At 30.6% G+C, this 68860-nt stretch overlaps 3 protein-coding genes and 1 long non-coding RNA gene across 18 annotated transcripts; 2 read left to right on the forward strand and 2 right to left on the reverse strand.

Moving 5' to 3' along the window:
* Positions 1-1743: 1743 nt before the first annotated feature.
* LOC105764622 (isochorismate synthase 2, chloroplastic) lies at positions 1744-13973 on the reverse strand. Of its 7 annotated transcripts, none has more exons than XM_052625870.1 (17): positions 13884-13973; positions 9641-9781; positions 9348-9542; positions 7048-7298; positions 6823-6940; positions 6596-6712; positions 6351-6497; positions 6157-6231; positions 6010-6078; positions 4838-4956; positions 4667-4724; positions 3983-4093; positions 3635-3719; positions 3131-3228; positions 2811-2903; positions 2455-2527; positions 1744-1993 (listed from the first exon to the last, which is right to left on the reverse strand). In XM_052625870.1, exons 2-16 carry the CDS (start codon positions 9758-9760, stop codon positions 2459-2461), a joined length of 1725 nt encoding a protein of 574 aa, XP_052481830.1. In that variant the 5' UTR covers positions 9761-9781; positions 13884-13973; the 3' UTR covers positions 1744-1993; positions 2455-2458. The 7 variants fall into 7 exon arrangements, with proteins under 7 accessions (XP_052481830.1, XP_052481827.1, XP_052481829.1 ...); XM_052625867.1 differs by lacking the exon at positions 13884-13973 and adding an exon at positions 11384-11422; XM_052625869.1 differs by lacking the exon at positions 13884-13973 and adding an exon at positions 9880-10025.
* Positions 10493-12149, forward strand: LOC128035622 (uncharacterized). Of its 3 annotated transcripts, none has more exons than XR_008192164.1 (3): positions 10493-10575; positions 11238-11269; positions 11375-12149. It is a non-coding gene; the product is annotated as an uncharacterized LOC128035622 (long non-coding RNA). The 3 variants fall into 3 exon arrangements; XR_008192165.1 differs by having other exon boundaries at positions 10503-10575; positions 11235-11269; XR_008192166.1 differs by lacking the exon at positions 11238-11269 and having other exon boundaries at positions 10497-10575.
* A 5654-nt stretch (positions 13974-19627) lies between the features above and the next one.
* On the reverse strand, positions 19628-30953 carry LOC105764621 (hypothetical protein). 7 transcript variants are annotated; one of them, XM_052625046.1, is made up of 13 exons: positions 29878-30953; positions 27379-27535; positions 26507-26619; positions 26311-26412; positions 25934-26003; positions 25320-25375; positions 23772-23822; positions 23495-23599; positions 23242-23286; positions 22737-22845; positions 20882-21084; positions 20372-20458; positions 19628-20084 (listed from the first exon to the last, which is right to left on the reverse strand). In XM_052625046.1, the coding sequence occupies exons 1-13, from the start codon at positions 30805-30807 to the stop codon at positions 19917-19919; spliced, it is 2196 nt and encodes a 731-aa protein (XP_052481006.1). In that variant the 5' UTR covers positions 30808-30953; the 3' UTR covers positions 19628-19916. The 7 variants fall into 7 exon arrangements, with proteins under 7 accessions (XP_052481006.1, XP_012438721.1, XP_012438720.1 ...); XM_012583267.2 differs by lacking the exons at positions 25934-26003; positions 26311-26412; positions 26507-26619; positions 27379-27535 and adding exons at positions 28180-28249; positions 28557-28658; positions 28753-28865; positions 29619-29775; XM_012583266.2 differs by having other exon boundaries at positions 27379-27544; positions 29878-30952.
* Positions 30954-61695: 30742 nt separating this feature from the next.
* LOC105764624 (WRKY transcription factor 72B) lies at positions 61696-65163 on the forward strand. The gene is made up of 6 exons (XM_052624854.1): positions 61696-61951; positions 62109-62198; positions 63002-63076; positions 63293-63829; positions 63914-64027; positions 64113-65163. Exons 1-6 carry the CDS (start codon positions 61847-61849, stop codon positions 65013-65015), a joined length of 1824 nt encoding a protein of 607 aa, XP_052480814.1. The 5' UTR covers positions 61696-61846; the 3' UTR covers positions 65016-65163.
* Positions 65164-68860: the final 3697 nt, after the last annotated feature.

Consider the following 68860-nt stretch of genomic DNA (forward strand, 5'->3'; position numbering starts at 1 on the left):
ATGAAATTGGGTTTCGATTTAGTCTCAAACAACAATGCTTTATGGGTTCGTGTTCTTCGTTCGAAGTATGACATGAAGGAGTTGATTCTGAACAATATAGCAAGAGGGAAGTGTTCTTTCCTTTGGAGAGCTCTAGGTAAGGTTTGGCCTTTACTTTGTGAAAATTTAGTGTGGTCTAATTCTAGATGTTGGAGTAATTCTATGTGCATTAAGATATGTTCTAAGTTCACTTGGAATCCTCTAAAGCCCAAAATTGTTCACCTTGTCTACGAACTGAATCATTCATTAAATGGATTAAGAATCTATTCGATATGATAATAAGTGGGTCATCTATATTAAACTCTTTTATGACATTAGGTATTCTTCCATCACCTAAATCCAACAATTATTTGTTAAAATCAAATATTGCATAGGATGTCGTATTCCTAAGTTGCATATTTAGTGTTAAAGTGAACAATCAACAATGATTCCAGATATTTAATTTCAAAATGTTATTGGAAGTGCTCAAAATATTTCAAGATATTTGATTTAAAGATGAGAGATATTTCAAAAAGTACCCAAAAATGACCTAAAAACTCGTGACACAAATCTATCAAAAACCTAAAAAACTGTTTCAATTCATTAAGGGCACCTTTATCTTTTTTTTCCTTCATGCAAATTTTGCCCTATAAATACAAAGTTTTTGGTTTAGAATAAGAAAGCCACGTATAGCCACCTTAGTATTGTCTTATTTTTGTGTTTTCTTTTACTTGAGTTTTCAAAAAAAAAAAAATCTAGCCAAAGAGATTTTAACATTTTGATTCTCCAAGTTTATTATATATATCTAATTTCTTTTAATATTTTCTTTATTCTTTGGTATTTGCATATCTTCTGTTTCAATTATAAATATTTAGGTTTGTTAAATATAAAACTTGTATTTGATATATTTGTCTTGTCAATTAGAATTTTTAAATTCGTAAATATTTAATTATTTTAATATTTGTGACGAATAACATAGTTGTGTATGTTGAAGTATGTAATTTATTGTGAATATGTGACCTAATCTGAATGAACCATGTTTGTGTGTATTTATTGGTTAAAATTGGATCTCTCTAATTCTTAATGCTATTAATAAATTGAATCTTAGGCACTTCGTTACAAAGTTCTTTGCTAATAAGAGAAATAATTTCAACAAGCTTACTTTGGTTATTGAGAAGATAATGAAAGTTTGATTGTTAGATACTTGTCGGTAACTATAACTAATTTATTATGGAATATTAAAATTTATGTTTGCATTGATGATTAAACTTATGAATCAAAACCGATATTCTATACGTGACTAGATTCTTATCATATTGAAATTCTTATATTTTATTTTACTCTAATTTTAATTTTAATTTCAAAATCTCTTCTTCTTTTTTATCTTTGTTTTACTTGTTTTTACTAAATAAATAATATTATTTCCACTCTACTATCTACAAATATTTATATTATTAAATAAAATTTTATTTTTGTTAGTTTCACTATCACTCATTAAATTAATGACGCGATTCCTAAATTACCCCTTCTAGACGAGGTTGGAATATACGCCATATTAGAAAAATTTATGGTCTTCTATTCTAACTCGTACTTCTTATTTGCAAATAAGAAGCCTCTTTTTTGCTACATTCGCAATTATATTTATGGATTCATTTTCTGTTTTTTTATTCGTTATGTACTTTTTACAATTTTTATTATAATTGTTTCTACTACACAACAAATGTATTATTTTAATCTTCTCATACCATAAGCTTTTTAAATGTTAAACTAACTTAAAAACAGACATCACCAACTTAATATGTAATACAATTAACACATGCGTAGCATGAGTATACACATCGGAAGCGCGGCCCTGAGAATGATATGATAAATGGTGCCTTCAGAGACGAATCCGACAGGCAACATGTGATAACGCCAAAACCTGGGACATGGGTTCATTGCTCTTGCTTTTCACGCCGTCTCAGCCGCTTTAAAGCTGCTTTTAGATAAATACATTTTTAAACACAATTTATCACAAGTCAGTCATCCAACAACAAAGTATTACTATTTATTTGGGTTGTGACACTGATGTCTGTTAGCACAAGTCGGTATCATCCTTTTTGGATGTCGACCGGCTTCTTCTCAACGATTTGTATTCAAAAGTGCACTTAAGTATAACTGAAGGTCGTGGGTACCAACATGGGAAGCACACTTTTAAGTCGCAAAATCTTGAATGATCCATAACGCTTAAAGAAGATAATACCAATCTATGAACACGTGGATGCACCATAGCATAAGAAAATCAGTGTACCAAGATTGTAAAATATTACGAATGAAAATCAAACTTTAAGTGCTTCAATCATTCACACAAATTTTAAAAACTTGTTAATTGATAAACAAAAAGAAACCAAATCTCCAGACGTGCTGAACCATATATTTCTAACCTAAATCACTAACCTTGTTAATAGATGATTTCCAAATTCTCAACTTTTGATTGCTTTGGAACCTCCAGTTGAAGCAACTTGGTGCACTGCATGCAGAATCAAAAGCACTCCCACAATCACTTAGAAGGCATACACTACTGAAAAACGTTGAATACTATGTTACCCGGAATTTTAATTTCTATATTTGAATATGAGTACGAAAATATGCTAAATACATGGAAAAGGAATAAAACATACTCACTGAATGCTCACTCTCAAGTCCAAATAACACGGCTTAACATCCAAATCAGATGTATAAGCATTTGATGTCGCATCCATGTGGAAGCAAATATATAAAATTCACAAGGACAAAAATCCGTTTACACTCACCTGAGATGTCTTGAGTTCTAGTTCATCCCATTCTGACGAGGGATTGCTGCCTTCAACTATCCCGGTTCCGGCGTATACCAATGCTCCAGAATCCTATCAACTTAAACTGTCAAATATTTTGCTGACAGCAAAAAAGCTTTCTTACAACAATTTAAAATGATTAAATTGACTCACTACAAGTATAATAAGGTGATAATCTTGTTGAAGGTCATTGAAAAAGGAAAGCATTGATGTGGAATAATATGAAGCTTTGATGATACTTCAATGCTCACTCAAAAGTCAAACATGCTTTAGTAGAGGTCATTATTTAATTAGCTCACCTTTTCCACTAATGCTGACCTTATACCAACTGCAAACTCACTTTCTCCTCCTCCAAACCAACCAACTGGTCCAGCATACATCCCTCGGTCAAACATTTCTGAAGGCAGAAAAGTTTAAGAAATGAGTATAGCAGCCATAAAATGGTTTTGTTCAGTAAGAGAATGGTAATTGGCAATCTTAAGTTTTTAGACACATCATTTTCCCTAGATCACTAAACAATGAACATATGGAGCACAAGATGTCAAGCTGTAAAACTTAAGGAGGAACTCAACATTTCTATAGACCCGACTTTTCAAATTTCCTCAGGTATCCGTGTCCAGTTTATATATTCAAACAGAGATACAAGGTTAGTAATCTCCAAATATTTGAAAAAGCTTTTAAAAGTCGAGTATATCTGTGTTGAGTATATCTGTGCCGATCACATACTCCTATCCCACGCTCATCCCAAGTAACATGGCAGTAGAAGAACAAACAAAAACATTGTATATAATATGTAAGGATACCAGTTTCTGAAATGAAGAGGCGTGCAGCTTCTTTTGGAAGTCCACAAACTGCTGGAGTTGGGTGGAGAGAAGACAAGATTTCAAACTACACAGGAACGTAGGAACACAAAATATATCACAACAGCGAAGCTATAGAGAAAGCTACCGCCCAGATCTTTGACAAATTAGAAGTCTATGTATTGAGACTACTACAGCTAACTGCTCATTCTAGAATCAACAACAATTAAGAGTATGGAACTTTAATAAAACAGTTTATCCAAACTGACATATTAGATCATGCAACAAAAAATTATTAGTGCTCTGATGGAGTTTTCGTTATTTGACATATGAAACTTATAATGAAATTACCTCATCATCTTCCCTTCTCAGGTTACCAGACAACTGGGCATATAAATGTTGAATTCTTCGAAGTTTTCGTACCGTTTTCTTTGGTTCAACAACAACTCTATCACATACAGACTGTGAAGCAGAAAAGAGTAGAACAATCACTTTTTTTTCAGGTAAAACAGAGGCTTCGGTTCAAACTCTCTGAAATTAAAACTTGATATTCTTTATATTTTATAAACATATTTAAAAATTATATGAATAGCCTTTTGATTTAAAGCATTTCAGGAAACTTAAACAATAAATATACACAGAAGAGGTAAAACAAGTAAGACTTGAACACACAAAGACGAAACATATGCCAGAACGATTGTTGCTAAATATATCCTTGTGAGTGAACAGCAAGCATATGCCAGAACGATACAAAATACCGCAAGTACAGTGGTTTTTTAAAGAAATAGTGGCATCCCATGATAGCATGATTAAACCATGCCCTTTCTTGAGACCACTGAAATAGTGGTAATATGTTTTTATCTTTGACATTAGCTCACGTGTTTAAGTGCAGGAGAGGATGCACGATAGCATTGGAGAGTGCATCAACCTAAATGATTCTACGAAAGAACTTTAATTACATAAAAGTCCTAGTGAAAGAAATTTCAGTGCCTAGAAAAGCAAATTGACAAATTGAGATATCGGAAGAAAACTTGCCTCTAATTTGTTTTGTATGTTTTCTCGTACTACGGTAAATTCCAGGTGGTCCTTGGGACTACATGATTCGCAACAAAAACAGGCTATTAATCGGTAACAAAAGAATTTATGTAATAACACATTGAAAAAACTGAAGTTATTCGGTAAAGAGTTGAGAGTAACAAAAGGAACCTGGAAAGAAGATCATGCTCTAATTGAAGATCAAGATCACTGGATTCACCTCTAGCGCGGGTTGCAGCCAGTGCCTCACTACTAATGCTTAGCCATTTTCTGTGAAATAGTCGCTCTGGCTATTCACCAAAGCTCGTATAAGTCAAAGCAAGAAGAAACTGTTGTATATAATATATATTATATGAAGTATTTTCAAATAAAAAAAATATATCCTTTCGTGGAATTGAATTTCAAATTTCAATTCAAACTTTGATTGATTTCAAATGTCACAATTATTCATAAATCTTTTAACATGAAAAGTTGTGATCCTTCATAAAAGTACTTAGACACCTATTGGTGCATTATATATAGATTTGGTTTGGAATAGAAAAAAAATTAATCACTTCTCATTCCAATTGTGAAAAATATTTTTTCTTTAGTGTTTCTTTGAATTCATTTTGATTTAGAACAATTCGTAGTACAATAAGAATTGTTCTGTTCGAGTAAAACCATAGTGTCCCAAGAATAGTATTTTCTAAAAATGCCTTGCCTTTATATTTTCAGATCCAATCCACACCTTGAGACACTTTTGATACTCAAAGCAATTCAAAACAACCTAAGTTCAGCAAAGGAGGCGGGGAGGTCATAATTTTCCATTTCCCTGCATCATTACTTCATCTACAAGAGAGCCTTACACCAATAAACTTCTAATCAAATACAAATTCTGAATGGCAGTGAAATCAGGTCCATGAACTTCAAAATAGTGACATGGAATGTGAGGACATTGTAAATTATGGTTAATTATCACTTTGCAAAGGGTAGAAACTATCTATTTGATATCATGAATAATAAGGATCATTCCAAAGAGAAATCGAGAAGAGTGTGTATTCTAAATAAAAATTAAACATGAGATCTAATATCAGCTGCAATGGAGTAGAAAGTGGGAAAAGGGATTTTAAGTATCTTACATCTAACAAGTTTTACTTCTATCAACTATGCTTAAACTTCAGTCATGGTCTCAAAACTATACCAATCAACTATCATGCAAAAATTCACATTCCTAGGAAATATATTGAACACACATTGTTGTCATAGGGGAAGAAGGAAAAATGGAGATAGAAGTAAAGAGCATGTGGCAGAGTAGAAAAAAAAAGAGATGTATATTGCACAATGAAATCTGCTGTCACACTTACTGTATTTCCCACAAATGCGGGTCCATTAGGTGGCTGAAGACAAAACTGATATGCATCTTCTCCTTCAACCTGCAGTAAGTATACAGCTCAATGAAATTTATCTTCCCTTATAACGCTTTATAGAAGAGAAGAAAACACAAAGAGTACCTGCAGACAAGCCAACGAAGCTATAGGATCGATATTTGTAGCAGTTAAAATCCTGCTGCTACGGGCAAGCACAACCTAGTTTTTCACATCAAAATGATTAACTAAAAACCTGATGTATAGTGCAGGAGAGTAGAAGGACTATGGTTTAGGGATGGTGTTTCGGAGACTTCATCAGCAGAAGGGATTAAAAATACCTTAACGAGCTGTGAGCTGCTTGTGTTTATTTCCTGCAAAGCTTTCTTTACAGCAAGATCCCAATGTGTCTTATTGGGAACATGAGTTTTACTAAGGATGGGTTCTCCTGAAGCTTCTTTCTTCAACTTTACAACAACTGAAGCAATCTTCATAATTGGAAATTTAATTAATTGCACAGTACTAAACAAATCAAAGAGGCTATAGGTATATAGGATGAGCAAAATAAGTTAAAAAGTTGAGGCACCTGTTGCATTGTGGTTTCAAGTGAATGAATGGCTTCATCCCAAGTCCATGAAAGGGCATTGTCCCATGCAATCGTTATGGCAAGCATTGAACTTCCTTCAAGCTCATCAAACTCAACCTGTCATTTGGTATGTAGCAGTAGGTCGTTTAAATACTAAAGAGACAAAATAAGAAGTTAACTGAATTATTCCCTACAAACTACTTGGTCAACAAAAACAAGGTCTCAACCTGAGGGACCATAAAGTAAAATGAACCAAACGCCTTCCATTCAGGTGATATATTAGCCGTCGCATCAAAACGAATTGCTCCATATGCACGAATCAAAGGGCACTTTGCAGACAGAAACCTTCAATCCAAAGAAAACAAAGATGACATACAACAAAATTCCAAATTCGTGAGGCATTATTTGCTTTGACCTGATAACTTTATTTAAGAGAAATCTGCACGATCTACCTCTTAATGGACCTCCAATCGTGATATGAGAAAGGATGAAGTTGTTGAAAGAAGACCGCCGAGCCGACACCGGCTGCACCAACAAGATTATGGGTAAAAGAGGTGTCGCCATTTCCATTACCTATGTCCATCAAGAGATTGGAACCATTTCCATTGGCTCTGCTTCTTCTACCAGAGAAGAAACAACGTGGAAGATTATCATGTTGAGCATGGAGCCACTCGATTGCTTCGATTTGCTCCTCGATCGGTACCTTTAAACAACACTTGCCAATTTCAGTTTTCTTTCTTTCTTTTTGTTTTGTCTTTACGGTGTTACTTTTGAAGAGCCGTTACTTGCGCGGACACACGAGTCCCTCCAACGGATTTAACAATAATCCATTTGAATTTACGGGTTTTTTAAACAGATAAACATTAATTTTGATTTTATGTATTATTATACATGAAATTTTTTTGTAATTTTTTTTATAAATCACTTACATAATTATCATTATCATTATAAAAATATTTTATATTTACATATTACATATATAAATAATTATATTTTTAATATATAAATAATTTGATGTATTTAGTTTTATACATATATAGTTGAGTTAAAATATACATTAAAATTATAATAAAAGTTTAAATTATGGTAAAATTTTAATAATATAATTATACTAAATCAAAATTTATATATAAAAATATAAATTAGATAAAAGATTTATGGGATTTGGTAGGTTTGAAGCTTCCATAGCTAAAAAGGTCATATATGTAAATAAATAAAATAGAGTTTATTGATTAAATAGTTCAATTTTTTAAAAATTTAGGGGAATAAATCATTTATTAAAAGAGTATGTGAAAGCGCGTCAAGTTGGACGCATTTTCTGCTCAATTGGCAGGAAAGCGCATCCACCTTTAAATTGCATTTTTTAACTTTTCTAACATAATTCCTCTTTCACTCGCATTATAATTTTTATTTCATGTTGTTTTAAATTTTTTATTTTTAATTAATATTTTTAACATATAAGCTCATTTGGTTAAATAAATATTGATTATATCCTTAATTCCCAGATTCAATTCATCTTCTAAACACATTTTTAGTTTTTTATTTCATGTTGTTTCAAAAAAAAATTATTATAATAAATATATTGTTTTCAATTTTTTTATTTTTAATTCATCTTTTTATTAATAAATATTTTATTTATGAAATCAAATAATTATTACAAATATCATTATTTTTAGTAAATATAATTTTTATATGTGTAATATTTATTTTCAATTCATATCATGGGTGTAGTAAATTTTAGTATTATATTTTTATGTGTATTTAAAATATTTCATAAATAAACATAATAATATTTGATATAATTAATTGAAATATTTCACATATAAAAATATTTTAAATATCATACCCATAATGCAGATAAAAATAACAATGATATTTGAAATATTTAAATATAAAAATAATATTTATATTAGAATTAATTATTTCATTTTATAATATTAAAATCATCATACCCATAATACACGTGGAGAAAATAAATATTTGACATATAAATATTATATATAAAGAAAAATATATAAAAAATTAGTTAATATTTATATTATATATAAAGGAGTTATTAATTTTAAATATTTTTAACATAATGATATATGTAAAATATATATATATTATATGATTTTATAAATAAAAATTATTAATTAAAAGATGAATTAAAAATAATATATTTGAAAATAATATATTTATTAATTAAAATAAAAATTTGAAACAATAAGAAATAAAATTATAAATTATAGATATATTTATTAATTAAAAATTTTGTCATCTTTCAATTGTTAGTTCAACGTGGTTTTAGGTACAATAATTGCTAAATTATTACTAAATTTATATTTAAAATTGTTACTAAATGTTTTTATTTGCATCGGTTATTTCACAAAATAATTTTAAATGTTTCAATTTACAAATTAAAATTCAAACATTTTTCTTTTTCGATTTTTGACATTGATCATTAGATTGATTTGAATCTAAGATATGTTTTTCTACTCATTGATAAGTCATTGTACCGATCATCAGTTGAATTTTTTTAAAAAAAAGTTAACAATTGAATAATTAAAATAAAAATTTTCGAATAATTTAATTACCATCTTAATTTAGTTTAGTGACTTTGGATGTAAATATTTTGGGACAAGGAAAATGGAAGAGGATGTCACACAAACCGGTTTGTGGCAACAGCCATTATCTTGGAGATAATGACAGAAGAAATTAGCAAATCTTGCGTGTTCCTGGATGTTTAATTATGAAGGAAGGGGAAGTTTACCTGAAGTCGAAGAATGCCAGAGGTAAGAGGAGGAGTGTTACATTTCAAGTCTCTAATAGCTACATCCAACCTCTCCATTGCCTTTGATGGAGATGGAACCGCTGTTAACGTGCGTGTCTCTATGCTGCCTATAGGGAGTTTGGGGTCTCCTTCGCACCCATTCATCAATGCTACTACTCTCCTAGTCTCATATTTCTGCTCCATTTTTAAACATTCCTTTACTTAATTAAATTATATCATAAATAAGATGGTTAGCAGAACACATAGAAAGAAAACAGAAAGTATAGAATTACGTTGTGAAACAGTGGGAGGGAACGTGTGTGACTGTGAAGAGCATAAGAAATTTTGCATTTGGTGGTCTCTGAATCCATGAAACACGTAGTTAGGTAATGTCTCACTACAGCACCGGCCATTATTTTCGGCGATGAACAATACTGCACACACAAAAGAAAGAAACAAAGAAAGCTCAAGTTTCAGCAGCAGCCTCAACTTTTTTGTTAAAAAAACAAGTGGCAACCACTATTATTTATACCACTAATTACCAAAGGCCACATGATAAGGAAAATCACACCTGCCCATACCATTACATGGGCAAATTTTAGGTTTTTTTATTGATGCATTATCTATCTTTCCCTTTTCCAATGAAAATCACACTTGCCCATCCCATTGCGTTGGAAACTTTTAAGATTTTTTACCTAAATAATATAAAAAATTTAATTATTGAAATGGTATTGTTTTGCCATTATTTACGAAAATAAATAGAAGTAATTTTTTTAAAATAATCTTTTGTGGTACTGCCTGAGTACTCTGTGACACCGATATGTAGTTACTTAAAAATATGGTATTGCTGACATGTCAAGCACCACTGAAATAAATTAATTTATAATTTTTTTAAATTTTTAAAAGATTTTAAAAAATATATATAAAAAAATTAAAAAATCGATAGAATCATTATTAATTAGTCACATCAGTGGCAGGCCGACAGGCCACTGCTACCTGACAGCGTGGGCTTACAGCCTGCCACCAACATAACTGGTCAGTCACGGATTCTACCTATTTTTACTTTTCCAGCTTTTATTTTTAATTTGTTGATATATTAAATGTTTATTATATATATTAATTTTCAACATAAAATGGGGTGGGTTTGATCCCAACCCGACACAATCAATCCATCAAAGAAAAAGAAAAAAAAAGCCAAGGATTCTCCCCAGTCACAGCGCAAAAAAAAGTATGTTAATTTTCTTTTGTAATATTAGAATTATTTATATTTTAAATTTGTAATATTAAATTTTTTATAATAATCATTATTATTAGTTTAGGTTTGTGTTAAAATTTATTTATTGATACATTATTTGATAAGATTAATATTAAGGTATGTTAACTTTGAAAACTATATTTTGTTTGAATTATTAGAATTGTGTATGTATATTTTGTAGAGTAGGTTTATTAAGATAGTTTTGGTAGTAGAATTATTTTAGTAAATATAACATTGATAGAGTTGTGTATTAAGATAGTTTTGGTAGTGTATGTTGATTTTATTTTTAATGATAATTTGTATAGTTTTAAATATAACATTGATCATTATATTTTGATCGAATGATTACACTTATGTTGAAAGTAATATTAAGATTCGTTTGACTAGTGTATTTTTTTATTATAATAATAGTTTGTATATTTTAAAATATAACATTGAACATTATATTTTTGTTTGAATAATTAGATTTGTGTTGAAAATAATATTAAGATACTTTTTATATATAAAAAGTTAATTACGAAAATGGGCTACTGAAAAGAAAATTTCGTTTATTTTATATTGTATATTTGTTAAGTCAATGATTAAAATTTTAATTGTTTGTGTAAATATTGAAATGGGTTCTTTAATTACAGCAGAAGATCACATAGCAAGGATGATTCATGTGTCGGTAAAAAAAGTTCTATTTTTTATTCAAGAGTATATACGTAAAGTTGCAGATAATTTTTTATTTAACTTGAAGATCTTAACTAATGTTGTAATTTAATATGATTAGGATTCATACCGCGTGTTGAGGCCGCATGGCCATGGTCCGAGCTACCGGCAGGACAAATGGATTATGCCTTACCTAGATGCCACCGTATTTGGATCAGCGACGTTAATTTGTGTGTTTGAGTTAAGGGCCGACTTAATATTAACATTGGTTGAGCCGTGGCGCCCAGAGACGCACACATTTCATTTTCCATGTGGGAAATGAATCATCACAATGAAGGGTGACGCATTGCAATTAAAGCTCCCCATGGATGCAGTAACCAGTTCAAGAAAAGTAGAAGAACCTGCGGCGCTCTACTATGACTTGCTTAGACACTCTCCCTGTGATGCTGGAGCTAAATTTACAGATTTAAAATTTTTGTGGTTGAAGGTAAATTTCAAAACATTGTTGAGTAATGCGGCTGAGAGGTAGAAGATGTGCGTTGCACGAGCATATATACTGCAGCTTATAGGGGGTACTTATCCCAGACGCTAATAATAAAAAATTCCACTTGATGTACCTACCACTACTACCTAATTTGCAAGTTGTCTATTCCTACAGTTGGGGATTAGCAGTACTAGCTACGTTGTATCATGAGTTTTTTTAAGCAACAAAGCACAAAACACGATATATAAGCAGGTGCCTGGTACTGCTACAATCTTGTGCGCTATACAAGATGTCATTTCTGTCATCAGTAGGCCACCAAGCACATGTGTTCCCACTTCTGAATAGGTAAAACAAAATTGAAACTTGGATCAAGATTTTTTTTATGAAAGTATGTTCTGAGGAGTTTGCTTTATTTTTTAGATGATATACTTTTTCGAATATCGAAAAGTCAGAAACACTCATTGTCTACCAACAGATGATCGAGGCACACGCCAAGGAGGGGGTAATTTATTTTCATAAAATAAAATTATATTAATGTCATTTAATTACTTTATTTATATAATTATGTTATTATAGGTATTTTAATTATGTTACCGTAATCATGTTATTAATTGTATAGTTCGTGTGGATGTCGTATAGCGCGTCAGACTTTGCGTCTGTTATTCCTTCGTCAGCTAGCTCTCATGCACTCATCTGGTGCATTAACGCACCCGTGTTGAATTTTTCAACAGTGAAGTAGTACAATAGAGATCGAGTGTTGCGTCAATTCGGGTGTCATCAAGATATTCAAGACGTTCCTATGCATTTGGATGATGACACCTACGAAATTAACAATAGGAGGAAAGATTCAAAGAATTGGGTATTAAAACATCAAGAATATATTACGTTGTGGAACGCCCGATTGAAGAGAAAGCCTCAGTTGGAATCATATTTTTTTTTATTTCACTCCCTCGGTTGACTACCAGGAGTGGTACATGTAGAATGGGCTACCTTACCTATATAGTGGTGAATTGATGGTAGGCCCTCCATATATGCGCCGACAAGGTCCCCATCACAACCGACCTTGTCACCCGCCTCCTCCTTCCCCACCAGAGCCCGAGCCTAGACCTACAATGGCATACACATAATCGATCGGTAGTTCCTACCATATTGAGTTGAGGGTAAATAGTTTTGCCCTAGAGTACTCGGGTTATGCACTTCACCCGGAGATGGACAGTTACAATTATTCCTATCAGCAACCGAGGTCACCATTGATGTTTGATACATTTAGCCCATTGCCACCCCAGTACTTCACCCCTCCCGAGCAAACCTTTGTGACACTATTTTTCTAGTTTGCTCAGTACACCCCAAGGTTTGCCTATGGGTGATGGGAATGTAGGTTTGAGTGAGTTGAACATTGACTATTGGGAGCATCCACAACACGAACAAACGCCACTATGACGGTACACCCTACAGATGACTCCGTCAAACCATCAATTTTTGATGGTTTAAAACTGATATGGGACAAATTGACCCCCCTCATTCTAAGGAAAATGCCTAGGAGACCAAAAAAAAAACAAAGTAAGAGAATAAGGAGAAATAATAATAATAATAATAATAATAATAATAATAATAATAATAATTAAATTTTATTCAATTCCTACTTATTCCCAATTTAATTTTAACTAAGCTTACTTATTTTTTTCTAACTTAATTCACACTCTATTTCTACTCAAATTTCTTCTAAACTCAAATTTATCTACTAATTTTTTCAGCATTTTTTTCACAAATTTCGAATTTTCTCAATTTAATCCCTAAAATTCAAAACTTATAGTTTAGTTCACAATTTAATCCTTTTATCAACTCTAACTAGAAACTCTATCAAATAAACCCTCAATTCCCTCATTTATTCAACATAAACCCTAATTTAAGGCTTTTTATAACTTAATCCCAACTATGTAAAACTTACAACTTAGTTTACAAATCAATCTTTTATCTATTCTAACTAGAAATTCTATCAACTAAACCCCTAATTTAACAACTTGTTCAAAATGTATCATGTTCAAAAACCTATGAACTTCCATAACCTCCACTTAATTTCAACAAAACTTCGTTTTAAAGCTTCTAAAACATCAAAATGAAGAGAAAATGTCTAAATTTAGCTTACCAATTAACTTGAAGCTTTAAAATCTGAATTTCCCCTTTTCTTTTTCTTTCCCTTTTTCTTCCCCTGTTTTTCGTCTCTTTCTCTGTTTCTATTATGTTCTTCTTTTGTTTCTTTGTCTTTTTATTTTACTTACTTTACTTTATTTCTTTTATTATAACTAATAATATTAATAATAATAAAAATCTTTTACTTATTATTTAAGCATATATTTATTTTTATTACAAGTGTACCTATGTAATTATTACTATTACACTTGTCTTAATCTTTACCATACATTTGTCATCTATTTAATTTATATAATATAATACAATATAATATATTATATTATATAATAAAATAATATATAAAAAACATAAAAATCTAAGATGTTTATCACTTTTACCGTCCCATTTCTTATTAATGGCTTAATTACTATTTTAATCCTTTTATTTTTATTAATCTATAATTCAACTTTTACCCTAGATCAATTTAGTCCTTTTTCTTAATTTCTCTTAATTAAACTAAATTCACCCAATTAATACCTAATTAAAACACAACTAGTCTAGTAAATATTTCTAATAATTATTTTCGAACTCAATTTACTAAGACGGAGGCCTGATAATATACTTTTTTTTCCCGATGCTTGTGAATTTTGGGTCATTACATGGAATAATTGCTAAGGTTCTTCTTTTTCTTATTCTTCTCCTTCTTCTATTGTCCAGCCCAACTAGTGTTCTTAAATTGTGGCCGTTTACAAAGATGACAGTTCAGCTTTCTGTTACAGACGTAACGAAAAAATGGTTACTGGTGATTAGTTTGTTATTTTTCGTAAAGTTTAGTAATTGTTAGTAGGGGTGTTCATTCGGTTAACCGGCCCGAAATAACATTAACCGAATTAACCGACCTTTTAAAATCTTTAACTGTTAACCGAACCGAAATTTTTTCGGTTAATTCGGTCGGTTAACCGAATTAACCGAAAATTATATGTTTTTTTATTTTTGGTTAAAAATTAACCGAATTAACCGAATTAACCAAATTGAATCACTACATAATTAAATTATTTTTAGACTTTTAGACTTTAGTTTTAGTCTTAGTTTTAAAATTTTATTTTTATTTATTAAATTATTTGTAATTTAATTTTATGATTGGGTTGGGTTGGGTAATTGGGTTGGGTTAAATACTTGGGTTTAGATTGGGTTTAGATGAATAGTGGGCCTATTTATATATTATAATTTTATTTATTAATTTTTTCGGTTAACCAAAAAAATTCGGTTAACCGACCGGTTTCGAACCGAATTAACCGTTAACCGAAAAATCAAAAAATAATTAACCGATCCCCGACCGAAAAAATTCGGTTAACCGACCGATTAACCGAATTCGGTCGGTTAACCGAATTTTTTCGGTTTTATCCGAATTTTGCACACCCCTAATTGTTAGTGCACTTTACCCTTAATCTAAATATACATTAATCGATTGAATTTCTTAAAAATGATAATTTTTAAGAAAAATTATCAGATTAGGCCATTTTTTCGAAAAATTACAGGACTAAGCTGATTTTACGAGAACGCTTCTAGCTAAAGGCATTCTCAACTGATTAATAAAAAAAGTGTTTTCAATTGGAAGCATTTTCAACGTATTTGTAGGGGTGAGCAAAATCTAATTCAATTAAAAAAACTCGATAAAATTTTCAAATTTTAAATTAAATAGTTCGAGTTATTTGAGTTAATCAAGTTATTTGGATCAACTTGAATAAAAAATTAAATTTTTCGATTTAACTCAAATATGAATTACACAATTCGAGTTATCCGAAAATCCGAATATGAAAAGGCAAAACTACGTCATTTTGATAAATGTTTACATTTTCTAAAGTTAAAAGTCAAAACCATTAAGTTAAAAGGTAAAACTACGTTGTTTTGATAAACATTTACTCATTAAATTAAAAGGCAAAACTATTATATTATTTATGTAGTTAAATGATTTTATACTTCGTTTATTAGTTAAATAATCGGTTCATATAAATGCAACATTGAGTATAAGTAATAGGATTCGTTAACTCGACTCGACTTGACTCGAAATTTTTTGACTCGATTCGATCTGATTCGAAAAAAATTCTAATTGAGTTTGGTTGCTAAAATAGGATTCGTCAACTCGACTAACTCGAAATTTTTTGACTCGATTCAACTAGACTCGATCAAATACTCACCCTACGTATTTTTAGGAAAACACTTCCAATTGGAAGCACTTTCTACCCTAATATCCTTTTTTTTTACTTTTATTTTTTTTGGTATCACATCTTGTGAAAATAAAACTTATAAAACAGGTCTTTATATAGATCCATGTCTCATTTCTCTTGTTTTCTTAAGCGATGTGAGAAATGGGTCTATATAGACTCATAATCCATTTGTAGTTTTTTCCTAGACAATGTGAGATTACTTGCTCTTTTAACTAACAACATAAGATTAAAAGCTACACTTAATTTTTTTAAAAATTAAAGACAAAACTTTGTACAACATTAAACTCTAGGAACAAACTTTGTACACTTAATTGCAGTATGTTAAAGTTTAATGTTGTACAAAGTTTTGTCTTTAATTTTTAAAAATTAAGTGCAGTCTTTAATCTTATATTGTTAGTTAAAAGAGTAAGCAATCTCACATTGTCTAGGAACAAACTGCAAATGGATTATGAGTCTATTTAGACTCATATCCCACATCGCTTAAGAAAACAAAGGAAATAAGACTTGGGGTCTATATAAAGACATTTTGTATATTTAATTTTTACAAGAGGTGGCACCAAAAAAAAAAGATATTGGGTGCAGAAAGGGTTGTTTTTTTACAGTTACACTAAAAATGTTTTCAATTAAAAGCATTTCACAAAATCGGCCTAATCTCATAATTTTTGAAAAAAAAGGCTTAATTTAATATTTTTTTAAAAGATATTTTTCAGACATTCACTCAATTATTTCCATTCAAAATATTATCCCAACTATTCAAATTGATGATATTTTAATTTATCATTTAAATTATTGAGACAAATTTGTTATGTGACTTAAAATAGTTGTTGAGATAATTGTTTAATTTTGCTTAATTTTTTAATGAATAAAAATAAGTTTTTGTTTAAATATTAATTATCAGATTAGCACTCTTTTTACAAATAAGCTGAAAACACAGTTAGAAGTGTTTTTATAAAATCTAACCTAATCTCATAATTTTTCGAGAAAAATATCTAATCTGATAATTAAAAAAACATTTTCATACATTCACTCAATTATTTCCATTCAAAATATTATCCCATCTATTCACGATATTTTAATTTATCATTTTTAATTATTGGGACAATTTTTTATGTGACTTAAAACAATTGTTAATTTTGTTTAAATATTTAATGAATAAAAATAAGCTTTATGTTTAAATATTAAATTTTAACTCAATATTTTTTTTAAAATAAATAGATATTATCCGAGACCAATCCCATCAAAGCATGTTTGTGAAACAGGAGGCTGCCAAAACAACCGGAATTAAATTTTTTATAATTTTTTTAAATTATCTCTGTAGAATATTAGGAGGCACGTGAGTAAAGGGTCTTTCAATGATAGGTTAAAGTATGTGAAATCTCTTATTATATTAATTTTTATTATTAAATAATTAATTAAATTTATTATATTGAAAATTACTTTTCAAAAGAGACTCCATTTATAAAACCATAAAAGATTTAAAAGTATTATAATATTAATTATATTTCAATTTAGTTTTATTTGATTCTTTTTAATAATACGAATCTAATTTGATCTATTTAATAGTAGAGGATTAATTTGATCAAATCCTTATAATAAAGGGACCTCTCAAGTACATTCACATCTAATAATATATATACACTATTATTTAAGTATCCGATTGAGTTAGTCAACCAAGCATGAAACTACAAAAATATTGTTTTGTAATTAAAATAAGTTATTTTATTCAAGAATATTTTAATTTTTTATTTAAAATTAGTAACCATGTGAAAGGAGAACTCCCTTTCAATAGAAGCATCAATACATTCCCCTCGATAAGTTGTTTCAACAAAGGTGCGATGGATGTTAATTCTTAAGCAATCTTGAGAGAGTTTTTATGACGTTTGGAATAATCTCATTCTGATTTCATGAGACGGCCTCTCAGTCTTCTTCCAGTACTCTATTTTTGGAAGTATCTTATGGCAGCTGTAGACCGAGCTCAAACTAGAGAAACAATTGAGATCATTCAAGAGGTTTTTTTGTATCTAAGCCTGGTATGCCTTGGTACTCCACCATGATCATTGAATTTTCATGCTGCCTTCTGCTTTGACAAAAACAATTGAAGACTAGTTGTCGTCTTCCAGCAGCAAGAATCTCAGTTCTCAACGAACGTATCCATTCTTGACCCTATCCTTTTCAAAATCAATTGGGTAGTTGAGAACTTTACAATTTCACTGAGTTTTGACATTTTTAACGTTCAAAAGAGTGTCCTTCTCTTCAATGTTTTTTAACCATCAGCAGCCTTGGCATTACATTTACATACTTGATCCAACTTGACAAGCATGATTATGAAGTCTCATCTTAGTTCTACTTCACTATCACTGCGAATTTCAGAATCAGTTGCAACTTCTAAAAGCAATATAATTATTCAACTTTTCAATATTTTCGTCATTCTCACTTTTTGAGTCTTCATCGCTCCATGAAACATTAAAAGAATTTTTTCATAGTGGTTGCTCACTCGACTTGTACATGACCAAACCCTTCACACTCGTAACACTGAATGCCTCTCTTCGGGTTCTCATCAAGAGCTTCACCTTTCCCTTTTTCCTTAATTGAATTTTTTACCTTTACTCTATTTGGAGTTCTACGTGTTTCCATCCGTTCTTGCAGCTATTCCAAGGCAACGTTTCCTTTTAGGCTCTTCAAGGTTCATCATAAATGTTTGTAGTGACCCAATGAATGGCGTCCTCTATAGTAGTCACTTTAATGCGCATTTGGAGTTAGCATTCTCAGAGTTAGCATTTGGAGTTTAGACTATTTAAGTGTACAAGTCCATTTTGTAATCTCCAAGATTGTCCAAGCTGCTTTTATAACGAGATGTGTCTGAGCTCTTGATAATCAACTTCATAGAAGATGGCTTCTCATTATCAGTTGTCCAGGTGAGGTGACCTTTAAATTGTTATGTTTCATTTAAAAGTAGGTAAGAGATTGTTTATATAATGTGTTTTCAAACAAATTAATTAGTATCATTTTAATAAGAAAGAATTTCATGATTCATATAATAACTGAAAGAAGAGAGAAGTATGTATTGTAGAAATAACCATTTTAAAGCTTTCTCCAAACCAAATGAAGATGTTTGAGTCGCCTATCTCCACAATAGGACATACAAGTTTTTCTTGGTATTCTGACCAAACCATAACACTGAAAAATACACCTTTATTCTGTATTGCATACACCTTTAGCTGTAATAACTACATTCTATCCTCTCTTAACGTCTCTTGTAGGCTTCCCGTTAATAAGGAAATCAATGCCTTTTTAATGTTTTAATAAATTTTTAGGTAAAACGTTTAGTCATTTTTCCATTTTTATATTAAAAATCACTTACTTTCAAGAAAAAGATTAATATGCTAAAAGGACTTCCACCCTTGCAAATTGTAGTTATATATAATTTCCTTGACCAAGCTTGAACATTGGCTACATACAATCTCAATTAGATATGTTGAATTTATAAGACTACGACTATTGGATTCAACATAATTTAACATTGGCTGAAATATATCTAATGCTTGGATACTTTTATAGATATGGATAACTTTCTGGGTACGTCATGGAATACATCTTCGGAACCCAGAAAAATAAATATGTTACACATGATAGGGGATCTTTCTTTTCCTACCATAGGGATATTAACTATGGAGTTTTCATTCTGAATTACAAAAACTGAACCACCCCTCTTTCCCATTATACTCTACAAATATGGTTGTCTACCCTTTCAAATACCAACAAAATGGGGGAGTTGCCGAACTTCTCTACAAGGCCAAATAGCTTACCCGAGCTTTTTTTATTTACTGTTCTTCATCCAGATCAAGCCCCCCAATCCTCTTCTTCCTATCAAAAACAGCTTTAAAGGATTCGTGCTCTGCACGAAGTCGCTCTTGGAATGAACTTTGCTTCTTTGAATTGCCAATGCTGTTGGATGTATGGCTCTCCTCTTTAGGTAATGGGTTAGACTTCTGCATGTGATGTTGTAAAAGCACAAGAAAAAATTAAAAAGTTAGCCTCTCAAAAACTACCGAACTCGGAGCACAAGGGTATTCAACTAATCAACTTGAATATAAGAACCATATAAAGTCAATCCTGTCATTCACTGGCTTCCCAGTGTCAACTAATTTTCTTTCAACAAGAAAATGTTACAGAAGGCTAGCTGTTAACTAATTGGAGGATATTCAATGTAATTATCTTCCATTTAAATCAAACTGGGTAAAACTGAAATAACAGAAGCGATAATTGTGCAACTGACCAGGTTGTAACCAGCTCCCGGTCCAATGACTAGAGACAGCATCTTGGCCTTCTTGGCTGCACCTATTAAAAACCCAGTGTCACCACCCTGACAAATAAGCGAAATAAATATCAGGGTTATTAGCCACCAGGAAATTACATAAAACCAAAAAACCTCAGAAGAAATAGCATGGACATGGTATACGAGTACAACAGAGTGACACTGGCAATTTTTCAAAAGATTTAGGACAACACACAGATATGAAATTAAAGAACCTATTAAACCTATTTTACTAGACTGTAGCTAATTATTTCATACTCAACCTTAACCAGGATATGGAATTAGAGAGTATAATACTATATTTTAATAAAATTAAGCTAATTATTCAAACTCAATCTTCGCCACCTATCACTAGACCCTTGCCTTCTCTTCTATCCTTTGGTTTAAGCTCAAGTAAAAATTAATTTGAGTAAAGCATTGGCTTAACGGTACTAAAGTAAAAAGATATGTTTCGCAATATATAAGGTGTACCTGATCACTCCAACGTACAGATTTTCCTTTGTTCCCATATGCTTGGATCAAGCCAGAGAGAGCGTTCAAATTTCCCTTAATAGCTTCCGATCCTTCAGTTTCATCTTCGTCCAAATTATTAGACCATTTACTCCTACTTAATTCTTTTACTTCCACAAGATAATCCCCCTCAGCATCCCATCTCTTCTCATCCTTTGAAGAATCTAAAGAGCCAAATCATAGGAAATTGGATGATTTAATAAATGAGAGGTATATATTAGTTCAAAATTATGCATTTTTAGAATGCTTTGTTTTCTTTCCTTTCATTGTTCAACTCTACCAAGCAATGGATGGAAAGAAGATTAATTTTTTTCCATTTTGCCATTTTTCCTACCAAGCACACCTATGAAAAGAAAATTTATGTTTTCCATCCTTCTAGTTTTCTACGCCTTCTATTTTTCATCCTTCTGGTTTTCTTTCCACTCTACCAAGCAAAGCGGAAAATAACTTACTTGAACTAATTTCAAAGCTGTGGTCTGGTCTAACAAATCACTAATTTTTATTCTACAACTATTACAACTTAATAGATAGAAAATATCCTAAATAATAAACTCGTAATTGAAATTTTATTAACTTTAACCAAAATATAAACACTATATTCAATTGTTTTATTAAATTGGGGTAAACTACAATAGAGGTCACCCAACTATGGTTTTTTTTCGCTTTCTGATCACCCAACTATGAAAAGTCACAAAATAGTCAGCCAACTATTAGTAAATTTCTTTTTGGTCACTCCACTATTTAATTTTGTCATTTTTTGATCGCCAACTGGCTAATCTAAAAATGAAAACACCCAAAATCCAAGATAGTTCGGTGACCAAAAAGGACAAAATTGAAAAGTTCAGTGACCATTTTATAACTTTTCTTAGTTGGGTGACCAAAAAAGAAAAAAAAAAAAAACCATAGTTCGGTGATTACTAATGTAGTTCACCCCAAAAATTATAACACTGCATGCAATATTGCTACAGCAATTTGCAAATAAAGTATGTGTGTGTGCACATGCATGTACATATACATATTATATGTATATATACGCATAAAAGGTATCCTATAAAGCTGTACAAAGAACTTCAGTCTTGAGGAGGAAGCTAAAAGAAGAAAAATAATGCACACAAAATTTGTTAGTACCATACACTAAGTACCCTAATATTCATTTACTTATTCCCTGCCCTTAGCTTTCTCTCCAGTATTTACATCTTCAAATTGTTCGGGAGTGTTGCCATTAGTAGCTTCAATTAAACAGCAAAGAATTTCATAAGCATATAAAATTATCAACCACTGACATTATGGAATCCTCAACCTTTTATGACCCAACCAGTCAATAAGGTGAGAACTCCCTGGACCAACCTATAAATAAAGTAGTCTTGGATTTATTGCAAGATTAAAATATGAGATACTGTATGCTAATTCAGTAATGGAAATCTCTGTTCTATATTGTTCTGAAACCCCACAGCAACATATATTCCTATATACAGTAACCCTTATACAAGACTGCACAACCTAGCAAATATATATACTAACAAAAACGTGAAAACTGAAACTAGAGAACTCTTGCATTTGAGAAACAAAATACATTATAGTTCAAGTTTCAGACTACACAACACACCCAAAGTTTCAAAACTCATTTGAGATGCAACTAAAAAATCAAGAAAATATATTGTCTAAAACCTAACACAAATGGATAATAGTCTTAATATAAACAAATTTGTCCATTCGTGTTGGTCAATAACACAAATGGAGGGTGAAGCGATGACCAACAAGTGATATTGAGTACAAACTGATGCAGAAGGCACATAAATGAAGAGAAAAAATATACCTTCGGGTACATGGTCTCCAAGAGTGGGCAAGTTCACTTTCTCAGTCTTTTGTTCTTCTTGTCCTGATAATCCTTCTTCACGATCTCCATCTTCCATGTCCATGTCAACCTAGCAGATATAAAAAGAGAAACCAGCTTAAACTATTTAGAATACCAACTCCAAAATCACAAGTTAAAGAGTCTGTGTTACGACAATCCTTCCAGGGTGAAGAAACATGGCAAAACAGTGCCAAAACAAGTTATACAATGCTACAAGAAAGAGATTTTCGAAGTGACTTTTCCAACTACAACCAATCTTCCTTATCAGGAAAAGAAAATAATAATAATAAGAGGATTAAACATATAGTTCTGTTTAGGTGCCGGAAAGAATTTTACTTGCAAAGAAACTAATTTACCCATATATGCATGTCATGACTAAACATGAAATTTTTTTTCTCAATGGACGTGGAAGGCACATCCAGAAGTAAGATTTCAATCAGATTAGTATCATATGAAAGTCAATTACCTCCTGAATACCACTTTCCTTCAGGTCATCTCCATGGAATAATGACTGTCATAGTAGCAAAATACACCATTCAGAAGAAGTTACAATATAATCTTGTCGTATCATATCAAAGTAACTTTGATTTCCAAATTCTTTCAAATTACAGAAGACAAGTTTATGTTTAAAATTTCTAAACCATGACGTTTGCTTTCTCCTAGAATTTCCAAAGCGTTAACCGTGGTTAAAATTGGAAGCAAACTTAGGAAAAAAAGACCTTGATATCGAGTTGCAAGTATAACGACGGAGCTTCCTCCCATTGTCCTGCCATCTGTTGGATATCATCTAGGGTAAAACCATGCACATTCCTAGCTGCACAGCCCTGAAATTCAACATTATTATCAGCTTTATGGACAATTGAGTGAGGAAAATCTCTTGTTCAGTTTATAAAAAAAAATCAGCAACTTGTCAAATCAACATTAGAAAATAAACGCATGCGCATCAGGCAATGTGACAAAAATCTTGTTAAGAAAACACATTATACACACACTCACCACAGGATCCTTATATGTAGCTTCTAACACGTAAACTTCATAACCGGATCTCTGAAAAAGAAAGGAACAATAAGAAAAAACAGCTAATGAACAAAAAAAAGGGGGAGGAACCAACTAAAGAACTCAATAGTCATCATCATTAACAGCTTAAAGCATAGCACATCAGTTGAATAACATGCAAACAGGGTTCCTATTAGTAGTTTTATCATGCTTCACCCTAGAGGTTCAAGTCCAGAATTATACATGTGAACGGTCAGAGTAGGATTTGGATACTGCAGAACTTTTCTACAGGATAAATGGAAATTCCAGGAAAAGTTTTCAAAAGTGATGCAAAAAAATTGTGGCAACTGATTAAAACAAATATATATATATATTAAAGTTGTTCATATTTTTTTATGATAAATGCAAAAAAATTGGAGTTGTCAGAACAAAAAAAACTTTAACCAACAAGGGGTCAACACCACCAACCTAAAAGCTAGCCCTTAACAAATTCATTGTATTGTACTGTTGAAAACATTCAGGTATAGAAAACAAAAGCAAAAGCAAAATGTAAAATAAGCTTTGAAATGTGTTCAAATCATTTGACCATAAATGAGAAAACCCATCATCAATAATAATAGTAACAATAAACCCATTGAGACATCAAACTTGCATAAGCACATACATTCATACTCATACCGAGAAAATAAGAAATGCCTTAAACTAGATGATATTATCATAGTCAAGCATGAAATCTACATGCAAACTCGTAGCACTGGCAAGAAAAATACTGGGACCATAATGTAGGCTTTTCCACACCCTAAGTTCAAAAGCGCATATAAGGAATATCAATAATAATTTGGTATACTCAATTGAATTTCCAGATGATATTATAATAGTCAAGCATGAAATCCACATATTCAATTTTGGTACAAGGCACAATATGTCAACAATTTATTCAAAATCAGAGAAGTATAATGGCAACTAATTGTAACCTAAAAGGAAGATTTATGATTGCCATTGCACAACAGGGTTGCACCTTCTGAAGATAACACCATGGGCCTCGGATTACAAGTATTACAAGCATGACCAAAAGCATCCTATTTTTCCTCTCTTTTTTTTTAACTTTTTTTTAACTGAATTACCTCTTAACCAGAGAACTTTACATTTCCATGAAAGCATCACCACTTTACATTTCGAAAGCAAACCAGAACCTCAAGCTAGGGGGGCAAGAAAACAACACTAAAGATAAAAAGGACGAATGAATGCCGGAGACAAAGACTTCCAAGTTCCAATCCAAAAGGATTACTTATATTTATATCTCTTTCCCTAGCTGGGTCAACACTTTTTCCCATGCAGTAAAAAGGATTAGATTAAATCAGGGAGGAAAAATAGAGAAGACTTCACAAGTAAAAAAAAAAAAAAAGCTTTAATTAAAATCAAAAGATGAGGAAGAAAACTCAAAAAGAAATAAGACCCATGTTATGCAAATGAAGACCTGCACACCTTTAAAATATTCCCAGAGAACATACTTGCAGAGAGGGGTGTGAGAAAGAATTGAGAGTATACCTTTCCAATTGCCCAAAACTGAGCAAAATCAGCTACCCGCAGATTGCGGTCATCCACTAAGACGAAGCACACATACCAGCAAGAAAAGGGTCAATTGCCGAACAAAAACTGCATCTGTAGTTAGTAGAAAATGTAAGCAGTGCATGGGCACTGCATGACCACTTAAAATGCTAATGAAGCTAGATCACTTATGTGGTTAAATGCTGTAACAAGCCAGCATAACAGGGAGAATGTTTAATTGTTTCATCTAATGAAGCCTATGCGTTCACTTGTCCCATTTCTTTCTTCTCTCCTTGTGAAGGAATAATGAGAAAAGAGTTCAAGCCATCCTCAGTTTTCTAAACCATACTGAAACTAATGCAGGTACATGAACCCATAATCTGAAGGAAACATCTTTAAACTACCACCAAGAACAGAAGAATTTGAAAATAAAATATAGGCATCACCACAAAATCATCAGACCAAAAGGAAACATGTAACCATATCAGTATAAACTTAATTTTTCGACCACAAACATCATCTAATCCACTTAAAGAACAGAATGACAATAATAATAGAACAAAAATAAAAATCAGTTGTGTTCATTAGTCTAGTATTCATTTGAAGAGCCATACCAATTACAAAACTGAAGATCCCATCTTCAAGGGTCCTCCTAAATGCTTTCAACATGCTTTCTCGATATGCCTGTAGCATATTACATAACATTAAACTCTTTTAAAACAATAAGAGCAGGTATCATGCATTAGCAAAGAAATAGTGCAATTAGGAATACAAAGACTAGGTTGCTTCCATGCATGCATCTACTAATATTTGAATGCATAAGAAAAATCCAGAATTCCCTGACTGGAGACTTTTTCCAATCTGGCAGAATATTCAATGACTAGATGTTTTCAGCAGCAATGCAAAACCTAACCATGAAAAAGTACATAAACGCAAATTCCAACTCAAGCCCCTAACAAGATTGCCCATTTTATATAAATTACTAGCTTACCTCCTCCATTTCAGGTTCATAACAGTACTCCATAACCATCTTCTTCACTGTTTTCTTACTTCGAACTGAACTTGATGATTTTGAAACTTCTATCTCCTCATCCTTTAATTTATATGACATGAAACATATTAGAAATTTCCACATAGCTAATCTTTCAACTGTCCATGAATATTAAACAGAAATAAGAAAAACAGACCTTTTCAACTTCGGTCATAAAATAATCATCCATGGAATGGATACGAGGAGCATCACCACCATTTTCAACCTCAAGATCTCGTAACATCTTTGCTAAGTAGCTCTTTCCGCTACCTAAACATAAAAGAAATGGTGTAAATTAAATATGCCAAACATGACCATACAGTTAATGACATCTTAGCCTGTCTCCTTTATCCGCATATAAAGGTCACAAAGGTTATTGTTGCACACTATGACCACAAGAAACACCCATAGCATTTTCTGAGGAAATTGAGGATAACCAGCAGATGCTCTTAAAAGATGCAGTTCTCAAGCATACTCAGATTAAAAGGTGAAAGCATCATCTTATGTCACCATTGGTGCCACTTCAAAATTTTGTTTCCAGAAACTCATTACATAGATGAGCTTCATTAGCTCCCAAGTGAGAAATACAGTCATATTATTACATCTTTCAATAACAGGGAAAAAAAAACAAAACTAAACACTTGAAGGAAAAAAAAGGTGCAAAGGATGAATCAAAAATAAGATATGATCTGGACCTAGTTTCTCATTCAGCTAGTGGTGCACAAAGAACAAGTATAATTTCTTTTTTTATCTGATAAAAAACAAACATATTATTAACTTAAACCAATCAATTCAAAAATGTCTGAACTCACTGTGAGCAAAGTTACATTTTTACATGCTAAAAGCAACTAAAAGTGAAACATTTAATTGTGAAATGTCAAGGTGTTCACAACTCCATATACTCATTGAGAATAATTCAACTTACTTTTATTATTTAGCAAATATTAGCCAATGACTGCCTGCATTCCAGCAGCTAAAAAAAGAGAGGTAAATACATCAACTGAAGTGCAAGTATTAAATATAATTTACCTGGAAGCCCTCGAAGAATTATCACAATATGATCAGGCCGAGAAGCTCTATGAGGCATCTTAAACAACTCAGAAGCATCAACAAATTTAGCCTTATCAGAAGATAATTCCTTTTGAGGATTGGCCGCATATTTCACAGAGGAAGTCCTATGGGTAACCTGAGGATCCTAAAAACAGAAATATGTAAAGATAAGGTTCATCCTTGGAAAATACAGTTTCAAACACCAATGCTGAATAACCAACTAAAAACAAGCAATTACCTCCCTATGGAAAGCATGTGGAGGAGGTTTGTTCTGATAGTAAGGTTCAGTAACCACCGGATAAGTGGAATGTGCTGTGACTGATGAACTAACACCTATTGGAAATAAAGAAACTGATGAATTGGATGATGAAGAATAAGCCTCCACGGGCAGAGGTGGTGGCGGAGAAGCTGGAAGAGGAGGAGGTGGCGGCTGAGACATGTGATTGCCACCAGGGTGTGGCAAATAACCTCCCAGTCTCTGTTCATAACCTTGCCAATGGTTGACCGCCGTGGGCACTGAATCTGTATGCTGAATCTGCTGCGGCTGATTATAATTATAATTATTATTACCATAATAATCGGTATAATTATTAAGTGAATCTTCGATGTTATACATCTCTGAACTCCTTGGCGGCATTAAGTTGACGTTGTTATTGTTATTAATGTTATTATGGAGAGATTTGTTCTCTTGGTTAAATCCACTAAATGAAGCAGCTCCATGATCACGAATCAACTTCAACCTTCTGTTCATTAGTCTAGTATTCATTTGAAGAGCCATACCAATTACAAAACTGAAGATCCCATCTTCAAGGGTCCTCCTAAATGCTTTCAACATGCTTTCTCGATATGCCTGTAGCATATTACATAACATTAAACTCTTTTAAAACAATAAGAGCAGGTATCATGCATTAGCAAAGAAATAGTGCAATTAGGAATACAAAGACTAGGTTGCTTCCATGCATGCATCTACTAATATTTGAATGCATAAGAAAAATCCAGAATTCCCTGACTGGAGACTTTTTCCAATCTGGCAGAATATTCAATGACTAGATGTTTTCAGCAGCAATGCAAAACCTAACCATGAAAAAGTACATAAACGCAAATTCCAACTCAAGCCCCTAACAAGATTGCCCATTTTATATAAATTACTAGCTTACCTCCTCCATTTCAGGTTCATAACAGTACTCCATAACCATCTTCTTCACTGTTTTCTTACTTCGAACTGAACTTGATGATTTTGAAACTTCTATCTCCTCATCCTTTAATTTATATGACATGAAACATATTAGAAATTTCCACATAGCTAATCTTTCAACTGTCCATGAATATTAAACAGAAATAAGAAAAACAGACCTTTTCAACTTCGGTCATAAAATAATCATCCATGGAATGGATACGAGGAGCATCACCACCATTTTCAACCTCAAGATCTCGTAACATCTTTGCTAAGTAGCTCTTTCCGCTACCTAAACATAAAAGAAATGGTGTAAATTAAATATGCCAAACATGACCATACAGTTAATGACATCTTAGCCTGTCTCCTTTATCCGCATATAAAGGTCACAAAGGTTATTGTTGCACACTATGACCACAAGAAACACCCATAGCATTTTCTGAGGAAATTGAGGATAACCAGCAGATGCTCTTAAAAGATGCAGTTCTCAAGCATACTCAGATTAAAAGGTGAAAGCATCATCTTATGTCACCATTGGTGCCACTTCAAAATTTTGTTTCCAGAAACTCATTACATAGATGAGCTTCATTAGCTCCCAAGTGAGAAATACAGTCATATTATTACATCTTTCAATAACAGGAAAAAAAACAAAACTAAACACTTGAAGGAAAAAAAGGTGCAAAGGATGAATCAAAATAAGATATGATCTGGACCTAGTTTCTCATTCAGCTAGTGGTGCACAAAGAACAAGTATAATTTCTTTTTTATCTGATAAAAACAAACATATTATTAACTTAAACCAATCAATTCAAAAATGTCTGAACTCACTGTGAGCAAAGTTACATTTTTACATGCTAAAAGCAACTAAAAGTGAAACATTTAATTGTGAAATGTCAAGGTGTTCACAACTCCATATACTCATTGAGAATAATTCAACTTACTTTTATTATTTAGCAAATATTAGCCAATGACTGCCTGCATTCCAGCAGCTAAAAAAAGAGAGGTAAATACATCAACTGAAGTGCAAGTATTAAATATAATTTACCTGGAAGCCCTCGAAGAATTATCACAATATGATCAGGCCGAGAAGCTCTATGAGGCATCTTAAACAACTCAGAAGCATCAACAAATTTAGCCTTATCAGAAGATAATTCCTTTTGAGGATTGGCCGCATATTTCACAGAGGAAGTCCTATGGGTAACCTGAGGATCCTAAAAACAGAAATATGTAAAGATAAGGTTCATCCTTGGAAAATACAGTTTCAAACACCAATGCTGAATAACCAACTAAAAACAAGCAATTACCTCCCTATGGAAAGCATGTGGAGGAGGTTTGTTCTGATAGTAAGGTTCAGTAACCACCGGATAAGTGGAATGTGCTGTGACTGATGAACTAACACCTATTGGAAATAAAGAAACTGATGAATTGGATGATGAAGAATAAGCCTCCACGGGCAGAGGTGGTGGCGGAGAAGCTGGAAGAGGAGGAGGTGGCGGCTGAGACATGTGATTGCCACCAGGGTGTGGCAAATAACCTCCCAGTCTCTGTTCATAACCTTGCCAATGGTTGACCGCCGTGGGCACTGAATCTGTATGCTGAATCTGCTGCGGCTGATTATAATTATAATTATTATTACCATAATAATCGGTATAATTATTAAGTGAATCTTCGATGTTATACATCTCTGAACTCCTTGGCGGCATTAAGTTGACGTTGTTATTGTTATTAATGTTATTATGGAGAGATTTGTTCTCTTGGTTAAATCCACTAAATGAAGCAGCTCCATGATCACGAATCAACTTCAACCTTCTCTCATCCTCCGTCAAAATCCGAGCTGGACCCGAACAACCCTCCTCAATCCTCGGTCGTTTGTAGCTCCGATCGATGTCACCACCACCAGCCGTAGCATAATCGTAGCCGTAATTAGGGTTGGTATGCCAGGATCTAGGATCAGCAAACCCATTGATGTAAGGAGGAGGAGGTAGTGGCAGTGCTGGGGCTGGCTGTGGTGGAGGTGGAGGTGGTGGTGGTGCCGGAGGTTGGAAGGGGTCGAATCCAGGTCGGGCATAATTGGGATGCTGAGGGTAATTAGGGTTTTGATGGTGGTAAGGAGGGTAAGGAGGGCAGAATGGGAAGTGAGGAATTGAACAAACTGGGCATGGGCTAGGCTGCTGTGGTGGCGGTGGTTGCCGCCACTGACTATGAGGTTGGTGGTGGTGATAGTATTGATCCATGATTTTGGAGTAAAGAATTGTCAGAGAATGATAAATTCTAGGGTTTTGAAATTATAGTTGAAGAAAACGCAGGTGAGCGACGACGGAAGGGATGAAACTAGTTGTTCTTTTTTTTAACTCCGAATTTCAATGATAAACTAAAATTTTTACAATAAAAATTAAATTAAAGAGAGCAAAAGTCGGGATAGACTGATTTAACCTATCAATCTAATTTCATGGATTGTTTTAAAAATATCTTTTAAATTAATTTATATTTGAATCATATATATTATTTTACAATATTTTAAATAAAAATTGTGTTTAAGTTAGAGTTTTTTTTATACATGGTACTCTTTTTTAAGCATTTATTTTTATTTACATAAATTTCTCTTTTATTTTATGTTTTTAAATTATATTACATAATTAATTTTAAACAAACTTAATTATTATATGTATATTATAATTTGTAAGATTTTTAATTAATTTTATTATTTATAGTAAGATTCTTTTTGTTATTGTTAACTTTAATTGTTTTTCAGAAATTAATTTTTTAGTACAAAATTTTAGAATAAAACATTAACATATCTAGTTATTGTAATCTTTTAATATAATATTTCAAATACAATTTTTTCTATTTATTTTAACAATTGACATCTATATTTATTATATTCATTTTAATATAATATTACCAAATTTCATAATAAAACGCATATTTAATATGTAGCATGTTAAAATTAAGGTTAAAATATGTCACAAGTCCTTGTACTTTTTAAATTTAGAAATTTAGCCCCTGTACATTTATTTCATGAAATTTTAGTCTCTTTACTTTTAGATTTTAAAACTCATGTCCAACAGCTTAACACGTTTAACTTTTTTTGTTAAATTCAAGTTAATTACAAAATTATTTTTTAATTATACGGCTACCAAATGAGTATTCGTTTTATTTGAAAAACATCACAACAACGAATTTAATAAAAAAATTAATAGTGTTAACAATTGATCTAAATTTTAAAATTAAAATTTGAGAGACTAAATTCTAATTTTGAAACTAAAACATTGACAAACACTATTAGCGGGCACAAACTAAGATTTTTATTACAAAATCTTCAAAAATATTTGTGTTCACACCTAAATTTTGACATTTTGCACAAGTATTAAGTTAAAAAATATATGTTTTAAAAATAAAAATAAAAATGATGTAATAGTATAAATACTATTTTATTATTATATTTATAGTCGTACCATTTAGAAAGAAAAAAACCAAATATAATTTTTATTAGGATTAGTATCTGATACGTCCACTAACACTTACACTACACCAAATTATTATTTTTATTATATTAGTTAATAATATTTTTAAAAATAAAACATAATATAACCGTATAATAATGTTGAACAAGTATATTAGTTTTGTAATTCTGACTTTTGATCATATTTCGATCATATTATGTTTTAATTTTTATACAATTATATGGATATATTATATTTTAAAATTTACAAACATAATTATTATATTAGTTAAAAATATATGAATATTATATATAATACTATGCGTTTATATTATGTTTTTAAAAAGTATTTATACTAGTACCTTGGAAAATACAGTTTCAAACACCAATGCTGAATAACCAACTAAAAACAAGCAATTACCTCCCTATGGAAAGCATGTGGAGGAGGTTTGTTCTGATAGTAAGGTTCAGTAACCACCGGATAAGTGGAATGTGCTGTGACTGATGAACTAACACCTATTGGAAATAAAGAAACTGATGAATTGGATGATGAAGAATAAGCCTCCACAGGCAGAGGTGGTGGCGGAGAAGCTGGAAGAGGAGGAGGTGGCAGCTGAGACATGTGATTGCCACCAGGGTGTGGCAAATAACCTCCCAGTCTCTGTTCATAACCTTGCCAATGGTTGACCGCCGTGGGCACTGAATCTGTATGCTGAATCTGCTGCGGCTGATTATAATTATAATTATTATTACCATAATAATCGGTATAATTTATTAAGTGAATCTTCGATGTTATACATCTCTGAACTCCTTGGCGGCATTAAGTTGACGTTGTTATTGTTAATAATGTTATTATGGAGAGATTTGTTCTCTTGGTTAAATCCACTAAATGAAGCAGCTCCATGATCACGAATCAACTTCAACCTTCTCTCATCCAACGTCAAAATCCAGAGCTGGACCCGAACAACCCTCCTCAATCCTCGGTCGTTTATAGCTCCGATCGATGTCACCACCACCAGCCATGTAGCATAATCGTAGCCGTAATTAGGGTTGGTATGCCAGGATCTAGGATCAACAAACCCATTGATGTGAGGAGGAGGAGGTAGTGGCAGTGCTGGGGCTGGCTGTGGTGGAGGTGGAGGTGGTGGTGGTGCCGGAGGTTGGAAGGGTCGAATCCAGGTCAGGCATAATTGGGATGCTGAGGGGTAATTAGGGTTTTGATGGTGGTAAGGAGGGTAAGGATGGCAGAATGTGAAGTGAGGAATTGAACAAACTGGGCATGGGCTGAGGCTGCTGTGGTGGCGGTGGTTGCCGCCACTGACTATGAGGTTGTTGGTGGTGATAGTATTGATCCATGATTTTGGAGTAAAGAATTGTCAGAGAATGATAAATTCTAGGGTTTTGAAATTATAGTTGAAGAAAACGCAGGTGAGCGACGACGGAAGGGATGAAACTAGTTCTTCTTTTTTAACTCCGAATTTCAATGATAAACTAAAATTTTTACAATAAAAAATTAAATTAAAGAGAGCAAAAGTCGGGATAGACTGATTTAACCTATCAATCTAATTTCATGGATTGTTTTAAAATATCTTTTAATTTAATTTATATTTGAATCATATATATTATTTTACAATATTTTAAATAAAATTGTGTTTAAGTTAGAGTTTTTTTTTTATACATGGTACTCTTTTTTTAACATTTATTTTTATTTACATAAATTTCTCTTTTATTTTATGTTTTTAAATTATATTACATAATTAATTTTAAACAAACTTAATTATTATATGTATATTATAATTTGTAAGATTTTTAATTAATTTTATTATTTATAGTAAGATTCTTTTTGTTATTGTTAACTTTAATTGTTTTTCAGAAATTAATTTTTTAGTACAAAATTTTAGAATAAAACATTAACATATCTAGTTATTGTAATCTTTTTAATATAATATTTCAAATACAATTTTTCTATTTATTTTAACAATTGACATCTATATTTATTATATTCATTTTTAATATAATATTACCAAATTTCATAATAAAACGCATATTTAATATGTAGCATGTTAAAATTAAAGTTAAAATATGTCACAAGTCCTTGTACTTTTTAAATTTAGAAATTTAGCCTCTGTACATTTATTTCATGAAATTTTAGTCTCTTTACTTTTTTAGATTTTAAAACTCATGTCCATGAGTTAACACGTTTAACTTTTTTTATTAAATTCAAGTTAATTACAAAATTATTTTTTAATTATCGGCTACCAAATGAGTATTAGTTTTATTTGAAAAACATCACAACAACGAATTTAATAAAAAAATTAATAGTGTTAACAATTGAATCTAAATTTTAAAATTAAAATTTGAGAGACTAAATTCTAATTTTGAAACTAAAACATTGACAAACACTATTAGCAGGCACAAACTAAGATTTTTTATTACAAAATCTTCAAAAATATTTAATGTTCACACCTAAATTTTGACATTTTGCACAAGTATTAAGTTAAAAAAATATATGTTTTTAAAAATAAAATAAAAATGATGTAATAGTATAAATACTATTTTATTATTATATTTATAGTCGTACCATTTAGAAAGAAAAAACCAAATATAATTTTTATTAGGATTAGTATCTGATACGTCCACTAACACTTACACTACACCAAATTATTATTTTTTATTATATTAATTAATAATATTTTTAAAAATAAAACATAATATAACCGTATAATAATGTTGAACAAGTATATTAGTTTTGTAATTCTGACTTTTGATCATATTTCGATCATATTATGTTTTAATTTTTATACAATTATATGGATATATTATATTTTTAAAATTTACAAACATAATTATTATATTAGTTAAAAATATATGAATATTATATATAATACTATGCGTTTATATTATGTTTTTAAAAAGTATTTATACTAGTATAATATCTATTTAATTAGAACATAATATCATATTAATAAATTCAATGATTAGATTATTAAATTATTAGTGTGTAAAAAGTTACGGAACCAACTGGATCTCTCTCTAAATTAAATAGATATTGTAAATAGTATAAATATTTTTTAAGAATATATTATGTTGTTTTTTAAAAATCTCTTTTTCTAAAAAATAATGCTTAAAATAGTTTTAAAAAACTAGGCTTCGTTTGTTTCATGTAAAATGGGATAGTCAATGTAAAAGGTTTTTCGGCCATCATAAAATTACCCGGTTATTCCCATAAAATGTCTTATCAATTCTTTTTCCATAAGACATTTTCTAAATTGATAAGGCTCTGTTCACTGTAACAACCCCATACCTGACCCAAACATTGGGTCAAAACATTGAGATGTTACATTCTCTACTACATTCATCACTTACCAAATATTTTCTTAAAAATTTTCATAACTTTTCAATTTAGTCCCTTTTTGTCATAAAAGTTCAATATTCATTAATTAATCATATTAAATCAATTTTCTTCCTTGTTACATTTTAATCACATAATTTATCTCAATTTCTTGTTTCACATATCAAATTTCTATGTATTTCACTTCTATCATTTCATCCACATATTTTCTCAAGTTTAACAATTGGTCCTTGTTATCTTAAAAATTCCATATTTTCCACCATTTCACTTTTACAATACTTTATGCATATTTCACCATTTCATAACACATTCATTAAACTTTTACAATAATTTCATTATTCACATATTAAATTGTTTCACACTTACACTTTTGGACATTTATTCAATTTAGTCCTTATTGCCATGTAATTTATTTTTTCACCGGATAAGCACTTTAATCAAATAATTCATTATAATATCATATGTCACATGAAAATTTTTCATGCATATCACTTCTCTTGTTTCAATTATAAATTTCACAAAGTTTACAATTTAATCATTAATATCATGAAGATTCATTATTTATTATAATTTAACCTTAACATCACTTTGTAATCATTTCACTACTTATTATAATCTCAAATGTATGTTTGTTTCATTGAAAGCAACTTTTATGAAATATTTTCAAGAAATTTGTCAAACAACAAAAATCTTTTATATGATTCATTCAAACACCATAAAATATTAAATTTTCTAGAAAAGTAAATCATTTTCAATAAATTATTTTTCGAAAGCATTTTCAATAAAACAATTTATTGTATAAAAATATTTGAAATTTTAAAGTTAATTTTTTATATTATAATATTAGAAAATGCTAAACTACATACGTGTTGATCCATTTATAAACATGTAATTTAATTCAAAAATAATATAAATTAACATAATTATTAGAAAACAAATTTTGAAAAATTGTTTTTGAAATATTATTTTAATTTATTTCTAATTTTATTAATAAAATTTATAAAAATATAATATATTTTATTGATACATACCATTAATATTTGATATATATATATATATAGAGAGAGAGAGAGGCTAATTGAGCTAGAGTCTCCTATAAATTGAGTATTCCTTCATTTTATAATATAACAATATTATTGTAAGGATATTTATATATATTTGTTATCATAAAAGTTACAAAATGGTTATTCAACTACTCGATCTTTTTTGTTCTAACAAAATATAGAGAATAACTTTTAAATTTACATAATAATAAATTTAGTCCTCAACATTTACACATTGTATCAATTTAGTTTTAATTTTGTAAAATTTAATTGTCAATGCTACACATTACCTAATTTTTTTAACATGAAAATATAATTCAATACACAATGTGTAAATTAAAAATAAGAACAAAAATATTTAGATTTAAAAATCCTATTTATTATTATTAAAACTAGATACTCCCCAATTACATTGTTTTTCTTATATTTCAAATGGCTAAGAACTTGAAATCTTTCAATGACAATTAACTCATTTATTGTTAGCTTGAGTTGGCTCCTATTGATGAAGAAAACCAAAGCTTAATTTTTATTTTTTGAAGTTGTTGGACTTAAAATTAAATTGAATTAACAAAGCGGATACCTTTTATCTTGACTAAATTCCCAAATTACGGTTCAACCTTTTAGATGTTGTTGGCATAAGGTCAAACCTTTAAAAAAGTTATATAATGGCTTAACATTTACAAAAGTACTCAAATAAAAGCCAAGCCTTTCAAAAGGTCAATTAAGAACAAAATCTTTTCAAAAGTGCTCAAATAAGGACTAAATTTTTTAAAAGTGCTCAAATAATGACTAAATCTTTTTAAAAGTGCTCAAATAATGGCTTCTTAAATGTTGTATATCATGTTTCAAATTATGTTTTTCATCAAGCCAAGCAACATCTAGTGCTTTTTTATTTTAATATGTCATCGTTTACCTATTTTTTTACTACAAACTAGGCTAAAAGCTGCTGTGAAAAAGTCCTTTATTTGAGCAATTTTAAAGGTTGAGCCCTAAGTTGGAGACATTTAGTATGTGCTTGGTTGGGTGGAAATGTGAAGGGATGGGAGGAGAGTGAAAAAGTGGAAAGAAAAAATAAATTTTGGAGTGTTTTCTGATGGGAAAGAAAAGTGGGATGAAAGAAGATAGAGAGATGATCTCTTTACTATTCTAATGCATAAAAATTTAATACCTCCAAATTAGAAAGATGATATGAGAAAAATAGGAGAGATGCATAAGCTATTGTTCAAATTATACATTTTTTAATTGTTTTATTTTCTTTCCTTTCACACTTTGCTCTCAGAGAGTAAAAAGAAAATTGGAATGATGGAAAATTGAAGTTGTGAAAACTAGTAGAACAAAAAGATAAATTTTACGTACACGGTATGCTTGGTAAGAAAGATGGAAAAATAGAAAAAAAATAAAGAGTAATTTTTGTTCTTTCTATTGCTTGGTAGAGTTGAAAAGTGAAAAAAATAAATTAAAACAATTAAAAATTGCATAATTTGAACTAAAATACACTTATCTTCCATTTTTCTCATCCTATCTTTTCAAATTGAAAGGTTGATTTTTGCATTAGGATGGAAATTGACCATCCCTCTATTTTCTTTTCTTTCACTTTTCTTTCCTACTAAGCACACTTTAAATTCATTTTCTTTTCATTTTTCCTCCTCTCCATCCTCCACTTTTCCACCCAACCAAGCACACTCTAAGTGTGTTTGATAGGAAAAAAAGTGAGAAGAAAAATATATGAGATGATCATTTTCATTCTAATACATAAAACCAATTCTTTCAAACTTGAATGATAATATGAGAGAAAATGAGAGAGGGTATATATAGTTCAAAATTATGTATTTTTAACAAATTCCATTTTATTTCCTCTCATTTTTCAACTCTGTCAAGCAATGGATGGAAAAAAATTTACTTTTCCTTTCCATCTTTCCTACCAAGCACACCTATTAAAAGAAAATTTATATTTTCTTTCTTTCTATTTTTATACCCCTTCAATTTTCAATCTTTCCCATTTTCTTTCCACCTTACCAAGCAAATCTCTAGCCTTTTATTTTCAAGGAATTGAATTGGTTACTTTCAAAATTTGGGTCATGTGGTTCTTCTTGTTCTTCTTCATTTTTTCCATTGAGTCAAACGCAAGGATAATGTCACAAGTGGATGAAGTGGCAGTACTTTGATCGCTCTTATTTACCAACAAAATACGTCGTTTGATGTTGGCTTTGAGGCCAATAATGTGAGTTCAATCATGACTCTATTGTAACTCCCAAGTCCCTATGCCATTTAGTTTATCCACTGCCCCAAAGTTGGCTAAATTTATTACGACTCTAGCTCAAGAAGTTAATGATTTCAAAATCTCTTTTATTTTCCTTTTAATGCAAATGGTGAGGCTCTCTATTTTTTTGGAGATGGCAATAACAGCAACAATGACCACTATAACAAAAGCAACATCAAACGATTTAAGCATGAATCATCTCAATTATTAGTGCTCAATCCAATAGTGGTGAATCAAGCATCAAGAGAAAAGAATGAGAAAATGTGAAAATTATGATCCTAAGTTTTCAACTGTTTTTATTTTTAGTATTTCTTCAATCAAATTTAACTAATAATTTTGTTTTTTAAGCTTTTAGGTAAAATGATCACAAATAAAAGTATAAAACTACAAAATTGACATAATGTATAAATGTTTAAGGGTTAAAGTTGCTATTATGCAATTTTAAGAGATGACACACCATCCTTTTGTTAGCCATTTAACGATTAGTGACAATTTTATAATAACTTTTCAAAGTTACAAAATGGTTATTCAACTACTGATCTTTTTTGTTCTAACAAAAATATAGAGAATAGCTTTTAAATTTACATAATAATAAATTTAGTCCTCAACATTTACACATTGTATCAATTTAGTTTTAATTTTGTAAAATTTAACTCAATGCTTACACATTACCTAATTTTTTTAACATGAAAATATAATTCAATACACAATGTGTAAATTAAAAATAAGAACAAAAATATTTAGATTTAAAAATCCTATTTATTATTATTAAAACTAGATACTCCCCAATTACATTGTTTTTCTTATATTTCAAATGGCTAAGAACTTGAAATCTTTCAATGACAATTAACTCATTTATTGTTAGCTTGAGTTGGCTCCTATTGATGAAGAAAACCAAAGCTTAATTTTTATTTTTTTTGAAGTTGTTGGACTTAAAATTAAATTGAATTAACAAAGCGGATACCTTTTATCTTGACTAAATTCCCAAATTCTGGTTCAACCTTTTAGATGTTGTTGGCATAAGGTCAAACCTTTAAAAATGGTTATATAATGGCTTAACATTTACAAAAGTACTCAAATAAAAGCCAAGCCTTTCAAAAAGGTCAATTAAGAACAAAATCTTTTCAAAAGTGCTCAAATAAGGACTAAATTTTTTTAAAAGTGCTCAAATAATGACTAAATCTTTTTAAAAGTGCTCAAATAATGGCTTCTAAAATGTTGTATATCATGTTTCAAATTATGTTTTTACTGTTTTCAAGCAACATCTAGTGCTTTTTATTTTAATATGTCATCGTTTACCTATTTTTTACTACAAACTAGGCTAAAGCGCGTGAAAAGTCTTTATTTGAGCAATTTTAAAGGTTGAGCCCTAAGTTGAGCATTTAGTATGTGCTTGGTTGGGTGGAAATGTGAAGGGATGGGAGGAGAGTGAAAAAGTGGAAAGAAAATAAATTTTGAGTGTGTTTGGCGGGGAAGAAAAGTGGGATGAAAGAAGATAGGAGAGATGATCATTTACTATTCTAATGCATAAAATTTAATACCTCCAAATTAGAAAGATGATATGAGAAAAAATAGGAGAGATGTGTATGTTAGTTCAAAATTATACATTTTTTAATTGTTTTATTTTCTTTCCTTTCACTTTGCTCGGTAGAGTAAAAAGAAAATTGGAATGATGGAAAATTGAAGGAGTAGAAAACTAGAAGAACAAAAACATAAATTTTCTGTACATAGGTATGCTTGGTAAGAAAGATGGAAAAATAGAAAAAAAATAAAGAGTAATTTTGTTCTTTCTATTGCTTGGTAGAGTTGAAAAGTGAAAGAAAATAAATTAAAACAATTAAAAATTGCATAATTTGAACTAAAATACACTTATCTTCCATTTTTTCTCATCCTATCTTTTCAAATTGAAAGGGTTGATTTTTATGCATTAGGATGGAAATTGACCATCCCTCCTATTTTCTTTTCTTTCACTTTTCTTTCCTACTAAGCACACTTTAAATTCATTTTCTTTTCATTTTTCCACTCCCTCCTCCCATCCCTCCACTTTTCCACCCAACCAAGCACACTCTAAGTGTGTTTGATAGGAAAGAAAAGTGAGAAGAAAGAAAATATGAGAGATGATCATTTTTCATTCTAATACATAAAAACCAATTCTTTCAAACTTGAATGATAATATGAGAGAAAATGAGAGAGGGGTATATATTAGTTCAAAATTATGTATTTTTAACAAATTCCATTTTATTTCCTCTCATTTTTCAACTCTGTCAAGCAATGGATGGAAAAAAATTTACTTTTCCTTTCCATCTTTCCTACCAAGCACACCTATTAAAAGAAAATTTATATTTTCTTTCTTTCTATTTTTATACCCCTTCAATTTTCAATCTTTCCCATTTTCTTTCCACCTTACCAAGCAAATCTCTAGCCTTTTATTTTCAAGGAATTGAATTGGTTACTTTCAAAATTTGGGTCATGTGGTTCTTCTTGTTCTTCTTCATTTTTTCCATTGAGTCAAACGCAAGGATAATGTCACAAGTGGATGAAGTGGCAGTACTTTGATCGCTCTTATTTACCAACAAAATACGTCGTTTGATGTTGGCTTTGGAGGCCAATAATGTGAGTTCAATCATGACTCTATTGTAACTCCCAAGTCCCTATGCCATTTAGTTTATCCACTGCCCCAAAGTTGGCTAAATTTATTACGACTCTAGCTCAAGAAGTTAATGATTTCAAAATCTCTTTTATTTTCCTTTTAATGCAAATGGTGAGGCTCTCTATTTTTTTTGGAGATGGCAATAACAGCAACAATGACCACTATAACAAAAGCAACATCAAACGATTTAAGCATGAATCATCTCAATTATTAGTGCTCAATCCAATAGTGGTGAATCGAAGCATCAAGAGAAAAGAATGAGAAAATGTGAAAATTATGATCCTAAGTTTTCAACTGTTTTTATTTTTAGTATTTCTTCAATCAAATTTAACTAATAATTTTGTTTTTTTTAAGCTTTTTAGGTAAAATGATCACAAATAAAAGTATAAAACTACAAAATTGACATAATGTATAAATGTTTAAGGGTTAAAGTTGCTATTATGCGAATTTTAAGAGATGACACACCATCCTTTTTGTTAGCCATTTAACGATTAGTGACAATTTTATAATAACTTTTCAAAGTTACATGATGTCGAAACCATTTTTTTTGAAAAGGGGTCGACTTTAAAAATAAAAAAAAATTTGGAGTCGCCACCGACATTTTTTTTGAGATGTGATCGGATCACCCTATAATTCAATCGTTTTGATAAAATATTTTGATTTTATTAAAATAATGATTTTGGTCTCAAATTCTAGAAAACGGGTTCGAAAGTCGGTTACATGCGAGGAATGCTTAGCACCCTTGTTATGCCCAAAATTGGTACCTAATTGATTAATTAATGTATTAATGTCGAAAATTTGAAAATTCAAAAAGAAATTTAAAATATGATCCTTTTGTTAAAATTGCTTTAAAATTTAAAGAAGGGTGATTTCGTTAATCGAGAAAAGAATTATATCCCGTGAGTTAGGACACAATATCTTAAATCCCAAAACAAGAATAAACACCAAAATTTATTTATTTTTAGAAGTTTTGATCGTCCCGGTTTTGGAAAAGATATTATATCTCGTAAGTTGGAACATGGTCCTTTTTTGATTCCTAAGATACTTTTTAAGAAATGTGTTTTTTTAAAGAAAAAGGTTCATATATTTGAAATTATCGAAAAAATCGAGACCCCGTAAATTAGGGTACGATCCTTCCGAAAATCCCAAATACCGAAAGTGTTACGCTATCTTGGAAACTTTTGGATAAAATGATTTCAAAACTTAAGCCATATTAAATGTAATTTGTGAGCAAATAAAGCGTGATGGAAATGATAATATACAATGCAAGTGATAATTAGTAAACCAAAATGTATTCTAATGGATGACAAACAATCGATAAGTACAAATAAGCAATACAATACACATAAGGCGATAACCTCACATCACATATTATATAAATACTAACATTAATATTTGAAAGCTAGTGAAAAGCTAATTAAAAACGCCAAAAAATTAACACAAACACGAACAAAATGTACAAGTTTTAAATAACTAAAAATGAATGGCATGAAAGAAGGAAATTTGAAACCATCAATTTATAATCAATAAATTATACATACAAAATTTTTAAAATAAGTGATTAATATGAAAACTTGAAGTAGATCAAAAAATAGGGTTAAAATATATATATAAATGAATTTTAAAGTAAATGTTGCATAAGCAGAAAATCAAAGTAAGTAATATACTAAATAATATATATTAGTCTAATTAAGTAATAAATATGAAATGATAATCTTAATATAAATAATAATATATACAAAAGTTGAAATAAACAAATCATATAATAAAACAGGGTTTAAAATGGATATGTAAAACAATTTAAATAAGTGACAAAAAATAAATAGTACATGAAAATGAGTTTTAAATAACTAATATAAACCGATTTAAAGCAAATAGTATAGAATAATTTCCTTTTATTTTCAAGGAATTGAATTGGTTACTTTCAAAATTTGGGTCATGTGGTTCTTCTTGTTCTTCTTCATTTTTTCCATTGAGTCAAACGCAAGGATAATGTCACAAGTGGATGAAGTGGCAGTACTTTGATCGCTCTTATTTACCAACAAAATACGTCGTTTGATGTTGGCTTTGAGGCCAATAATGTGAGTTCAATCATGACTCTATTGTAACTCCCAAGTCCCTATGCCATTTAGTTTATCCACTGCCCCAAAGTTGGCTAAATTTATTACGACTCTAGCTCAAGAAGTTAATGATTTCAAAATCTCTTTTATTTTCCTTTTAATGCAAATGGTGAGGCTCTCTATTTTTTTTGGAGATGGCAATAACAGCAACAATGACCACTATAACAAAAGCAACATCAAACGATTTAAGCATGAATCATCTCAATTATTAGTGCTCAATCCAATAGTGGTGAATCGAAGCATCAAGAGAAAAGAATGAGAAAATGTGAAAATTATGATCCTAAGTTTTCAACTGTTTTTATTTTTAGTATTTCTTCAATCAAATTTAACTAATAATTTTGTTTTTTTAAGCTTTTAGGTAAAATGATCACAAATAAAAGTATAAAACTACAAAATTGACATAATGTATAAATGTTTAAGGGTTAAAGTTGCTATTATGCTAATTTTAAGAGATGACACACCATCCTTTTGTTAGCCATTTAACGATTAGTGACAATTTTATAATAACTTTTCAAAGTTACATGATGTCGAAACCATTTTTTTTGAAAAGGGGTCGACTTTAAAAATAAAAAAAAATTTGGAGTCGCCACCGACATTTTTTTTGAGATGTGATCGGATCACCCTATAATTCAATCGTTTTGATAAAATATTTTGATTTTATTAAAATAATGATTTTGGTCTGCGAAATTCTAGAAAAACGGGTTCGAAAGTCGGTTACATGCGAGGAATGCTTAGCACCCTTGTTATGCCCAAAATTGGTACCTAATTGATTAATTAATGTATTAATGTCGAAAATTTGAAAATTCAAAAAGAAATTTAAAAATATGATCCTTTTGTTAAAATTGCTTTAAAATTTAAAGAAGGGTGATTTCTCGTTAATCGAGAAAAAGAATTATATCCCGTGAGTTAGGACACAATATCTTAAATCCCAAAACAAGAATAAACACCAAAAATTTATTTATTTTTAGAAGTTTTGATCGTCCCGGTTTTGGAAAAGATATTATATCTCGTAAGTTGGAACATGGTCCTTTTTTGATTCCTAAGATACTTTTTAAGAAATGTGTTTTTTTAAAGAAAAAGGTTCATATATTTGAAATTATCGAAAAAATCGAGACCCCGTAAATTAGGGTACGATCCTTCCGAAAATCCCAAATACCGAGTGTTACGCTATCTTGGAAACTTTTGGATAAAAATGATTTCAAAACTTAAGCCATATTAAATGTAATTTGTGAGCAAATAAAGCGTGATGGAAATGATAATATACAATGCGAAGTGATAATTCGTAAACCAAAATGTATTCTAATGGATGACAAACAATCGATAAGTACAAATAAGCAATACAATACACATAAGGGCGATAACCTCACATCACATATTATATAAATACTAACATTAATATTTGAAAGCTAGTGAAAAAGCTAATTAAAAAACGCCAAAAAAATTAACACAAACACGAACAAAATGTACAAGTTTTAAATAACTAAAAATGAATGGCATGAAAGAAGGAAATTTGAAACCATCAATTTATAATCAATAAATTATACATACAAAATTTTTAAAATAAGTGATTAATATGAAAACTTGAAGTAGATCAAAAAATAGGGTTAAAATATATATATAAATGAATTTTAAAGTAAATGTTGCATAAGCAGAAAATCAAAGTAAGTAATATACTAAATAATATATATTAGTCTAATTAAGTAATAAATATGAAATGATAATCTTAATATAAATAATAATATATACAAAAGTTGAAATAAACAAATCATATAATAAAACAGGGTTTAAAATGGATATGTAAAACAATTTAAATAAGTGACAAAAAATAAATAGTACATGAAAATGAGTTTTAAATAACTAATATAAACCGATTTAAAGCAAATAGTATAGAATAATTTTAAAATAATTAATATATAAAATAACTTAAAATAATATACAAAGCAACTTAACATAAATAATTTACAAAGCAAGTTTTTTTGTTTTTTGAAAATAAGACTGGGGTTTTATTAAAGATAGACTAAAAAAACAAAAACAAACAGACGGCCCAATCAATGGCCCAACACAAACTGAAGCGGCAAAGATCGGCCTAAACTAAACAAAATTGAAAACCTCCTAATAACTATCAAGTTACTTACTGACTAAATGGAAACCAGAAAGCAATAAATGGAAACAAAGAAATTAATTTAAAACCTATCCCAGTCAAATCAAAAACAGTTGGAAACCATAAAAGGCTGTCGAATAGTCATTTCCAAGGCTCCAAACATTCCATCGATAGCTTTCCCCGAGATATTAAGACTTCATTTTGCTATCTACTTTGATTGCTTATTCTGTAAATCATTTCTTCAATCTGGATTTCTTGGCCAATTTCCTACCGAGGCAAAAGCATGGCTGTCCAGTTCTTCTCCCCTCAGATAAATAGTTTCTTCTTTCTCAAGCGCATTCTTTGTTAATCTATGAGCATATGAGTTCTCAGATCTATGAATATACTGAAAAATAAGTCCTTGAAAATCGGATTTTTTGTTCTAAATATCTCTGATAATGGCTCCGATCACTGACTTGTCTGTGGAAATCGCCTGACATTGTCTTATTATTGTTTTTGAGTCCCCCATAAGTCTAACTGAATGGGTTCTTAGTGAAATCCCTAACTTTGTACCTTCTAAACATGCATATGCCTCTGTTGCGAAAGGTGAAGGGACATTTTTATGAATAACCGTCTTTAACACCATTAAATTTCCCCTCAGATCCCATCCTACAAGACCAGACGTTGATCTAAATGTTTTGCCATCGATCGTTGCATCAAAGTGGATCCTGATTCTCGGTATGACCTCCTGTATTCTATAGCTTCTGCTTATGCTCTCATTATTCTTTAAGGCTTTTAATCCTTCATGATCTGCCATGTGTCTTTGAATATTAAGTACTAAAGCCTTTCCTGTTGTGTTTTTCCTTTCATGAATAAGTTGATTTCTGGAGAACCATATCAACCATAAAGCATAACAGAAGAGTAGACATTGGCCATTGTTACATTTCTTGAAAACCCAGGTTAGCCACTCCCATATATGCTGACTCATATTATTTATAATCTATGAGATATTTAACAACTGCCAAACTTCAGTTGTCATAGGACAATCTCGGAAGACGTGGAGACTTTCTTCTACCCCAGAACAACAATGGGGACATCTATCATTTGAAATAACTCTCCTGTTTCTGAGATTAGCAAAGTTTGGGATAAAATCCCAAGAAATTCGCCAGATTGTAAATGCAAATTTTGATGGTATCTGTAGGCTCCAAAGTTTCTTGTAAAATTCTTTTATAACGGTCTGTAATAAATAGTTACTAGGATCCAGATTAGCATCTTGTAATAGTTCATAGGCGCTGCAGACTGAAAACTCACCAGATAATTCTCCATTCCAAACCTGAAAATCCTCATGCTCAATCTCTGCAAGGGGGATCTGAAGAATTTTCCGAGCAATTTCCTCTTGAAAGGTACTATTAATCAAATCCATTTTCCATTCCCTGCTTGAATAATCAATAAGGTCCGAAACTAACTGTAATTTACCTCTGTTTGTTCTGTTATTTGCATCAATTTTATCGATCCCTTGAATCCAACTATCTTCCCATATAGAGATTCTATCCCCTCTGCCCACTCTCCAGCACATCCCTTTTTAGAGAAGACCATTTGCTGCCCAGATGCTCTTCCAGGTAAAAGAGGGTAAATTTCCCAACTCCGCAGTTAAAAAACTAGAATACGGGAAATATTTTGGCTTTTAAAACTCTGGCTAATAAAGAATTTGGATAATTAATGAGACGCCAACCTAGCCTCGCTAATAACACAATATTAAATTGACCAAGATTTCGAAAACCTATACCACCATTTTCTTTTAAAGAACAAAGATTTTCCCAAGTGCACCAATAAATTCCCTTTTTACCCTTTTCTTTCTGCCACCAGAACTTAGCAACAATGCTCTCCAATTCATCACATAGAGCTCTAGGTAATAAGAAACATGCCATCGAATAGGTTGGAATAGCCTGAAGGATGGCCTTTATATAAATTTCTTTACCTCCTTGTGATAAAAACCTGATACTCCAATTGTCGATGCATTTTTTGAAATGATTCTTCAGACTTTGAAAAGCTTCATTCTTTCTTCGACCCACCATATTAGGTAACCCCAAGTATCGCTTTGGTTCATTCGACCTACGGACCTCCAACAAATTAACAATCTGTCTTCTATCCTCTTTCAGCGTGTTTTTGCTAAAAAATACTGATAATTTTTCAAAGTTTACACACTGCCCCGAATGAGTTTTGTATTCATCTAAAATGTCCTTGAAGTTGTTAGCACCCCTGCTTGTCGCTTTCCCAAGCAATATGCAATCATCGGCAAATAAAAGATGGGAACTTGTGGGCCATTCTTACTAACCCTGACTCCTTTTAAAGTACCTCTTTTCATTGTCTGCCTCAATAAGCTCGATAAGCCCTCACCACATAAAAAGAATAAAAACAGGCTTAGTGGATCACCTTGTCTCAAACCTCTGGTTGGCGAAAAGTTAACCCCTCTATGCCCATTAATGATTACTGAATAGGAAACAGTGGAAACACATTTCATAATGGCCTTCACCCAGTTAAGATCAAATCCCATCCTTATCATAATCTCCTCTATAAAACTCTATTCAACCCTATCATAAGCTTTACTCATATCAAGTTTAACGGCCATAAATCCTTTTTTCCCTAGTCTCTTCTATTTTAACTTATGCAGTACTTCATATGCTAGCATTACATTATCTGAAATTAACCGACCAGGCATAAAAGCACTTTGGGCCTCATCAATACATTTTCCAATAACATTTCAAAGCCTACTAGCTATTACATTCGTAATAATTTTATAAAGTACATTGCAAAGACTAATCGGCCTAAATGGCGACATTATTAATGGACTATTGACTTTAGGGATAAGAACTATATTTGTAGAATTTATTGGACTAACCTCCATATCTCCATTCAATATTCGGAAGCAAAAAGATATGATTCTTCTCCCACAATCTGTCAACACTTCTAATAAAAAACTGCCAGAAAACCATCCTCCCTTGGTGCTTTCGTTGGTCCCATGTCAAAAGCTGCTTCTGTGATTTCCTCCATTGTATATGATGCTGTAAGATTTTGGTTGTCTTCCACTTGAATACATCGCTCAATCCCTGATAATATATGATCATAATTCCCCATTTCTTCCAGTCGTAAACAGATTCTGAAAATAAGATCGCGCAGCTCCTTTAATATCCTGCAAAAACTCCAACTCTCTCCCTTCTTCATTCACCAACTTGTGAATAATTTTTTTTTTCTTTCGTTGTGAAGCTTGACTATGAAAGAATTTTGTGTTTTTATCCCCAAATTTTAGCCAATTTATTCTGGCTCTTTGTTCCTAGTAGCATTCGTCTTTTTCAATCTCAAAATTCAAATTTATTTTAGTCTCTATCAGCTCAGCTAAAATCTTATCATCCCTTTCAGCTTCAACCAACTCCCCAAGTTTTTCTGAAAGGGATTGTTTAGTTTTTTTCTATTAATTTGAATTTTCCCAGCCCACTCCTTCAATCATTTTTTCAAATTCTCCAGCCTCTGTAACAATTCCCCTAAAGATTTCTCCCATAAACCCTTAACCACATCAATGAAAGATTCCTCCATTAACCACCAAGCTTCAAATTTAAAATTGTTATTCCATACTTTATCTGTATTTTCCCTAGTATTGATAAGAAGAGGACAATGATCTGAAAACGAATGGACAAGATGTTGGACTTTCACCTCTAGAAACAGCGCAATCCAATCTGTGTTAACAACTCCTCTGTCAAGTCGTTCTCGTATATTCGTCTCCGGTAAATTACCTCTCTCCCAAGTGAACCAACTGCCCTCAAAACCCACATCATACAGTTGACAATCTTCAAGCGTTTTTCGAAAACATTTCATCCTTCTCTCATCTCTAGGTAGTCTTTTTTTCGAATCCATACATAATTTCGTTGAAATCTCCACAAACCAACCAAGGAATTTCACTTCTGTGGCTAAGCTCTTCAAAACTTCCCATGAATCATTCCTATCCTGTACGTATGGGGAGCCATAAAATCCTGTGAATCTCTATTTTACTCCTTTTCCATTATCTTCAACTAACACGTCAATATGTCTTTTAGAAAAGCTACGAAGCATTATATCGACATTAGTTCTCCATGCTAAACACAATCCTCCCCTCGTGCCTTCAAGATCAACTTCTATACCATTTAAGTAACCACATCTCCTACGAACTATTTTCATCTGCTTTCTCCTAAGTTTTGTCTCCATGAAGAAGACTATTTGGGGATCTTTTATCTTCAGTAAATACAAAAGTCTTCTAACCGTCTGTTGTCTCCCCAAACCACAGACGTTCAAACTTATGATTTTTATTGCGCCCGGTCGGCTAACCTCTTAGTAGCCGCCGATGATAAAAAATTTGAACCTTCTATCTCTCTCCTATTTCACTTTTTCCCCTCCTCCCCCATTAAAGCTTCATCTTCCAGATCATGATCCATTGCCGCATGCGTCTGATAGGACCATAATTTATCTTTCTGTTTATTTATCGATGATCCTTCCCCTTCTAAACTAAACCCCAGTATTGAATCAATAGTTTTCTTCTTACTTCCTTTTGAATTCCCATTCCTTGAGCTGAGCCCTACTGACCTATTCTCCATCCAACATCCTTCCCTATTACCTTCACCCTCTTCTTGTAGCCAAATACTATTCATTGATAGAGCTCTACGAGATACAGCTCGCAAAGACAAATCTCAACCCATCTCTATGATATCCATCCCCTTCATCATTTTTGCCTCACAATAAGAGTCATTATGTCCCAAAAGACCACAGAAGAAACAAAACAGCGATAAACGTTCATATTTGAACTTGACTTACGAACATAGCCCACTGCACATAACCTGCTTATTTCTTCTCAATGGCTTCCTAACATCAATCTGCACCCTAACCCCTCATGTAATTACGATTTTCCTTTCCCAGATTTGAACCATAATACTCTAAGAAAACTCCAATAGAGTTACCCAATAGCATCGCTAAACTCTCAGAGAATAAACCAACTGGAACGTCATGGATTTGTACCCAAAAAGGGACATAAACTAAAGGTATTTTTAGTGGATCTTCACCTCTTTTCTTGCACAAAATTAATAAATGATTATTAAAATTCCACGGAAGACCCTTCAAAACTCTCTCCATATCCATGCTGTGGAAAAACTTAAAAATGTACCTTCTTTCCCCCATATCTTGGATTTGTACCCCACAGACGGGATGCCATAAATTTGCCAAAGTACTTTTCTTAGCCGAAAAATTAATTATACTTGCTGTTAAGAAACATCCCACAAGCTGATAATCTCCCACTTCTGTTTGGGTTCTTGGATCAGCCTGGATCTGCAAAATTTCTTCTTCATTAAGCGATAGTTGTGCTAATTCAGTCTCCATGATTGTAGGAATTGAAAATCAGAAAAACTCTCCCACCTTTCAATTGTCAGAATGGAGGTATCCTTAAAAGACGTAGAAAACCAAACAAGAAAAAATAAGAAAACCAAGAAAAACCAGAACAAAAATAAAAAAAACCTAAAAACTCGTGCCAGAGGCGGCAGACAAAACGTGCTAAGGTAGTAGACTTTTCTACAAAGCAAGTTAAAATAACCATATAAAAGTTTAATGCAATATATATAAGAGAAATTTTAAAAGAAAACAAATTAAAACAAATTTTAAAATAAAATAAAATAATGATTTAAACTAAATAATATGTATACACAGAAAAAATATGGAAAAAAAGATTTAATATTAAGTTTGAGTTCATTAAAAATAATAGGATAACAAATAGTTAAATAAATTAATAAATAAAGCTTAAATGAAAAATAATAATGAATATAATATAAAAAATAAAAATAATATCCACTTAAAAAATATTAGACAGATTGACAAACAAACAATAAAACAAATTAATTAAAGGACTATATTATAATCAGAATAAAATTAAAGGTAAGATTTGTAAACAAATTTAATGCTAAAAATCGAAATAGGATTAAAATGAAACACACGCAAAGAAAGGAGGGCTAATGCGCAATAAGTCCCATTCCTGGACATGCGTCACTTCCCCAGAGGATTAGCGCGCCAGGGACTAAAATTGTCAATCGAAAAAAACTTGAAGTCCAATTTAAAAAATAAAGAAAAAAAGTGCGAAAAGTACTAAATTGAAATAGATCGAAAGTGTGGAAAGACTTAAAATGCAAATAACCTATTAATAAAAAACACGCGGATCCTTCCCCGGGTCGGGTCACCGCACGGGTCAGAGGGGTATAAAGATCAAAACGACGTCGTTTTAGGGCTATAGAGACCAACCCTAAACGACGCCGTTTCATTTGCCTATAAAACTCAAAAATTTTTAAAAAATTTCATTCTTCCTCTTCTTTTAAAAAAACAGAGAAACTCACAAAAAAACTCTCCTCCTCTAAAATATTTTCCAGAATCCGACCTAACTCCGACGCCGAACCGCCGGCAACGGAGCCGTCGCTCGCGGTGGCCTAAAAATCGAAAATGCCCATTTTTTGGGCTCTTTGACTTCCCGACTCAAAAATCATCGATTTTCCTCAAAATCGGCACCTCTTTCGCAAAAAAGGTACGATTTTTATCTTTTTCTTCTCATTTTTTTGTTTCCAAAAAAGATGTAAATAAATAAATAAGCCAAAAAAAAAACGGCACAACTACCTTTGAAAATGGTCTGTATTTGAATTGTTTTTTCTCTGTTTTCTTTTGATTCATTCGTAAGTAAATAAAAATAAAATCAAAGCCCTTTTTATAGCCTGAAAATACCACATATTTTTCTATTTTTTTAAATTTTTTTTACATTGTTTTTTTGCTTTTGGACTCCCCTAGTTCGTTTTATAGGTACAAGGTCGTACGGTGACGTGGCGGCACACGTGGAGGCGCGGCGCGCAAGGGGCAGCGGCAGTTAGGTCCTGCCTAGGGTTTTTTCTGCTGAAAATGTTGGGTGTATTGGGCTATTTATTGGGTTAGGGTTTAGGTTATTTGGGCTAATGATATTTGGGTTTTATTGTAATTGGGCCTTATTGGGCCAATGGACTGTGACTAGACTTTTTTTTGTTTGTGTGGGCCCGAGCTAAAATTGGGCCTTACAGATGATAAAAAGAAATTTACTAATAGTTAGGTGACTATCAATATAATTTTACCTTATTAATATAATATATAAAGCAACAAAAAAATTGCAATGTTTGAACCCAAGTTTAAGAAGTATTTATAATCACTTCAATATTTTATCTATAACATTTTTTTATAAATATAATGTAAATCTTTATTCACATCGTAAATATAACAAAATCTAATATCTATTAACTTTATCTATATATAAATATATATTAATATGCTTAAACTCAAAACTCATACCAAAATATATTATCAAGCCCAAAACCAATATAAACCTAACACATCCTAATAAATCAAATTTTAAATACAAACTATAATTTAATAAAAATTAAAGAAAGTCAAACAAAACGCACAACTTTGTTGTGTTGAACATCACAACATAATTAAAAGAAAGTATTTCACCAAAAAAAAGAATTTAGTATAATTATAGTTTTTGTTAAAGAAATTTAATTCTGAACACATATATTTTCTTTCAACAATCTAATTATACGTCCTAATCATATTTGTTTTTTTTTTTTAACACGATGTTTAAAACTATCCATAAATAAGAAGATAATGTGCTTCAGCCACTTAGACTCATGTCCTCCTGCATTGGCAACAAAATCCATATCAGTAGAGCTAAGACTCAATCGACAATTCTGTAGACATATATGACTGACTAACAAAATGTGGTTGATTTGTAATTTCTTATATCATATTTGGAAGTGCATAATTTAATTTTTTAACTACATAATTTTAAATTCATAAAAAACTATATTAATTATCATGAAAGATTATCAATAATACTACTTGAAAGAAAGAAAAAATTATCAAAGCAACAAAATTAAATAATTGAATAATTGTATATAATACGCTAGTCCAAAAAAATATGCGATAAGGTGATTGCTAATAAAAGTAACATAAAATAAGCATCCTATTTAATATTTAATTGCTCTAATATTTCATATTTGTTCGACTATTTCCTCTCTACTAATAAAAGTAACAACTACTTTTTGTTGTTATTTATTTGTCCTTAGTTAAAATTTTCATCATTTGAATTTTTGAAGCAATGGATAAAACCCTGGATTTGTTTCTGATTCCATGGCTAAAATCCAATATTTCCTTAGAAACCAAACACATAATGAAGCACACAACCAGTGGTTGTGGCAACACAAGTGTACAATATTGAAGCTTAGTTTTTAATATCTGCTTGTTTGGAATTTGAGTTTTCATATTTTTCTTACAACTTAATTTTTTTTATATACAAAATATTGTTTGGTTGGTGAGAAAATTGAGAGTAAGATCTAGGCTCTAAAGCCATGGTTGAAGATGAAGATAAAGCCGAAATTACCAAAAAAAAAAAAACCATTGTTTACCTTTTCTTCATTTTGACCAAAACCCGTCACCCATCTTTCATCCCAAGTACCAAATCCTTTTCTTAATTTCTGATTATTGAGGGAGAAAACCAAAGTTCTGTAAATGTTGGCATTAATAGTTTCTTCGTGCTTTCGGCAATTTAAAATCTGAATCCTTGTATATATTGTCAAATCAATACCCTTTTTTACAAAATAAGAAATAAAAAATCACACAAAGTCTCTATAATAATCAAAATTAAATTATTAATATATTGAAATTTATATAAAAATATATAACAACATAATTAGGAAGAAAGTCTAATATTTATCAATTCTATATATTTCAACTTTCATTTATTCACATATGCACATAAAGCATAGACAAAATTTCCAACTTATACAAATTACATATGATTGACTTGGTCGATTATGAATATAATATATACACATACATATTAATATTAATTTTATTATAAGTTGTTATTATATCCGTTAAATAGGAAGATAATGCACTTTAACATACTCAAACTCACGTCCTCTTGCACTGACAACATTACTAATATCGATTGAGTTAAGACTCAACTGGTACTTTTTTTTAATTACATCACCCATTGTATAAGCCATTTTATTGTATTATATCCTAAAAAAACTTAAAATAATATATATGAAAGGGATCTACTTGTACAACTTTTGTAAAATTAATATTTTAATACTTTAACCATCATCCTTTAATATTTCATTTATATTTATATATATTATCCACGCTAAATTTAACGTAAATTAATTTTTAATTATTTATTTTAAGTAAAAAATTAATCATTCCATAAATATTATATAAATAAATTATTAAAATATTAATAATAAAAAACATATCAAAAATTTTACACACTTTAAAAATAGATTTTTTTCTCTTTCCAACGAATATCTAGTGAGTAGAAAGTTGACTTCCTCACAAATAAAACACAATTAAGATGAATGCAATATATATAATAACTTAATGGTTGCGTCCATATGCAAAATCTTACTCATCATTGACCTTGGACTTCTATTAGTTTTGATTTATGGTTTTCTATTTTTCAAAATATTAATAATTACATATTATTATTTACAATTATAAACGTTAACTTAAATTAAAAGTGATCTAATTTGGTTAAAGTTTATTGATATTCAGTTATTAAGTAAATTATGGGTCAAATATGTGTAGCTATTTTAGTAATTAATTTTGATTGATGATGAGTTGATTAGAAATTAAGCTTAATGTGTAAAAATATATATTAGGGTTATAGTTCCCAAATTACACATTCTAACTTTTATAACATCCTATCTTTAGGAAAGAAAGAGTCACGTTCTCTAGATTCGTAAGATCAAAACCACAAAATTTAAATATTTTAATATATTCATTGAACTGGATAGGTTAATAATTTTTACTTTAATTGATTTAGTCAAAGTTAGATTTGTATGTACATTTTCAAGCCAATTTAACCCAACTCAATCCAATATATTTAAACATAATTAAATATTAATTATAATTGTCTTGTTTCTCTTTTAGCTTTTGGGATTCAAATTTGATTGTTTTATATTTATTTATGTTTAATAATTATAAGTAATATTTGTTTTAATCCCTTTAATACTTTATTTTTACACTAATAAGTGGTGCATGAGATTGTACATTAAATATTCTCTGTTTTGTAAAATATTTAAGAAAGCTATTTCATTAACATAATTATTTTTAAAACCCTTATTTCATAATTATAAGTTGTGCTCCACACCATCACTATTAAATTTCTTATATTATTTTAAAATATGTTTTATGAAAATTTGAAAATATATTAAAACATAATTTGAATTTTGGACAGTTTGCCATATTGTAATTTCGAATGTAGTCAATTATTTATCTTAAAATGTAAATAGAAAAAAGAAAAAACCAACCACTTGAATCATAACATTTTGGGCTTAAAAGCCGGACTCTGGATTTGTCTTTGCATGGCAAAATCTTAGAGGAGGTCCGTGAATTTTGTGTTGGTCTTGATGTAGTCCCTTTTCGTTATATTTCTAAATTGGCCAATTGGGTTGCTTATTGGCTCAGTGTTGGATAACGTTCTCCTTTATGACCAAATGGGAGAATTGCTTTTTAGACCCTTACTTAAATAAATGAAAGATTAGGCTTTGACCCATTTGAATAATTAATGATTTAATCTAAAACATTTAAATACAAAATTGGTTTGTTTAGCCACCCAAAATTTTATTAATTCCTAGCTTTGCCCCTATCCGAATGGTTTGTAAAGCTTCAAACTCCACCAGAAAATTTATAGTGGTGAATTAACGATCTAACCATTACTTTTGAAAACTACTGTCCTATAAATTCAGAAAATACATATAGATTTAAGAAATAGGAAGGCTGTTCCCTTCACTCACCAAAAAAAATTTCAAGTTGAAGCTAATTAAACTAAGTCATATATCATTTTAAAAGATTTAAACAACCATTTTATTATATTATATATTAAGGAAAAGTCGCATTTGTTGGTAGCCCATAAATTGTTAGGAAAATTAGAGAGAAATTAAGTTGACTTGGTATTGTTATCTACCCTTTGAAATCTTCTCTATCTTTCCCACTTCAAATGGAATACATGTTCAATAATTTGTGAGTTATTTATGCGTTTACTTTTCCTTGTCATGTTTGTAACTGTAAACAAAATTCAACATCAATTATTAAAATATTTGGTTTTGGTCCTCTTTATGTTTAAATTATATTTTTACCAAAAGCTTACTGATGGAAAGTAATTTTTATAAAGTAAACCTCTAACTGTATGCATTTTGAATTCATAAGATATAAAATTAATTAACTTGATTATTTCCTATTACTGCTAGTTTTAAATGGGAAAAGGGATGCAAAATGTTATTTTATCCAGAAAATTGAAATAAATGTAACGATTTTAAACCTATTTAATTTAGAAGAACTCAAAAGAGAGATGAAAATATAATATTGTTAAACACCAATGATCACCAACTCGAAATTCAAGTAAGATTCGGGTTCGATCAGGCCTCACCAGATGGATATGTGCGAGGCGTACAGTGAGGGGACAGCCAGGGGAGCTCGCACGGGTTGAGGGGAGTTTGTGGTCTTAACTTGCATATGCCCAATGAGTCCTACGAATGGTGGGGTCAAGTTCATGAACAGTGATAATATATATAAATATCCGAATGTTCCCTTTAATGAAACACAGAAAATCGCTCAACAAATGTAATATAATATAGAAACTAAAATGATATTAACTTTGTAGGGAGTTGGTTTTATATAATAAATAGATTATATTAATCTAAGCAATTTGATGCTTAGAAAAATAAAACCTATCTATTAGAATAACGTAATGCTTATAAACCATCCCAAGCAAGAATAAAGAACAAAGCGTTGACCTAATAGCTAGGATAGTTTAAACTTTAAACTAACTCAAGGGCTTCTTCCATTTATGTACTACTTTAATTATGGGTAATATTATATATATTATATGACCTTTTCCATACATGCATCCGTATGCAGTTGAATATGTATATTCAAATACATCATCCTTCACATTTAAATATATAGACACACTAGAATAAAACCGGATTGGATGCAATAGTAAGTCACACTTTTAAATGAACGATTCAAGTTCAAACTTTGAAAATAATATTATTAGGAAGAACAACTACAAACCTCAAACATGGACCGTAAAATAAATATAAATACATAAAAAAAAACCGAGTTTTTGCTTAGTCCACCCTCACTTGATATTATACTTCATCTATTATTGTTTGTTTTGTTCTTCTGTAATTCCTACTTATTCCTCTAACAAAATTTGTTGGTAAAATAATGTTATCGCAAATCTATTAAATTTTAAATTTTCTGTCTATTTATGGAAACATATAAATATATAATCTAAAAGGCCAATGCTCTCTCTCTCTCTCTCTCTTTTTCTAGGGATTTTAATATAACTATTACTCAAGCAAGTAGGCAGTGTTTGAATTTGACAAAAACGTTGAAACTAGGAAAAAAAACTCTTCTCCTTTTTTTTTTTTCGAAAAATGAAATTGTTGGTTTTAATGAATAGATATGCAGACGCGGGCTGACTCCTTCGTACCCAAATTTCGTCTTCTCTGTCTTTATCTGCATGCAAACGCCGTTTCTACTCTCTTTATATTTTTAAAAGGTTAAAATATGCTTTTCATCCCTCTACTTTTTAAAAAATTTGAGATTTGGTCCTTTTACTTTAAATACTACTTTTCCATTTTAAAAATCCTAGGCCAATTATTATCATTGTTGGTAGTTTTAGTTGAAATTGGTCATCCAAACTTGTTTATTTTCTGTCAATTATATGCCACGTCAAATGAAGGTAGCCTATAATCAACATGTCAAACTAACAAACTTTGATGAAATATACTTATGATTTTAATGATTGGACTGATATTTAAAAAAAAAAGTTACAGGGCTTAATTTTTAACTTTTTAAGTACAAAGACTAAATATCAAATTCTCTATAAGTATAGGGATTAACAACATATGCAATTGGCAAAGGCAGAGGCCATAAATCTTGAGTATTTAAGTTTGAGACTCACAATGTGTAACTATATAGTGGGCCTACGAGTCCCGCCATGTATAAGTTTTAGTTTGGATTGTTCTAGTTCTTAGCCTATCTGGACTGCAATTATTTGATTATGCAATTCTTAATCTATCCGTGTTGTATTGTTTAAAAAATAATAAAATAAGAAATATTCATTTACCAAACTTGATAAAAATCACAGAATTTTTAAGATTGATTTATTAAGTAAATGTGAAATGAAAATTAATTATTTATTTTATTATAAAATAATAAAAATATTATTTCTTTATAATTATTTTAATTGATATTAAATGAAATCTAAGTTAAGTAAGTTTTGAATATTTTTAAACTTACATATAATTCAATTATATATTAACTTTCACATGAATACGTTAAATATATACATTTAAAATAAAAATCATCAATTTTAAAAATTTAAATGATAAATAAATTAATTAAAAGAAATAGAAGCATAGTAATAAAAGAGAAAATATAACAATTATAAATGAGATTTTCTTGAAAATAAACTTACATTTGATCTCTTTAGAGATATAACTCATTTATTAGAATGTTATTAAGTAAACTAATATTTGTTTCAAGTTTTACTTTAGTTACTGAAATATCCGTTTATTTATTTTCCTTTCTTGGGTTTTAATTGTTTTTAATTAATTACTCCAAAGAATTACAGATGAATTTAAAATAATACTTTTTTTTAATCCGTCAACCGACAAGATATTAGCAGCCGTTTCCAACCGTAGGCTGTAGGAAGGCCAACCTCTGCTTTTTCAAACACACTCTCCATCTGGGGTGCATGTGAAATGCGTTTAACATGCCGCCACCAATTATCCTAAATTCATAGCTTAAGCTATGCCATCACTCCCACAACTCTGCCTAAACTACGAATTTAGTACTCGTAAATTTCAGTATCTTTATTTTTTATAAAATTATTTTGTTAAATTTAAGTTTATTATAACGTTATTTTTTAGTTACATAATTATTAGGTGAGTATTTTTTATTTCAAAATTAAAATAATTGAATTTTGTATTTTAAAATTTAAAAAGTAGATGGATTTTCTAAAATAAAAACAAACTAAATTCCAAAAAATACATAAATTTACGATATATTTTATTTTTTTAATTATTAAGAAACTGAGTGTAAAACTATTATTATGGCTTCAAATTTCAATGATATCGAACATGTGTCAGTATTAGACACATAGTTGAAATAGCATTTTGGTAGGTCATCCCGACTTGATCAGTACCTTTGAATATGATTATATGATCATTTCTACATTGCGGCTCTTGATCTCTTTAAATAGGTGGATTTTCATGATACCACATTGATCTCTTCTTTAATATTTTTTCATTAAATCCGAAATAATAAATAGTTATGTATATTATAAAAATGAATATAATTATATACAACTTGGGAATCCCATTGCATCAACGGATCTATAAATAGTTATATTAAATTAAATGAATTTAAGAAAAGTTTTAAATTGCACTGACATGCATATGAGTTATGACTAATTTCTTTATTATATTGCTGCTATATACATATATTTTCCTTCATTTTATACTCAAATTAATCTAATAAAATAAAATATATCGAGGAGAAAACCAGTAAAACATTAATTGACTCGAATTTACTTTATTCACTGATCATTATCCCATTGTCATATAACACCAACATGATAAACACAATACGATTTTATTCATGATCAATACAATTAACGGGAAATATTTAATACATGAATATTTTAAAATTTTGTATTGTAATATCTATACAAGGATATAACCGGATGGATGTAGTCGTTGGCAAATGTCAAAGCCACTTTTCAAAATCATGGACCAATACATAGCAAAAGTTGAAATAATAATTGTACAGTTAACAGAAAAACAATTTATTGCAACGCCCTGCTTTTCTTACTTAAATTTACACCTTTTTTATATATTAGGATGGAATAAAATAGAGACGTGACTTCATTTTATATATTTTTTTAATATTTTGTAAACTTTAATCTCAAACTTTAAACCCTGAATCAAGATGTCACGTTTAGAATTTAGAATCTAAGGTAATTGGTTTAGGGTTTGATATTCGGGTTTTGGTTTAAGATTCGAGATTCTAGGTTTATTTTAAAAAATTATCAAAATTATGTATCATTAATATGAAAAAATTATTAAAATGCCATTAAAAAGTTGAAAAGGAATAATCCTTTATCCTTATCTCATTATTTTTTTTAAATATAGATAATGTATGAGACTTAGCAAAAAGAAGACCAAAACATTTAATTCTTAATGTAATAAAAAGAAGGGGATAACGTGAGAATAAAAAAGAAATAAAGAGAAGGGAAAAGTATAAAAAGGTACAGGTTCAAGCTATAATTCTTCACACAATATATTAATGGAATTGCGTTTGGACTAGTTCGTTAAAACAGGTCAAGTTAGTACTGCATGGATTCGGAGGGTTACTTTTTTTTAACCCAAAAACCCTCCACTCTTTGGGAAAGCCAGATCAACGATTTGTGCTACTATCAATCTCGATTTTAGATTTTATAGACAATCTCAATTCTTATCCTTTGTCAAAGGCTTAAAAAAAAAATACTAAAAGTAGTTTCGTCGGAGTCAGATTCCGAATCTCACTACAATATAGCGAAGTCTTACAAAAAAACAAAGCAAAGCTGCCGTCACCGGAGGTAAGAAAAAAAAAAAGAAGAGAGGAGAGGTTAAAACCTTTGACCATGAACCAATCCAATACCCCCATGTGACGTTCGCAAAGTACGAAACTTCAACGAATGGTAGCATTGTTTGACATTAGGTGGGGACCGTGTAATGCGGCTCGAACCCCTCCCCCCGTCTTTTTTTTTGTATTCTTTTGCCCTTTGCCAGTACATGTTATCCAAAAGAGTTGAATTTCATTTCTTCCTTATATTTTTTTATTACATATGGGATGAATATATTAATGACTCTCTTTTTTTTTCATTATAGTCTTTCGTTGGTTCTTTTGTTTTTTGTTTAATGCAAGTGGATTTGGGTTTTGTTGACATTAATGTTTATTGGAGCATGAAGTCATTTTTTTTATATATACACTGAAATTCACAATATAATGAATAAACTACAATATAAATCCGTGATTAAAAGAGTTATGATGAAAGCCATTGTTTTTGCATTTTTTTTAAAGTTAAAAGAGAGAGAGTCAAATACAGCAGCCCTTCTATAAAAGAAGAGCGAACTTGGTTTGTTTGATAGATTTTATTACAACAAAAAAGAAAAAGGAGGAGAAAGCTCGATGGAGGAGAATTTGAAGAAGAGATCTGATGATCGAGGTGGTGCAGTTGTGAAGAAAGAGAAGATAGCTGATTCTTGTGCTGATGATGAAGACGCTCCTGCCAAGGTCAATACACACACCATTCTTATTCCTTGCTGGTTTTTTCTTCATATTTTCCCTCTATTATTTCGTATGTCTGGTTTTAGCAGTTTCATGCTGTTTCTTTGGATAAAAGAAAATCTGTTTTCTCAATCTATTTCATGTTATTAATTTTGATGATCAGGTAGGAGATAAAAGACCCTGTTGTGAGAATGATGATAAAAAGCCATCTTCCCCTGGAAAAAAGGATTTAAGCAGCAGCAACAACAACAAGGTAAACCTTTATATGAATTCTTTTTTAAATAATAATTTCAAGTAGAAATTTTATTTATTCTGATTAATGTACACGTTACTGTGGATTGAAAGGAATGGTTATTCTACAATTTTGATTGTTTTCTTCATGACCAATATCTATTATATAATTGGATATAAGTTATTGTAAAATATCGACCTTGAATAAGATATAGATTTAATTCACACTCTGTACAACATATATTATCAACTATTTTAATTTGTGTGAAGCATAAAAATTTGGTGATCACTATGGATGCAATACCTATGTATGCAATCACGTAAATCCAGCACACTAAAAAGAACAATATATTTCTACATTATCCAAAAAGGATATGTATATTTTCTGATCCTAGATAGTTCACCATATACCATCTCGCAAATCAACATCTGGCACATATGTTTTATACAAGAAAGAGACAAGTTGGATTTATACAGCATTTGGTTGTGGAAGAAATGAAGGGAAATATTCCAAGTTGACTACGAAGCAATAAAAGTAGGCAGATTTTTTTGCTACAAACATGAACAATCAAGCCATAGAAATTTGTGTCATCTTTTATAGATTTTTCAACCTTTTTTTTATATTTCTTAAATCCCTTGATTTCTAGATTTTGACTAATGTATATGTTTCTTGTCTCGATGCTAGACTTGAAGTCATCGCCCATCCTTTTATTCTCACCATTACTTTTCCAATTGCTTGGCTTCATTCTGGGCTTCCAGCAGCTTTGATTTTAATATAAATACACTCATTTTATGCTAACTCAACATTGTGCAATATTAAAACAGGTATCTCTAAAATCTGATACTGAAAGAACCGAACCTGAGTACTCCATGGCTTCTTCTTCAACTCGAAAGGAGCAGGTTAGCTTTGTTTTATGTATATGTATCTATGTATGTATCCATGAAAAATACAAACATGAATTTTATGCTTTAATAAGGGTATAGATTTTCAGATAAGGATGTAATTCTTGGGGAAGTAATTGAAAATTCAATTATGACATGATTGAATTATGTTTGCAATAAAGAAGATTATTTGGTTAAACTGAGTATTGTGTTTTTTGTTATGCATGGAAATAGGATGATCAACTTGAATCTGCCAAAGCTGAGATGGGAGAGGTTAGAGAAGAAAATCAAAGACTAAAGATGCATTTAAATCGGATTATGAAGGATTATCAGAAGCTACAAATGCAATTTTATGACATTGTTGGACAAGATTCAAAGAAATCCCAAGCAGCAGAAAATAATGACCACCACCACCAACAAGAAGAAGAAGAACCCGAGCTTGTGTCTCTTACACTTGGAAGGTTTTCGAGTGATTCGAAAAAGGATGGTAAAAACAAAGCATCCAGCAGCCATGGAAAAGAGGAGGAGAGAGGGAATGAAGGCTTATCTCTTGGCTTAGATTACAAGCTAGAAGCTTCTAAGTCTGAGGTAGATGATGAAGCTTTGCCAAATCCAAGCCCAGTGAACGGTACTCAAGAACTCAAGGAAGAGGAAACATGGCCACCAAGCAAAGTTCTCAAGACAACCAGAACCGGAGACGATGAAGTTTTGCAACAAAACTCTGTTAAGAAAGCTAGGGTTTGCGTCAGAACCAGATGCGAAACTCCCACGGTATTATCATGGTGTTTAGTGCATATAGATACAACTATACTAATCATGGTTTCACGGTTATAATGTTCTTGTGATTTTTTACAGATGAATGATGGATGCCAATGGCGGAAATATGGGCAGAAGATTGCTAAAGGAAACCCTTGCCCTCGGGCATATTATCGTTGCACAGTTGCACCTTCATGCCCTGTGAGAAAACAGGTGAATTTTGAAGGTTAATTTTCTGTTTTTTTTTAAGCCACTAATGGCTACATTAATTAAACTGTTATCCTCCCTGAACTTACAGGTTCAAAGATGTGCTGAAGACTTGTCGATCTTAATCACAACTTATGAAGGAACCCACAATCATCCACTTCCGATGTCAGCCACTGCAATGGCTTCCACCACTTGTGCAGCAGCTTCAATGCTATTGTCTGGTGCATCGTCGTCGGGTTCCAGTGTTGCATCGTTAACTTCCACCGCCAACCTCCATGGGCTCAATGTCTACCTATCTGATAACTCAAAATCAAAGTTCTACTTGCCCAACTCTTCACTCTCGGCTGCCTCATCACACCCAACAATCACTCTTGACCTTACTTCAACACCATCTTCATCCTCATCATTTCCTTTCAATAGGTTTTCTTCAGCTTATCCCACTACATCAAGATATGCTTCCGCAAGTCTCAGCTTTGGCTCTTCCGAATCCAACACTGTGTCTTGGGGCAATGGGCTTCTTAGCTATGGTAGTCCAAGTACTCAACCCTACATGAAAAACCCTCTTAACATTAATGGGAGACCACAGTCCACCATGGAGAACAATAGCATTTTTCCATCTTCCATGCAAAAGAATAACCTAAATCCTCCTCAACAGCCATTACCGGATACCATCGCTGCAGCAACCAAAGCAATCACAACAGACCCCAATTTCCAATCTGCTTTAGCGGCGGCTCTCACATCAATCATTGGAACCGGCAATAATAATAATGGTGGTGGTGGTAGCGGGGAGAGCTTGGCACAAAGGTTGAAATGGGGAGAGCAAACATTTGCAGTGAACGGAAATGGATGTGGCTCAAGCTTCTTCAACAAACCACCTCCTTCCACAACTTCCCAACCAGGGAGTTTGATATTTCTACCACCTAATTCTTTGCCATTTTCAACACCCAAGAGTGCCTCCACATCTCCTGGTGATACTGGGAATCACACCAATTGATTGTTTTTTCTTTTCTTCTCTTTTTTTGAATATTAATTTGTAATTAAGGATGTTATTCATTAGTCTTAATTGGCATGTAATAATAGCAAGTTTGAATATTAACTTTCCTCTCAATGACAAGGATGAGAGGCATGGAAAATTTGAACAAGTTTGGTTTCTCCACAAATATTTATGACCGCAATTGTTCAAATATTGAAAAAGTTTTGTATTGAATAAAACGTGAACCATGGCATAAATTTAATACAATGAAGACAGTTACAGATAACTTGAGGATCCTTTATCCTGAAAGCAAGTCAATTTGCCCGCATATTCAATGTTCCTCCCTGGTCTGCAATCTGCATTTTTGCACCATCCAAAGGCAATCCCTAAAGCCGACCTCCCCTTTCCATATTTAGGCTCCGCATGAACAATAATGGAAAACAAACTACAAGACAGTCGAAACCAATTTTTTTTTTTAAAAAAGAAAATAGTCATCGACTTAAAAAAGATTGGAGTCGCCACCGATCTTTCATTGAGGTGTAATCGGATCACCTTGAAAATGGTTTTGGTCTACGAATTTAAAAAAAAACAGGTTCGGGAGTCAGTTACATACGAGGAATGATTAGCACCCTCGTAACGCCCAAAATTGGTACCTAATCGATTAATTAATGTCTTACTGTCGAAAAATTAAAAATTCGAAAAGAAATTTAAAAATATGATCCTTTTGTTAAAATTACTTAAAAATTTAAAGAATGGTGTATTTCTCGTTAATCGAGAAAAAAATTATATCCCGTGAGTTAGGACTTAATATCTTAAATCCCGCAACAAGAATAAACACCAAAATTTATTTATTTTTAGAAATTTTGGTCATCTCGGTTTCAGAGAAGAAATCATATCCCGTAAACTGGAACACGGTCTTTTTCTGATTCCCGAGATAATTTTTAAGTAAATGTGTTTTTTTTTAAAACGGTTCGTATATTTGAAATTATCGAAAAATAGTGACCCCGTAAGTTAGGGTATGATCATTTTGAAAATCCCAAATACCAAGTGTTATGCTATCTTGGAAGCTTTTGGATAAAATGATTTCAAAACTTAAATAATATTAAACGTAATTTTTGAGTGAATAAAGCGCGATAGAATAATAATGTACAACAAGAAGTGACAATTTGTAAATCACAATGTACTCTAAATGACGACAAATAATCGATAAATACAAATAAGCAATACAATACACATGAGAGCAATAATCTTACATCACATATTATGCAAATACTAACATCAAAAGCTAATGAATTATAAGTCAATTTTGAAAGAAATACCAAGCAAATTAACACAAATAAAGTATAACAATTTTTTTTAATAGCATACAAGAAAGGAAATTCAAAATCATCAATATAAACAATAAATTATATGCAGAAAATTTCAAAATAAACAATATATATATGAGTTTGAAATAAATCAAAATGAAGATAAAAATAAATACTATGTGAAATAATAATATCTAAATGAATTTTAAAGTAAATATTGTATAAAAAAACCAAAATAAGTAGTACACAAAATAATATACATATATTTATCTAAATAAGTAATACATATGGAATGAAAATTTCAAAATAGATAATACTATATATATAATAATATATATAAAAAGTTGAAATAGGTAAAATATAATAAAATAAGTTTTTAAGGAAATAAATTATATATATATATATATGAAAATAGGTAAAAAAAGATATATATAATAGCATGAAATATATTATATATGTATATATGTGTAATAAAAATAGTTTAATATAAATCGTATATATTTGTATAAAATAGTATTGTGTAAGAATATTATTGTATAAATCTTTAAAGCAAAGAAATATATATAAGTGAATTTAAAAATGTATTATAAAATAAAACCATAAAAATATAAATTATATTGAAAATTACATAAAAATATATAAAATAATAGATGGAAATTAAAACAATAGTATATGGTAAATTTAAATAATGTTAATAATAAATTTAAAATAATAATTGAGCTTAATCATTAAATTAGATTTAAAATTAAATATATTATTTAAAAATAACATTTAAATAAATTAAAAAAATTAAACTAAACTAATAAGGATTAAATTGGATTTAAAACAAAATTAGAGGGAAAAAACGTAAATAAAATAAAATACAGGACCCGATTAAAGGCTCGAATAACTCAAAGGGACCGAATGAGAAAATATCCCCGCACTCTGAAACGCTCCGTTTCACCAGGACCAAATCAGAAACCCAAATAAAATTTAATGTATCAATTGAAGAAAATAAAAAAACTGAATTAAAATAAAAAAAATGCGGAGGGGCCAAATGCAGAAATTGCCCATTGATAAAAAAATGCGTGGATCCTCCCCTCGGGTCGGGTCACTGCTCGCGTCATAGCCTTATACGACGTCGTTTTGAGGCAACTGAAACAGGCCTTAAACGACGCCGTTTCATACCATCTATAAATAACAACATTTGTTTTTTAAAAAAATCATTCTGCCATTTTTTAAAAAAAACCTATTTCCTCTGCTAGGGTTTCAAACCCAGCCAGCCCACCGCTATTCCACCGTGAACGGCGGTCGAAGCTGCACCACAAAGGGCCTTTTAGCTCCTTTTCCCGCAGATCTGAAGGCGTCGCAAGGTAACCCTTCTTTTTTACTCTTTATTTTTTTATTCTTTAAAAATAAATCGAAACAGAAAAAAACAAAAAGAAAAAAATATTTGCTACCTTCTATCTCTATTTTGCAAAAGAACTTTGATGGTTGGTACTGAATTTTTGATTCATTCCTCCATAGAATCCCCTTTACAGATTTGCAATTGGCTTTATATAGTCGAATATAAAATAAAATTACAAAAATTACCGAATTGTATAAACTGTGAAATTTGGGGCAAAAAGGAAATCAACATTTTGCACTAAAGCAGTTTTAGACAGCAGCAGTAGTATAACTTTGAAAAATCACCAAAAATTGTGGGAATTGAATTAGAGGGTGAATAAAATATGAAATTAAATCTCATTGAGTCTAGTTTCTTATAGAAGAAACGGTGTAAGCAATAGAATTATAAATCATGCGATATGATAAATTTTGTGAGACAATGTCATAATGATTTCGGGTTCCCCTGTTCTGACTTTGGAAAATCATAAAAAATTAAAAAAAATTATGAGTTATAATTTATATTATTAGAATCCTTAATGAGTCTATTTTCAATTGAAATAAACGGAAACATCATCCGAATTCTGTACAATTAGATAATTCATTTTTAGTGAAGAGTGGTCGGAGCGTCGACAATGTAAACAGGGAAAATTTAAAGAATAAACTGTACTATTTGTCTAAACCAAAAATTCTGAAAATTTTATGGTAAGAAGATATGTGAGTCTAGTTTCAGGGAAAATTAACAGATCTTAATTTGGAGCTCTGTAGCTCTGGATAAAAATAATTTAGTGACTTTGACTCGGATAAATAACTTTGAATATACATGTGAGTGAATAGTGAAATTATAGCTAGTGTTGTTTAAGTGTGTTATACACATTAAGGATGTGGAATGGAGAGGAGGAGGAGGAGGAGGAAAAATTGGAAATATATGAATGATTTGTGTATAATTGGTCGTATGCTTAATTATAATTGATAAACGATGAAATAGAAATGATGCATATATTTGTGCAGTATTGGTCATTGTTTAAGCTCATGTGGGAAAATAAAGTTTATAATACGTGTGTGTTATATTTTTGGTATATGATTTGGCATGAAGTAATGTCGTGAATGGGTATTGAATTAACACATGTTGGAAAGTTTGATATATGAATAAATATTGTGATCATGAAAGGGGTGGTAAGGTTTAAATTATGAAAT

Source organism: Gossypium raimondii, chromosome 12, assembly GCF_025698545.1.
Source record: "Gossypium raimondii isolate GPD5lz chromosome 12, ASM2569854v1, whole genome shotgun sequence".
Taxonomy (NCBI): Eukaryota; Viridiplantae; Streptophyta; class Magnoliopsida; order Malvales; family Malvaceae; genus Gossypium; species Gossypium raimondii.

Coding starts and splice junctions, on each gene's coding strand:
- LOC105764622 (XM_052625864.1), bottom strand. CDS start 9,931: ATGGTATGGGCAGGTGTGATTTTCCTTATCATGTGGCCTTTG. Junction 6,941..7,047: donor GATTGGAGGTCCATTAAGAG/GTAGATCGTGCA, acceptor TTTGGATTGAAG/GTTTCTGTCTGCAAAGTGCC. Junction 4,094..4,666: donor ACATACAAAACAAATTAGAG/GCAAGTTTTCTT, acceptor TCTGCTTCACAG/TCTGTATGTGATAGAGTTGT.
- LOC105764621 (XM_012583266.2), bottom strand. CDS start 30,807: ATGGATCAATACTATCACCACCACCAACCTCATAGTCAGTGGCGGCAA. Junction 25,376..25,933: donor GATCTTCAGTTTTGTAATTG/GTATGGCTCTTC, acceptor GCTTCGTCTTAG/TGGATGACCGCAATCTGCGG. Junction 23,823..25,319: donor AGTTTTGGGCAATTGGAAAG/GTATACTCTCAA, acceptor TTTCTTTTTCAG/AGATCCGGTTATGAAGTTTA.
- LOC105764624 (XM_052624854.1), top strand. CDS start 61,847: ATGGAGGAGAATTTGAAGAAGAGATCTGATGATCGAGGTGGTGCAGTT. Junction 61,952..62,108: donor ATGAAGACGCTCCTGCCAAG/GTCAATACACAC, acceptor TTTGATGATCAG/GTAGGAGATAAAAGACCCTG. Junction 62,199..63,001: donor GCAGCAGCAACAACAACAAG/GTAAACCTTTAT, acceptor ATATTAAAACAG/GTATCTCTAAAATCTGATAC.